This window comes from Phialemonium atrogriseum (genome assembly GCF_030411735.1).
Source record: "Phialemonium atrogriseum strain 8032-3 unplaced genomic scaffold QBC33scaffold_50, whole genome shotgun sequence".
Classification (NCBI taxonomy): domain Eukaryota; kingdom Fungi; phylum Ascomycota; class Sordariomycetes; order Cephalothecales; family Cephalothecaceae; genus Phialemonium; species Phialemonium atrogriseum.
In genome coordinates, this window is record NW_026848187.1 from 53,330 (window position 1) to 119,673 (window position 66,344).

Consider the following 66,344-nt stretch of genomic DNA (forward strand, 5'->3'; position numbering starts at 1 on the left):
CGCCCTCTAGATACCGAGTCTAAAAACTAGCAAAATATTGCAGGTTTCTAACCTCCGAGACGCGCTTTCTCCCCTTAGATGTTACACTCTGTTCTCACTCTAACGTCTTTTCGACTGTTCTTACTGGCAACGCCTATCAGCTTTATTAGGGTGGACACGCTGTTGCGTAGAAGCTGAGGTTGGTCATCTCCCAAAAGGTGATATCCAAATAACTTGCATTATCTAGGCACAATCCCTCACAGGAAATCCGGACAAATAAGGAGGACTTGCCCTACGTGTGCGGAGCTTCGGATGCAGTTCACCTTATTGACATCACTAATTAACGCATTGACGAGATGTGTGAGAATGCTTATAAGCGTCTCTAAGGCGTCTCCTCTACTTTGGACGGAGAATTCTTTAGTTACTTGTCCATGGGATGAGTAACGACTAGCAGCTCCTGGATGAGGGCTATCATTTTCAGCACCCCAAGTTTCGCGCTGCGGCACTCCATCGACGCCAATACCAGAAGAACTTTTGCGCCTGACTAGCAGTAGCCTGCCATATCAATACCAAGTCTAGACAGGTAGACCACCTTCCGAACCGGGGCGCTCAAGATCTCTTCGGCCCCTCCGCCGCACTAACCCACAAGCAGCAGCTGTACAAGCTTCCGGTACGCCTCCGTCGACGAGTTGTTTGGCTGAGCGCAGCTGGTCTAGAGCACTTCCCCTACTCAACACAGTGGTCCGTCCGCATCGTTGATTCTGGCTTGCACGTGGAATATCACCGACAAGGGATGCTGACAGACTCACTTAGCCCTTGTCGGGAAACACAGCTGGACATCAAGGGGGTTGCTTGCCGTGGACTGGTCCGTCCCGGCGGCGCACCGCCCGGTACCGCACAGTTAGGGTTAAATACCCTGCTGAAGCTGCCAGTCATTAACTCTGGTTCTAAGTGGACATGGCTTGTCTGGTTAGGCTGGCAATCACATGTTGGACATGGCGGCGGGCTTGATCCTCGGCGCGGGGGCAAACGACGAGCCAGTTGGGAGGCAAAGATATCCTGCAAACGTTATGAAATCAAACAACACCAGGGCTGGCGTAGACTTCCATCGGATCTACAGGCAGGAGGTCCTTAAAATCTCAACTCGTTGGGCCTGGCTTCTGGAGCATCTTGTTCGACACCGAGGCGCCTGCCTCTTCGGCTTTGAATCCAACCCTTTTAGCCGTCGTAGCTCCTTCTCAGGACAACCGGACACCAAGAAATCTTACTAGGGTTGTACGCGATTTATGAGCTGTGTTCCTCGCGCTGATCGTCGGCGCGAGACTCAGTCCTAGCTCGGTGTATGGCAGGCAAATGCAGCCTGGCAGGAACCGTGACCGGCCAGGATTGGATCCGGCAGGCTGCGGCCACCGTCGTACTGCGCCAGCCGGCCCTCAGATTGCGGCGTTCATCGTCAGGTCAACCCGAGTCCCTAGTATTCAGCCACCTTATAGTCACGCGCGGTTGGGGCTTGTCCCGGCTTCTACCAGCAGCATGCGCATTGCCGCTAGCCAGGTCGCCGTTAACAAGGGTTGGCACCGGTGATGAACGGAGCCTGGTGTCGATGTTGCCGGTTTCAGTCTCAGTCTGGCTGCCGCTCCCTATGACGCCTCGACCAGCAAGTGGGTTGCCTAGCAGGGTGGCTGGCATGACTTTTCTGTGTTTTGTTCGTGTCAACTGCCAGGCACTCGTCAGAACCGTCGACTAGCGCCGCGACCACGCTCGCCGCGCGTGTACCAGGCTGCTGGATCGCCTCAAGGCGCTCAACGTCTAGATCCTGGTAGCGGGGGTCTAGGCAAAGTTCGACCTCCGGCTTGGGATCGGCGGCGTCCTGGGCCTCCGGGGACTTACTTCATCCGCAATAGGCGAACCGCTAGACTTGCTGCATGCTCGGTATCATGTCAAACCCTAGAGCCGCCAGTCGTCGACGCCGCGGCGGTGGATAAGCGCCGCAGGTACTTGTAGCCATGCGGTCGGCCTAGGAGGCCCGACGGCGCAGACCTTGACGGGGTTTCCACGTTCCGCACCGGTAGGACGCGCCTGTTGTGCGCAACCGGGGTGGTATCGGCGACGTCTACCAATGATGTGGTGGCGATTTACCACGGTTGTGCGGTACCCGGGTTGTGCAGCCAGTGTCCACTGTCCAGTGGAGGCCGGCATTCAGTGGCAAGTCTGCCAGTGCTTCCCAACGTATCCCTTATCGCGTCCACAACCGGCTTCTTCTATAGGCGCAGACCCACGCCGTACAGGTTGGCCCGCAGAGCAGGAAGGTCACTTCTCCTTCCTAGTAGGCAACCACCTAAACAGGTGCCGCCTCGGGGACAGCCCATGACCACCCACTTCTGCTGTTTTCGTGCGGCCCGGTGGGCATTATGCGCCGTCATTGGGCCGGTTCGGTACCGTGGAGTCCGCGCGCTGGTCCCGTGGCTCGTGGCGCGCACGTTTATACATATACGGCGCCGTCGGCCGCCGGCGTCGGTGCCGCCCTACACAACCCATACTAGGGCCGCCACCGGTTCGCCCGCGGCAGGCGGGGGTTTGGGATCGGGTGCCCTGTCACGGCTCGACACCTGTCGCAGGGCCGGCCAACAACCAAGAGACGACCCCTCGGGGTGGCCTTGGTCGCCCGCGGGAGCCGAACGTGCCACATGCCTTTGGCGTCAGCGGTGGGCCAGGACGACCCAGATGGCGACTACCGGCAGGCGTGGGGCAAACGGTACGCTCAGAGTAGGCACTTAAACGCCTAGTAGAGTAGGCTGCGGCTACCATGCCGGGGACGCGGCGTCTGTTGACGGGGGCGGCGCGTAGGTGATCCTCAACGGGATTTCGGCATTGTCACGGGATAGGGCATGGATGGCATGCTCCGTTCTGGGATGAATATACTAGATTGATATGGCTGGGGGTGGACTGGTTGATGACCTGCAGGTCCATGATAAACTCGACCATGCTGAGGAGACAGGTCCCCATTCACCTCTCGACGTTGAACCTGATATCCGGCGCTTGCTGGCTGGGACTGTGTCGTTGCCAAGCACGGCCGCGATCCCGCCTCTTTGAACACCATGCAAGCCTGGTTGTTGGAATCCCCGCTGTTAACTAGGTCATAAAACGCCTGGACCTCCTCAGACAGCACGCCTTGCCGCTTGAGTTCGGTTCAATCATGATTTTGCTAGCTGCTCTGTAGAGGCCTTACGGCGTGGGTGGGACTCGTGTTCTAGCAGCAATCCGTTGCCGATCGTTCCTCAACGGCTACATCGGATATGAGCCGGACTAGGGGAAGAGGCGCTTATGATAATTTGGCTGCTTCATTAGGTAGATCTAGGATCTCTTAAGCAGAGTCCTTCGGTTAATAATTCCCAGTAAGAAGATTTCCATGGAAAGGGGTTCTAAGTCATGCCCCTGATTTGGAAAGAGAATATCAAGTGTAATTACCATAAAATTGGCAGTGCTAGAAGGTTTAAGTTAAGATAGTTTGGATTTGGCGGTCATCTTGATGAATTGAAGCAACTGTTTGAAACAAGTTTATATCTAGTGACTTGTAGCCAAACCGAGCAGTCTGGCAAACAAGGTAGTCAATATTTTCAGGAATGAAAAGCTTGTAGCTTGATACGTTCGACGGTTGTGTATAAAATAGATAGTGTCTGTTCGGATATGATCTGATATCCTCATCTACTTGAAAAAATGACGTCGAGTCCGTGGCTATATTCATGCCTGAATCGATATAATGAGTGGATTGAACTGGCAAGCACCTCGCTTCTCGCCGACGGCTGCGTCGTCGACGAGTAGGAAAAGAATAGACACTTCTTTAGTCTCTGTAGAACCACATCGTCCTGCATCCAGTTCTTCTTGGCATTCTGTTGCATCTCTCGCTTAACCGTAACTCTCCTCTCAAAGCAAATAGATAATTATTTAGGAGGTTTCGTTGTAAATGCTTAAGATGTTACAGAATATTAGGATCCATGTTTTTGGGTGGCTCATACCAAATGGGCTGCAGCGACTCATGATACTGTTTCCGATAAAGCAACCTAGAGGTCAGGTATCTCCCTAGTCCGAGCTCCTTACAAACAGCATCGTTGTTTCGCAAGCTTGTTAGACCGTCGTCAATCCCTATCTGCTCCACATGCCATCCACAGCCAGTAGGCTCCGTTTATATATGCTAGGTCAAGAGACCATGTCAGTACCAATTTCCCCACTAATGTGCTAGGAATTCCCAGTGCGTAACTGCATCCGTCATGCTCCACGCGCGGTACAAGGCTATGTCACACGTCTTAGCCGACATCCCAGCCGCAGTGCAAGACCGAGCCTAAATCTGACGGCATAGCTAGCAGCACATGGTTAGTTATATCTCGACCCCCAGCCCCTGATCGCTATGTACCACCGGTTCTTCCCCGTCCAAAACGACGCCAGCGCCCTCCCAGGCGCAACCCTGGAAGCCAATCCCGACGACAACAACCGCCTTCACATCCTAGAGAACCCTTTCGAGAAGTGCATGTTAGCCCAGTTCAACACCGGCGCCGTGGCCTGACTGCCGGAGGAACTTATCGCCGCTACGTCTAGGACCGCCGGCTAGCCTAGCCTCTTGACTGCCTTGAGGCGCTTGACGTGGTCGTCTTCCCCAACCTTGCCGTAGCTAAACTCTGCACTACATTTCAGAGCTGGGTGGAGATGTGAGGTGCAAATAATCCACAACGAGGCTTCTGGGAGTCAAAGCAGGGTTTGTCAACGTCGTTGAGGGTATCAAACGGTTGCCCATACCTGTACCTGGTCTGGTTATATTCATTCCATTCTTATCTTACCCTGTCTCTCTAGCCGCCATCCCTGCTCCTTCCTCCATTCTGTGTCGTGTCTTAGGCTTAGTTTTGCTTCCCGCTGCTTCGGTAAGTAGCTTTGATTCCAAGTCATATCCGCACACTTGAACTACGACTTGTGGGACATTAAGATCAACCCAACACGACACCCACCGGTTGTCGTCCAGAAACAACATCCCATCTCTCAGAGCGAGCACTTACCAATAGAGCCTCGATGCCAAGCTAGATGCTCCAAAGCTCCCCATCAGTACCATTAGGTTTGGCGAGACTGGAGACCGAGACTCAGGCCCAGCCTACACCGTCTCAGATACTAACAACCGACTTTTCCATGCAGTCGCCTCCACCTCCCCTACCCCCTCGACGAGGAGGAAGGAGATCATCATAGGAGTTTGCCAGTACGGCCTCTCAACACCAGTGCCGGTGTTTCGCACTAGTATCGACACTAATCCTGCTAGCAGTACCGGCACAAACTTAGCTAATCACAACCAACAACCAGCGGCTTCGCTATAGCCGGGCGCCCCGCCCTGTCAGAGCATCTTTGCCTGCACAATGTTTTGTCAGCATCACAGGGGTGCTTGCCGGGCCCTAGGGGATGATGGAACCGAAACGCCGTTCTGGGATGTGGGGGAGGCTCGTGTGCATGTCTGTGGGGCATAGATGTAGGTAGGTGCAACCGGCAGGAAAAGGGGCTAGGAAAAGGCGGATAGGAAGGGGAAGGCGAGGGGGGAGGTTATTCTGGCTGTCTAGGATAGAGTGTTATTGATGGCGTGTAGCGTTTTGGTCAAGCGTGTTGTGCTTCAATTGGATGGTTGGCAGACTGTGTGGTTGTGGAGGTAGGAGATATAGGGATGGGGATGCGGTGGGGACGAGACGGGCACAGGAATAGGGATGAGAATAGTGGAGGGAGACGCAGCGGAGGAGTGTCGACGTCCACCTTTGGACAAGTTTTCGTTGCCGGCAAAGAAGAATCGAGACAAGTCCGCGCTTGGTGAATGCACGGAACCAATTCCTCTTCTAAATCCAACTACCGATGATAAAATTACTTTCTCGCACATATAAGAACAAGTCTATCCACAGCGCATTACCAGAGATATCAACTGATGAAAACCTAACCTAGAGGCAGATGACTCGCCCTTGGCTATTGGCTCCATACTTCTGTGCTTGCGTGATCGCAATGTTGGGACACCTGGGCCTACTCCCCGCAGCAACATCAACTCGAAACCCACCGAATATCCCTCAAGAAGATTTTTATTTCCCCAAGGTAACACTCACAATCAAGCAGTAAAGCACAGATGCGATACACGCTGCAGACATGGACGAGGGGAAACTTACAAATGATACCAGCGTGATTCTGAATGGAGAGCTACCTGGATTTGGGGTGCAAACGAGCGCTTCTGGAGAGTATGGCAAAAGCTGGTCAATGTGCATGGTGTAAGGGTTGCCATTTTGGTGACCTTAGATTCCAAGACAGGTGTCAGAAGAGGGCCATTACCTAATGAGTCTCTTCTCGTCTTCACTGGTTGGAGGTTACCGCTAACCCACGAGCCCGGCCCTCTCCATGATACAGTGTTACCCGTTGTCTTCTGCCTCCTGCATGAACTTGTTTCACGACAGGTCATTTAAGTCCCCGCCATGTATTAGTCCTATCCCGCCATCATGTCGCTTTATGGGTCGCCTTCGTCAAGATCGTCGTTGGTGGTGGGGTTTGTGACACGCGACGCTGAGCTGGGAGCGGGAGAGGGAGAAGTGGGGATGAGAGGGGACAGCGTATTGGCCCGGGAGCAGGCAAAATATTCCTGTTCTCTTTCCGTTTGCTCTCTGGTCCAACTGAGATATTGCAACACCTGCAGTGCCCCAGCGGGAAATCATGGGTCCCTCTCTGGCTATATAGCCCAGGTTCCCGTTCTTCCTTTCTCTTATTTCCTCTCTCTTCTTCTCTCTACGTTCCCCAAGACACGGAACCGGCAACAGTGTATTGACCATCAACGGCAAACATAACCAAGACCAAGCACAGCCAAGTGGGATCGTTGACGCCCCCCAAGTTTGCAACATTCTAGCAGGATGGACGCACTGGAATTCCACCGTGATACGGTGCGCATGCTAAAGGAGCAGCTCAGGGAAATTCAGGAGGCGCGAATGGTAAGACTTGTCCACCCACAAGTGCTCCCACCTTGTTTCATCAGCACTCCTCTTGCCATTAATCTCAACCCTGTCCAGCACACCGTTCTTGCCAGAACGACAACAATTTATCACCAAATAACTAACCTTACCCCCATCTGCCAGCAATACAACCAAGGCCCAGCCAACAACAGAGCAAACGACTGGCCCACCGACAGAGGCATAGCAGCCCTCTTCCCCATCAACATACCCCGCGCCTTCACCCCCGCCACCCCAACCCTCCTAGCACAAACAACCCTCCTCGCCCTCGCCATCTACATCCTCCCCAACCCAATCCTCGCCCTCCTATACAGCCTCATCGGCATTCTCAGCGTAGGCCTCATCAGCCGCCTCCTCCACCGCCTCCCGCAACGCCACGAACTCCAGACAGAGCGCCACCGCCTCCACCGCCTTATCAACAAGCTCGTTGTCGTGTACCGCCTCGGCCATGCCCGTCGCGGATACGGAGGAGGGGAAGTGGTGGCGAGGTATGATGATAACTACCTCCGCGCGAGCTATCTTGTTGCTAGGATGGTGGTCAGGATTGACGCGATTGAGCATGATTTGGCGCTGGAGCGAATGCAGCGGGATGTTGCGGGGATGGTGCGGGAGTGCGAGGGGATGGTTGGGGTTATTGAGGCGGGGCGGTTGGGGTGGTGGGGGGTGGTTGTGGCGGGGGATTTTGAGGTTGGGGATCTGGGGGGGGGCGGTGGTTTGGGCGGCTATTGGTTGGATTGGGGTTGTTGGGTTGAGGTATGGTGGTGTTCTTGAGGTGGACATGGTTGCGCGGGACACGACGAGGTTTTTGAGGTGGGAAGGAGTGGTTTTCGGGTGCATCTGGCAGGGCAGGATTGCTAAAGATTGGGAAGATGAGTAGCAAGGGAGGGTCTAGTGAGGCGGATGGCGTGGAAATGGGTGACTATCTTGAAGAAATAGCAACCGAAACTGTTGATATAGAGTTGAGATAGTTGCTACGACTGCTGTTAGCCTTTAGTGTGGTGATTTTATCGATCCAGGCCCCCTTTTGGATAGGGGTGAAGTCCAATTAATTGCGTCAGGTTCACTGTTGTTGTTAAGGGACCACTAGTGGTCTGCATGCGCGGGGATTTGGGATCGACTTGGGCGAGTGGCCGGGGTGACTCTGGTTTAGTGGGTTGAAGATTGGAGGAACTGTTAATCTCTAGATAGCTTCGACGGCGGTAATCGCGCAGCTCGTAAGGGCTGGGAGGACTGCGGCAGCGAGTCCTCATTGTCGGTATCTGATATCTGACCGGAGGCTGGTAAGCAGGGCCGTTTCGTTGGGAACCTTGAACGCCTAATGGAAGGCTCCGAGTTGGACGCCGGGAGAATGGGCCTCTTTTTTACGTAACACTGGATCCAATTATGCGAGTAAAAGTACACCCGGTCTACGTTGTAGGGCGGTAGTCATTTGGGATCCCAGACGTAGGAGGGGAGGGCTTGATTCGGGCAGGGGTCGGTTGGTAGCGGCAGTACCCATGCGTGCCCCTGCAAGGACTCGCCGGCGTTGTTGCAGGCATTCGGCATCGTGGAAATCGGTCGCGGAAGTCGTAATGTAACGGTTAGTTCAAAGAGTCGTGCCGTATAGCAAGCTCGTAGGAAGAGGCTTCAAAGTTGCAACGGGTGGGACCCAGCGAGGTAGACAGTGGCACGGTGATGATTGGCGACCATGTACCGAGAATTGAGGCCACTGAGTAATATTGACTGAAGCGTGAGGCCAAACTACCTAGGTATGGGTGGAAGTAAGGCATATATATACTTCCATCAAGAGGGTCCGAGGTTGAGCTCCGGACCCGGAGCTCCGGGATAGTCCGGCACATCAAGGCCGTGGCGATCCATTCTGCCGATCCATGCCGTAACAGAAGTGGGTCCAGCCCGATACCATGCGGAGGCCAGGGGATGTCGGGTCGAACCTCCATACCCTCCTGGGCTCCTCTTGCAAGGTACCGTCGCCGATTGCCTGGTGCCAATTGCCGTCGCTCGATTGCTGATACATGCCGATACTTTGTAATTGCGATGATTGCCAATTGCCATGCCGATACTGGCTACAATTGTTATCGCTGATTGGCGATACTGACTGGTGATACCGATTGCCGATACTGATCGCTATCGACATGTCTGTACCCCCGTTCCTTTGGCTATCTATCAACATCGCCATCACCGTCGCTATTCCAATCGCCCTCGCTATTTATATTGCCGCTACTGCGGTTGTCGCAATTGCGATTGCTATCGCCGTCGCTATCGCTGTCTTGCGGCAGCTTCGGCAAGCCAGTTGGGCGCACAGAATCTGGGTCCCGCTGAGTCATCTCAAAATGTCGCTGGAAATCGCCATTTCGAGGGGTCATGGTGCGTGCTCACAATGTCCCAAGTGTGTGGGCCATGCAAAAAGGCCGACAGTCGCTGGGACTTCCGCCAATGGGCTGGAGCACTCGGACATTGATGACTGCGAACTGCGCTCAATTGGCACGGCAATCTTCCCCATGTGAGGATGGCATGGAGATTTATCACGGTACGAATGCATGACGTTGTTCGGTTGTTTCGCGAAGTAGCGTGGGCCCTGCAGAATGCCACCAAAACGCCTCCAATTGCTGGTGCCGCGAACCCATGGGCCAAACTTGAAAGCGGTGCATCTCCACGAATAATGCTCCGAATTGTATTCTGAGTTCGGATATGGTGTCGCCTCAATTGATTGCACATATTTTGGGCGTTGTATCATGTTGGGACAATGGGAATGCCGCCAAGATTTGTCTTGTGTGTTAAGCTGGAACTCTGTGTCGGGAACATCGGCGGATTGGCGATGATGGATGACTCAGCGACAGCCCTGTGGCTGTGCGCGTGCAGAATGCCACCAGATGCAGAATGCCACCAGACAACTGGTGGCATTCTGCACGCGCACGAGCCATCCGGTGGCATTCTGCAGGTTCCCGACCCCAAGACCGGGCGGCACCACTGAAATGGGCGGCTCCACTGAAATGGGCAGCGCGCCACTGAAATGGGGGCGCCACAGCACCATTTGAGATGAATCCACTGCACACCAGGTGTGGTCGCGTCATGAAGCGGCAGTGGACTTAATTGCCGACGTGGCCGGAACTTCCGCCAATAAGTATTCGCCACAGGTCTTGACGATTTTATTGCAGTGGTGCCCGGTCTTCCCAAGGGGTGGGACCTGCAGAATGCCACCAGATGATCCGTGCACGTGCAGAATGCCACCAGTTTTCTGGTGGCATTCTGCATCTGGTACCGCCCATTTCAGTGGCGCAGGCCATTTCTGAGCTGCCGATGACTTATCTCATCCCAAAATGTCCCGGAAATGGCACGTGCCTCGCAATTTGTGCACATCGACACCCAATTCCAAGGCCCTTGCTGAGTCATCCGAGCCCTGGCTCTGAAGTACGGGCAGAAACGGGCCACGCTGCATCTCCACGGGAAATCGCCCAAATTGAATTCTGACTTCAAATATGGAATCACCTCAATTGAGTGCACATTTGTGCCAAGTTGCATCATGTTTGAACGGGGTTTACATGCCAGGAGTACGTACTCACTGGTACTGTACGTACCAGCTTAGGGCAAGGGCGAAAAATGTTAGCGATTGGCTAGGAGCATCCGTGCCGCACACCAGACCCACACGACACCGCGTAGGCTCAAAGAACCCCGCCAAATCCCCAAATCCCCAAATCCCAGCCAAGCTTGTCCAAATCACCGCATCCCACCCCGCAATGGCGCTCACGGAAAAAGTGCTGCGCCTCAATGCGCTAACCCCTACGATGGTCAATCCGGAGCTAGGGCCACTGTGGCGAGAGATTCGAGACGATTTTGCGCGCGAGCAAGCGGGCAACGACGAAGACAGACCAGCAGCTCTCTTTGGCGTGTGGGCGGTGGCCAACATCCGTCACGTGATCCTCAACGCGCTGTGCCCGACCGAATTCCTCGACGCTGTCGAAGCTGCCAGCTGCCACGAAAAGGGCCAGGCGCGGTACCGGATCAATTCCTTCTGCAAGGAGTACGGCACGACACCTGCCATCTGTCATGTGCTCTTCGAGACCCCTGTTGTGTTCAGCCGCTCTGCCCTTGACGCGCTGAAGAAGCTGCGCAAGGACTACCAGCCCATCATCTCCATCTGCGACATTTCGCGGGCCTTCCACGAGCAGAGGATCAAGACCAAGCGCGCTGGACCGGGGACATGGCTTCGAAAGGCCGTCGTCGAGCGTGAGTTGGGCACTTGTGTCCTTCACCCCCTTGACATGGACCAGCTAACGTGACGGGATTCATCGCAGTGGCGGGCAGTCCGGACGTTTGGCGGACCAGGAGGCAGCGCAGAGCCATCGGAGAGGAGGCACCAGACGCGCAAGACACGCCGTTGGCCTCAGAGGCGGAGATGGACGCCGCAGAGGAGGATGATGATGCCGAGTTTGCTGGTCGGGACGACGATCAACAACACGGGCACGAGGGCGAGGGCGGTATCAGCCAGGCTCCGGAACAGGGGCATGGCGATGACCACCAAGGTGAGGCAACCCTGTCCCGTCCATCGATCCCAACTAACTCGGCTGTGCTAGATGAACCGGCCCCAGGGGCGGACATGGACGCTGAGGAGGAAGACAATGCCGAGCCCGCTGGCCAGGACGACGATCAGCAACACAGTGAGAGACTCGAGCATGACCATGGCCCCGGCCACGGCCACCAAGGTGAGGCACCCCGTCCCCCGTCTCCGTCCATGGATCCTAGCTAACTCGCCTCTGCTAGATGAACCAGCCCCGGAGGCACCCGGATCCAGCATCCCGATCCAGGAAGAAGACCGTCCTGCCGCCCATGATGGCGATGATGCCCCATTTCCCGAGACGGGCCGGCACCGGGCCGACTCCGACCTTCCGGATCAGTCTTCTCTGTTCGGTGAGGACCCTGCCAGCGCCGACGACAGGTCCGAGGTCGATGAGGCAGAGAACGCGGTCGTCGTCGACGATGACATCGGCGACATGCCAGGGCCCAGCCAGTCTACCACCCCTGCCCCGTTCCTGGAGCTCGATTCTACCGAGGATGCAGCATTGGCTGTGCCCGACCTCACTTCCGGCATCCTGGTCGATATCAGCGAGGCCACCGAGCAGGAGATGGTGCCTCTCGACGAACCCGTCCCTGTCTCGCATTTTCCTCCCGGCGGACCAGCATCACCCGTCCAAGACACGGACAACGGCGAGGGCAGCTCCCATCAGCCAGCTGTCAACCCCCCCTCCTCGGTCAAGCGACCCCGGTCGGCGAGCCCCGGCACCGACAACGAAGCCGCCAAGAGAGGCCGGACCGAGACGACGGTGATGATGGACACGGGCCTCGGCCAAGCCGTCGAGGCAATGGGCAAGCTCGAGGGCACCGCGTGGATCAGCGACGACGTCGTGTTCGCCCTCCTCCGCCGCCTCCCGCGCCGGCACCCGTCGGTGGGGCTGGTTGACAGTCTCAACCTGTGGGCGCGCCGGACGACCCGCCTGAGGGACCGCCTCCGCTCGGAGCTGCTGGATCGCGACCAGGTGCTGGTGCCCGTCTGCCTGTCTCGGCACTGGCTGCTCTTCCGGTGGAGCGGCGTCGCCAATGTCCTCGAGAGGTTCGATCCCATGCGCGGAGTGGTGGGTTAGGAGACCACGGCTCACGCTACGAAGACTGTCATCGGGTTCCTGGAGTGGGTGCTGGACAGGGAGTTGTCCGACATCCAGACCGCCGACGTCGAGGTGAGAGAGACTGACTGTTTCTACCCCTGATCCCACCACAGACCCGACCGGTTACTGACGTGTGCTCTACCTTTCCTCTCCAGTGCCCGCAGCAAAACAACGGCTACGACTGCGGCGTCTACATCATGGAGTTCGCCCTCCGCCTCGCCGCAGCAACCACCGCCACCACCCCCCCGGCACCGCAGTTGCTCGACGCCGCAATGGACGGCCAGGTCCTCCGCCGCCGCTTCGCCGACCTCCTCGTCACCTCCGACGACGCCGTGCTCCCCCTCGCCGAGTACCATCCCTCCTCCTCCTCCGACAACCCCCTCCTCCTACGCAGCAACCGCCTCTCGACCATCGCCCAGCGCGCACCCCACCTCCGCGCCCTCGCCGGAGACCACCGCGCCGCGGCCCCCCACATCTACACGCCGCCCGTGCCCTTCGCCACCATCGCCGACTGCGAGATCGCGGGGGAGTGCGTGTTCGCGCTGGCTAGCACCGTGCACGACCTGCACGCGCGGCACCGCGCCGTCCTGCTGTCTGCGGCGGGGAGGGGCGCGAGGTTGGATGTGCAGAGGAGGCAGAGGGAGTTGCTTGGGGAGTTTCTTGCGCTGCGGAGGAGGGGGGTGGGAGGGGAGGGTGAGGGTGGGGAGTATGCTGATGCTATGGCGGCTGTGGAGGAGAAGGTTTGTGTGGTGGAGGGGCTGTGGAATAGGGGGTTGGATGGGGGGGTTGGGGATGCAGAGAGGGAGGTGGTGAGGGAGATGTATGCTGAGTGTGTGGTGCTTTTGTTGGTCATGCGGTATGCTGTGGGACGGTATCGCGAGGTGCTGCCTGTGTGGACGCAGCTGAGGGGGGAGTGTGGGTTGTGAGGCTTTGCTGGACTGTGGTTGCTGTTGGGTTGGTGTCGTTGCTGTGGGTATTTGCTATTCGGGTCTCTAAGGAGTGTTTACTTGCTTATACGATACCCTAGAGTTGATATCACTGCGGTATATGCCTTGCCTCTTCTCATTTCCTTTGCTGCATGCGTATATATAATCAACCTTACTATGATTACCTTCAACTAGGAGTCCCAAACGCGTCAAACTGCCTCTTCCAAACCACTGGCTGTGCCTTTTTCTCTGTCTGGAAGTAGTAAAACCAAGGGGTATCTGGAAGAAAACATTTGAACCGAACAAGTAGATATTAAGCTGTCTCTTGCATATTTCCTTGCAGAGAGTAACTTGTCCCTGTTGGCCACCCTGGCTCTGCTTCCATCAGTCTGGCTGCCTTACATGCGGCTTTCCAGCTATAACTAGTGGTTAAGATATATGGGGGATGTCTTGGGCAGACTGGAAGTCTCTTTCTAGACAGGACTCAACTACAAAGCCCACGACGCTGGGACTTGGCTCGGGTAACTCCCACAGTGTGATTCTAGCTTAGGTCAAGCGGATTCTGACAGCAATATTCCTGGTGGACCTGCCATATTCCATGTCCCTAGATGATGCTACACGCTGGTTTGGAATAAGAGGAACTACCGTCACAAGCTCTCGAGACACTGCCAAATACAGGATAAATCCGTGACAAAATGGTGGATGCTAAATACCAATCGCTGCGGCTGAGTTTCGTTTCGTTATGTCTTTAAAAATGGAGATACCCATTGCCGGGAAGCACCCAGTCCGGTGACCGCCGGGATCCAGAAATGACCAAAGGCGTTGACTAGAATCCCGTCCATACGAAGTTATCAATGCCTATCTTACCAGTGTGCCTGCTAGCGGGGAGGCTGCTGGTCTTTACTGTCAACAACTTCGCAGGCTAGCACTTGTCGTAGGTTCCCCTTATATTCGGCGTGATCATAAACTGGCAGAGGAGGCCTGTCGTCTGGCCTAACACTGACAGTCGGCTCTCCCTGGCTCTGGTCCATGTTTGGGGTTACTTGCGGCATTTACTCACGTCTATAGCATGTTAATCTATACAAACAAGACTTGCAGCAGCGTCAAGGCAGCAGTGTCAAAGTGTAACTATCACTAGTAATATGTTGCTGTTAAGTTTGTGTTGTTGTGGCAGGTAGTTGCTATTTAGGTTTCCAAAAGACTGTCTAATTGCTTATACACTGCGGCATGTGCCTTACTTCTCCTCGTTGGCTTTGCCGCATACGTATGATTAACAATGCTATAATTACCATCAACTATAATGACAAATGAGTTAAATTATCACTTCCTAACCACCTGGCTATGCCTTTTTCTTTGGCTAAAGGTAGTAAAATCTAGGGGTATTTAGAAAAAGACATTTAAAGTATTGGCTTATGACTTCAAGCCACTTTATGTGACCACCTCAGCCACCATCTTAGCCACCAGGCTTTCCCCGACCCCAAGTGTGGGGTATTCTATTAGCCCGGGCCTGGCGCATCTATTTGCTTTTTGCTTATATAACCACACGCGCGCTGCACAAACCCCGCAACGCCAACACCTCTGCAATCTGACAAGGGCAAGGACTTTGCGCACAATCCATCAAGACCATGGCGACTACCAACAGACACACCCCACTAGCCACAATCGGCATCCTATCGATTGGCGACATGGGCCTCGGCATTGCCAAGCTGCTCAAGGCCAAGGGCTTCTCTGTGGCGACGAATTGTCAGGGTCGCAGGTAATTAATTGGCTCATTCCAACCTACCTACATCTGAAGACCATCACCGTCTTGATTCCGTTGACTTTTATATTCCTAGCGCACTAACCACACTCAACAGCCAAGACACCATCGACAGGGCAGCCGAGGCGCACGTCAACATGCTGCCCAGCGACGTCGCCCTGGTCGGCGCCTGCGACGTCATCCTCTCCGTGGTGCCGCCGCGCGACGCCGAGGCCACGGCGCAGCGCATCCTGGACGCCGTGGCCGTCCTCCCGGGGGCGCGCGATCCCGACGCGCCGCCGCTCCACTTCGCCGACATGAACGCGGTCGCCCCGTCCACGTCCAGGGCCATGGCCGCGTCATTCGCCAAGTCGGGCCTGCCCGTCGCCTTCGTCGACGGCTCCATCATCGGCGGCCCACCCACACCACTCCAGGGCGAGTCGGGCGAGTGGTCGCTGCCGCTGATGCCCGCCTCCGGTCCGCACAAGCTCGCCGACTTGCCCCGCTATGGAGAGCAGCTGACCGCGGCGCTGCGCATGCGCCACATCTCGGACGAGGTGGGCGCCGCGTCCGGGCTCAAGATGTGCTTTGCGAGCATGACCAAGGGATACACGGCCATCGCGCTGCAGGCCTTCACGTCGGCGCGGCGCATGGGCGTGCTGGGCGACCTCCAGGACGCGATGCGCACTGTGGCTGGGCCGGCGCGCCTCGAGCAGACTGAGGCTGGGCTGGTGGGTATGGCGCCTAAGGCGTATCGCTGGGTGTGTGAGATGGAGGAGATTGGTAAGACACATGCTGAGGAGGGTGGTTTTGACGGGGACCTGTTCCGGGGCGTGGCTGGCGTGTATCGGACGGTGGCGGATGATACTGTGCTGGGGCTGGAGAAGGTTGGCAAACGGGTCCGGGGCACTACGGCTGATGACATTGCACAGGCTATGGTGGAGGGGATGGAGGCTAAGAGGAGGAAGACGGAGTGAATTGGTTAGTTGCAAGCTTATGGGAGACGTTTGTAAACTTTGACAGTCTTTATTGGAACTACCTACGAAATGGACAAAATGTATTGTACTATAATCTAGGGAGTGGCAACTTTATACGACAAGGGTTGAAATGGGTGTCTTGCTATGGTTTGGGCTGGGACGGCCGTTGATATGGAGATCGCTGAGTGTGACGGGGTTGTTGCTGTTGGTCCGCTTCTAGGCATGGATAGAGCGTTCTTACAGATGTGCAGCGATGAACACCGAGGCGCGAGGCGATCTGGTTGCAAGCAGATGACTTTGTCAGAGTGGCTGGGGTTGTCTAGTGTATGCCTGGGTTTACTATGGATTATCCGGTTGACATTGATACTACACTGGTTGGGTGCGTTGATTATTGCCGGGTTGATTGGTGGTATTGCTGGCGGCTTATGGTTGATATCTATGCTATGGTTCTTGGAATCACCATCTGGTGGGTGCTGGCGCCGGTGCAGTTTGTTGTGGGTGGGAGAGGTTGATATTGGCATCTGGTGACTGGACGCGCGCACATCGTGCCTGTCGTCGTCGCACTGGACTAGATGGGAACAGGTTTGGAGGGTTGCTTGACACTGTGAGTCGGCTTGAACTGGTCGGTAGCGTTGGGGTGACCGAGCCATTAGGTAGGGTGGGTGTCGCAGTTGCTAGGCTTGCTGCGCATCTACCCTCGTGGTCTATCGGGGCGGCACTCGGCAATGGTATCGCAGATGTGTGTCCATTGGCCAGTCCGCGGTAATGAGCGGCCCGGCTGGCGTGTGCCCAGCACTGTCATGAGCTTTGGGATTCACCGGGGTGGCTAATTCTGCTCAATCGCTGCCACTGTAAGGCTGGGGTTCTTAAACGGGGTCTTGCCGTCGGGGTCCTGCGACCTGTGCTCAATGGTGACTGCCTGACGGTCGTCGCCGGGGCCTCGACGATGACGATCTGTTGCCGCTATCCGCCAGCGGGGAACAGGTGCGAGGGGCGGCGAGGAAAGCTTGGCAGCGATGGCGTAGATTTTAACACCGCTGATGGTGCAGATACTGGCGGTGATGCCGATACTGACGGTCCTAACGGCTCCGACCGCTTAGGCGATACCAACAATGGTTACTAACGGGATTGGAAAAACTAACAGTACGGCGGTTTGGTGATGATCCTTCGGATACGCGGGAGTAGATTGGGTTACGATCGGGTTGAGACACGGCGCCGAGCCATAGCCTAGGGGTTGCGTTTCCGCAGAGCGCGTGATGCAAACGTTGTTCTTGGCCAATATCGTGCCAGACTGTTGACTACGGTTAATTACCACGCGTTTTTGCGAGTTGCTGCCATTGATTTCCGCTGTCCTAGACGACGAGGTTTTAGGTCAAATTGGGCAAACGATATTGTAGTACCTGGCCTAGAGGCGTGTACCGCCATTGTTGGCTGTCACGCGCGGATGCCTGCTAGCTTTTCGTGCTAATTATACGGCTCTTCCTCTGGCGCGTACTTGGGGTTTCCTACGGTGGGCCATAAGGGGAACTGTCTCAAAACCAAATTTTCACTAGGCGTACTCTAGGCGTACGCTACCAAACAACGCTTTCGTATATTGAACAAAGCAGCTTTGTAGTAATCGAGTCACAGGCCAGACCCACCAAAAATACTGACCAATCACATCGTATACTAAAGCCTTTGTAGTAATCGAGTCACAAGGCAAGACCCACCCAAAATACTGACCAATCACATCGTATACTAAAGTAGAAGGCTGCACTAGATTGAACAAAGCCGCTTTATTTTGACAACCTAACCAATCAGAGGCTAGGACCTTACCTGCAGTATTTATCACACCTGCAGCCCACCTTACATTTGCCCTTTTCAATTTAACCTCCAAACCACCTGCAGGTAAGTTTCACCCACGCGATTTCTTACGCGCGCGTATAATCTTGTAATGGTTTTGAAGTCAAACCATCATAAGATATTCAAGTCTAATCAAGGATTATTTTTCCTGGTTTGGTTTGGACTATTTTTGCCTGATCTTAGTTTGGAAGGCATGGCCTGCGTGGCATAGCCTGCGTTGTAGGGTAAGGATCTGCAGCTAACTGAAAAATTCTTGTGCTAGGACTGAACAGGATTGATTAGAGCAGTATGACCTTTTACATATCCAAACTCTGACCCTTGAAGAAGAATAATGACGGATGCTGCAGATGCTGGAGACGACGATGATGTCTAAATCTAGCTAAAGCTGTACCAAAGAGTGGCGCTCTCAGTAGCAAACGTCCAAGACCCGGCGCCAAAGAATAATGCGGATACCAAGAAGAATGCTGCGTGGCTCTTGACCTAGGCAAATAGCACTGTATTTAACGATGTCTATCGCATTCTTGAGACGTCTAGGGTAAGTCAGGTTTTTACCAGCTTGTACAGACGTGTACTAACTGTAACTAGGAAATTAAGCGCCTTGGTGTATTCAAGAAAGTCTGATCGAAAGGCAAACTTCACTTTCTGACAATCACCTTCACGAGACAGCTGCAGTATAGCGCCCTTGCTGCTTACTTTATGGTTAAGAAAGGCTAGTATATTGTTGCATACAGCTGTACAAGACTGTATATAGTCAAATAATATAACTAACATCACATCTGTAGAAAACGCTGAAACATGCCAAGCATGCGCGCGTAAGGGAGGCTTAGGCCCAATGGCCAAGTGTGTTGCAAACAGCGCCTACTTTAGTAGGGCTTGCACAAACTGCTAGTTTTTAAGTTTGCAAGGAAGATGCATGCTTGTCACCTGTAAGTGTTTGTTTTAGCTTGTTCAATACTGTACTAATTTGTTTATGGTAGCATCCCCTAGCAAAGCCAAGAAATGACCCCAAACTTCCAAAACCGAGTCTAGAGAAGACAGTGACGAGGATGGTCACAAGGATTCATGGATTTGCAAAGCTAGTGATAAGACTTTGAAGCTTCTTGCGAAGGAGATTGAGAGAGAGCTAGAACGACGCAGCAAGTAGTATAGTCTTGCGTAGGGATTTTCATACTTGTATAGGGATTGGTAAGGTCAATGGCGTTCAGGTAAGACATAAAGTCTTTTAAAGATACCTATACCAACTTGCTTTTTTGCTTTTATAGCTGCACAAACTAGAATAACCTTAATCAAACTAGAATAACCTTGATTAAACATGCAAATAGATTTTCCCAGTTTGACAATTTGTGATTAATAAGCTAGCTAACTCTAATTAGGTTAGCTTAAAAATAGCTTTTGGCTGACTAATTACCAAACTGGAGGTTTTAGACTTTGGCTTTTTCTTCTTTTTACTTTTATTGTCATTGTACAAATGTGATTAATTATGCTGCGACTGCAGATTAATCTTGATCAACATTGACAGTTTATTTGCAGTCTTTATCATAATGGCTTTGCTTTGAATGATATTTTTACAAGCTTGCAAGACAAGTTTTCTATTTCTATTAGACGCGCTACTCTTTACCGTTGCATGAAGATATAGAGGCTTTTACCTTGACAAACCTGTACAATCCTGACCAACTATCTACAAGATTAAATCGTTGAGTTGTACTTTGCTGTAGGTTTGTTAGACTTAGAAATGCATCAGAAACTTAATACCAAAGGCTATACGGTTTTGCTTTGGGGTATACAGCGCTTGCGCAGAGATTAACAAATATTTTGCCGCTACAATCAACATCGATTCAAGCAGCTTAAACAAGCGTAACAATCCCTCTGCCAATTCTTTGAGGCTAAACAAGTTGGAATAAACCTTGCTTATCGCATGGGAAAACATACTCTTTATACCTTTGTTTGACAACATATGTACAATATCTTACAAACCCTTATGTAGAATATCTACACTGATTTTCACTTGGATGATATTGTATAACGTTGCAATTAGCTATACTGATGCTGTAGAGGTTGGACTGCACCTAGGCTAAACTACATCTGGTTAGTAGATAGCTACTGCAAGCTTAAACTATTTGGGTTTGAGATTTACGCTAGAATCGATGCGTATTCTTGATACATCACATGGTTTTACATTGGTGTATCTGCATGTACAGCTTAGAACATGCTTGCGCAATACGTTGCTGTTGTAAAGCTATATGGTTTTATACCATTAGCTATTTGATTAGACTGTAGCATGGAAATAGGCTTGACAGCTAGGGCATACTACTAGCTATTATCTAAGGCATACAAAAAAGGATTGCGTTGTTGATGGTTAGCGCAACCCTGTACAGTCTAGCACAAGCCTGTACAAGGCAATATAGACTTGGCATATCCTAGTCTGGTACTAGCTAGCGAGCATCCTACGCTAGCCAGCTCTATGCTAGCTAGTTCTCAAATAGTCAAGGCGGAACCTATTCCTAACGTCTTACTTATTGAGGATTGCTAGATGTTTGGAAAGAGTACATTTAATGTCAAGATTGAACAATGGTGAGGTTAGCTATGTCAAAACTGTGGCATGACATGGCGAGTAAGTACTTTCTTGATCTTTCTTTTTTCAAGCTTGTACTAACATATACAAGCGCTACTTTGGTTGACTTTATATGAAAGGACTTTTCCAACGCTTATCGCTTCCCGATTGAATTGCTATCTTGTATATCTATATGCTACGCATTCGACATGAGTTTACCGAGTTTGTGCAACTTTGGAACGCTTACTATATTCGAAAATAGCTAAGTTAACCACATGTATAGCATGGAAAACCTTGGGTGCTTTAGAATATGCTAAATCTAGAGGTGGCTAAAGAATGTCGAGTTATACCAGACTTGCATAGCCTTGCACAACTTGAATCACTTGTCAATTAGGATGGTATTGACTTGGACAAATACTTACCTCCAAATACAATAGAGGTTTGTAACTGTATAATAATGTCTTTAGGTGGCATGCTGGAAAAAATCCTTGAGGAAGAGCGGTCAAGTCTATTTTTTACTCAATACCTACAGCTTTGTGAATTGCTTACCAGGTACATTGACGAAAAGGAAGAGCTAGCTTTGTCATTATGCAAACAACATCGATTAAATGATGGTAATGTTTGCATGTTTTTGGAACAACAAGGTGTTTCTTTTGACAACCTTGACTAACAGTTTGATGATGATATACCTGACTTTTTCGATTTGGATTTGGAATGAACATGTATGTATAACCTTGTGCAGCATAAATAGATATATCTCAACTTTGCGTTGTCAAATTATAGTCAACCTCTCTTTGGCTAGAGTCTGTCAATCCTATATGACTTTGCTTTTATACTGTCTAACGCGTATTTATCTCAAACAAAACCTGCGTATCCTTAACCTTCAGTCTTCTATTATGTCTAGACGTGACTATGTTTGTACAACCCTGCTTGTTTCCTACTAGTCTCTGCTTTGCCTTGACTAGTCTCTGATTTGTCTTGGCTAGTCTCTGATCTGCCTTGACTAGCCTTGGCTTAGCCTTGACAAGCCTTAGCTTAGCCTTGACTAGCCTTGGCTTAGTCTTGACTGGTGCTTGCTTTGGATTAGCTGTCTTTAAGTTCTTATCATCTATATCCTCCTCCTTGATAGCTTTCTTTGACTGTGCCTTGATTTGCTTTGTACTGCCTTTGCCTTTTTTGTATAGCATCTAATCATTCTTTATCTCCTGGCTAGTGAAAACAGTCAAGATATATGGTTCTTTCTCTTGCCTTGGACATATAATATCCAACATCTCTTGGAGGGAAAATGGGCTTGTAGAGACTTGTGCAAGCTCTGTCACAGACGAGGCGTTTCTAGCCATAACTGATGTAATCAGTCGCCAATCTTTTGCACGTGCCTTGGCCTCGATGTTGAAAGTACTAAGAAGCTGACCAATAAACTTTGCATATGACTAGTAAATAGTACTGAATGCAAATTGTATAGGGTTGTACCTTCTGAACTGGACAATAGTCTGGTATCTTTTGACTGGTAAGCCACTAATCACCTGGGTCGAATGGTTAGACGTATACAACAGAAGGCTAATCATGGTTGTAAGACTTTGCCGAGGTTGTCTAGTCTCTTGAATGCTTTGTGTTTGATTGCGTATAGCTATTTTGGTAGCTTTGGCAAGGCTTCTTGGCCCTGCAAAGGTGCGCGTAGTCGATGCACCAGGAGCAAACAAGGCTGGAGCTGGCATTGAGGTAGCCTGAGGATGTTTGGTCTGAGGTTGAATGGGTTGTGGCGGGGAGCTTGTCAAGTCGATTGCATTTTTAGCATTATTGCTTGCAGATGCAGGAGGTTTGGGAAGCCTAAGTTGGCATTGTGCGCAAAAGTTCTAGTCTGGATGGTTGCGTATGGTCTTGTAGTGCGAGGCACTATCCACAGGGCAAAACTGATCAGTCATGTTTAACGTTGATCGAAATGGATGCAAGGTGGGACGAGAAAAAACGGACTTCTGCGCAGATAATTTAAAAATATGTGTGTACCCTATCGTACTACATAGATCAATGCAATTACCTCTATGCATAATACAAGTCGAATTGGTTTAACCTATATACGCCTTGACCTACGTAGGGTAAGTGTAACAACCAAAAGCGGTTATGAGACAGTTCCCCTTATGGCCCACCGTAGTTTCCTCCTTTCTTCGACTAGAACTCCACCGAGGCACTTGGCAAATTTGCACGCTATCTGCTTCTAGCACACCGCCAATCCTGCTAGTAATTACTAACGGCATCGGAAATATTGACGATATTAACGCTACTCACACATAGCCTCTGGGTAATCTGGGTCAATCATGGCTCTTGGCTTGGGGCGGATCTATTTCTTCGACTCTCACATTGACTTCAGGCCTAGCCCCCTCCCACATTTCCCTCTTCCTCGCTCACTTGATCCGGCTCTCCGTCAGCGATTGGAGTAGTGGGTATAATTGAGGGAAACCATCCGCCATGCATTGGACATGGCCATGTGCCGTCACCCTGGTGGATAAGGCGGGGGTTTCCTCGTCCCCCCCGGCCATGTCTACGTCTGGGCAGCCATTTGGAATGGCGGGGCCGATGCAAGCTGCGCTGCCCATTAAGAGCCGCCAAACCCCAGCGCATGGTTGCCCAGCATCAGCTCTGACGCGGAAGACACAGGATGTGCAACCGTTGTACATACATGGCACGGCAATGAACTCCCCAGGGGTCGGGGTGCTGCCATGGTTCATCAGGGCTGGAAACGGATCATGTCAGTGATGATACCAACAGTCCTGCCGATACCGATGGTGCCGCCGATACATCTAATATTGTTGCCGACACACTTTGTACACCTGGCACGGACAATACTGCCGATGCTGGCTGTGGGGGCTAACCCGCCTGCGTTCTGCCACGCTGAAGCACAAGCCGTCACCAACCCAGAGCCCGAATAATTAGCCCACCACAAAGAACACTCCTCAATTACCATCCCAAAGCCAGTCCTGACTTGGTAATACTCTTTTCACTACCTAAATCAATTGTGCGCAAATGGTGTTACTTTCATCGCGATTGGGCTTCTTTCCATCGAGAAAGCTACCGCTACCTCAACTTCACGACAACGCGTTGGACGAAAATGAAAACACCATCAATTGATTCCCTTTAATTGGTTTACCTCATTTCTTTCAATTTCTTCTGGTCTTCTCCTCAATTCCGTCGAGAACAATTGGCTGTGCTGAAATTGCGTGGTTAGGATGGAATTGCGCCAACCCTACCCAGCCGGGGTTCTTGGGACTGATAATTTGTGTGCACTGGGCCTTGGGAATGTGCAAAACGGCTGGGTGTCACGGGCTCTGGACCGGGAACTGCCAACCTCGACTGCATCTTCCGGCGAGCCTCCGCCGGACCCGGACCCGGCATCGCGGATATTGCGGGTCCCACAGCGCCGAGAGCGGCCTACCGATATTGCTGCCAGTATGTGGGGTCGCGGTGGACGTCGCTACCTACGTAATGGACAAGTGTATTGTAATATACATGCAAGGATCGTGATTTGCGATCCTTACCCGCATGCGTGGGAGAGATGCTGCAAGAGGGCACGGCGCTGAGGGTATAGAGAAACCGGCTTTCAAGAGAGATAGGCTGGCATTTATACAATACCAGTTCCCACCCTGTCGATGAGCTTCTCACGGCTGTTTCGCTGCCTCGCACCAAGCGAGCCGAAATACTTACGCCAAGCCAAAATGCTTCCGTCGTACGGTTACCCAGCACAGACGCGTGTCAACAGCCCAGCTGTCCTTCACCACGTGCTTCTTAGTTGCTGTGGGAGAATCGCAGGCAAAGCAGAGAGTTTCCTGCGCAGATCAAGAACGGAAATAAAATAACCTCCGGCCCGCTACGCTAAGGTTTTGCTGCGCAGGCATGAGTGCAGTGCGCGGTTTTGCGGGGAAATCCAGACGGCATTGTTGGCGATTGGCGAACCGAATATGCAAGCCGAGGCAAGCACCAATCTTTGGCTAGAAAATTAACTCAAAACCACTCATCGCATCATCGACAAGGGCCTTTTTAATTTCCATTCTCTTTTGGGTTGTGGGGACCTGTTGGCCGCCTTTTCAACACGGGAATATATGTTTTATACATGGAACTTGGCCTGGCATTGCCTGCCTTCATTCTCTCCATTGTACGTTGCCTCTGTCACTCGTCACCATGAAGGTTCCTTCGCTTCACTGGTCAGCATGGCTGCTGGCCACATCCGTGCTTGCGGGAGCGCCATTCCAGGGCAAACTCAACGGCTTTCCCGTGAATCCCTACGACCCATTCTGTGCCATGTCCTGCTTGCGGTCTTTGTCCAGCTTGATGCTCTCCTGCTCCAGCATGGGCGATACGGTTGGAATGATGACCATGTCGACAAGCTCAGCGTGTTGGGCAGAGAGTACGCCTTATCTGACCAGCCTTGCCTGGTGCATGCATACCAAATGTTCCGAATACAACATTACGAATTCGAAACTCGAGTATTTTTGGGAAACTCAAACCACTGGCCAATCCAACGCCGGGGAGATAGGTGTTCCACCGAAGTGGTCCTACTCCGAGGCGCTCGCAAGCGTCTCTAGTCTGCCAACAGTTCAACTCACTCCAAGCGACAAATGGCTCAACACCACGTCCCTAGTCTCGCCGCTTGTCTATCAAGAGCAATGGAATGTCTTGACAAGTGTGCAGCGCGAAACGGCACATGAGAATGCTTACGGGTAAGATCCTGCCACCCCTTCTGGCTGCTCCTAATTAGTCTCCAGTATGGTCCCAAATTTCTCACTTCTGCGCAATGTAGTATCGCAATGCTCGTCACTGGTTTCGGAACACCTATAGTACTTACGTGGATCGGATACCTGCCGTTCCTCGCCACCCTCTTCAGGAAGCTCAAGCCTCGTCTCGTCTGGCCGAGCCTCGTCGGCACGTACCAAGTCCGCCCGCTTCCTTTCCTGCTTGGCAATGCGCCTACTGTGGGCCAAACATTCTACATCGTAATGTTTCTCATTCTCAACATTGTCCTGACTGCGGTCAATTTCCAGTCTCGGCAGCCCAATGCGTGGTACTCGAGCACATGGACCGAGATCATGGCCTACGTCCTCTACCGGACGGGGGCCTTTGCCTACATCATCGCCCCTCTCATTTGGCTCTTCGCCGGAAGGAACAACATTCTACTCTGGACAACGAACTGGTCGCATTCAACATTCCTCGTGCTGCATCGCTGGGTCGCCCGTATTTTTACGTTACAGGTGCTCCTTCACTCCGTTCTTGCCGTGATCCTGTATAAGGCTGAAGGGACGTATGCCGAGGAAGTTAAAGCGCCATACTGGATCTGGGGCATCGTCGCTACTCTCTGCTGCGTCGTTCTTACGTTTGGTAGCGGTCTCCACGTGCGTAAGTACGCATACGAGTTCTTCTTGCTCGAGCATATTGTATTTTCCCTCATTCTCATTGTCGGCTGCTGGTACCACGCCTATGATTTATACAAGTACCTTGGCGGATACGAGGACTGGATGATCGCCGTCTCGGCACTCTGGATGTTTGACCGCCTGGGGCGTGTTTTGCGCATAGCCATCGCCGGCCCGCGTCGAGCCAGAGTCACGGTACTCAGCGAAGACTACGTCCGCGTCGACGTCCCCGGCATCCGCTGGGGCTCCGAGCCCGGCAAGCACGTCTATCTCTACTTCCCTACGCTCCATCCACTGCGGCCGTGGGAGAACCATCCGTTTTCTGTCCTGCAGACAGCTCTGCTGCGGCAGCAGTCCCACTCGCACCTCGGCTCCGACTCCATCAGCCAGAACTCGGCGAACCGGCCAGACGATCACCACGACATAGAGAAGACTACAGCCAAGGCGGTTACGGCTGTGCCGCACCACGCCCGTCCCGACATGGGTCTGACGCTCTATATTCGCAGGTCGGCCGGCGCGACCAAGCACCTGGCCGCACATGACAGCCTCTTCACGCTCGTCGAGGGCCCGTACCCGAATAACCCCACTCGCGAGGTCCTCCGCTGCGACCGCCTGCTGCTCGTGTGCGGCGGCATCGGTATCACGGGAGTTTTGCCCTTCGTCAACACTCACTGGAACGTCAAGCTAGCCTGGAGTGTTAGGGAGTCGGCCCGCTGCCTGGTCGAGGACTTGGACGGCGCGCTGAGCGCTGTTGCGGACAAAGAGGTTAGGGTTGGGAGCAGACTGGACGTCGGGCAGCTACTGCAGGAGGAGATGGAGGCTGGCTGGGAGAGAGTCGGTGTTGTTGTCTGCGGGCCTGGTGGGCTTTGCGACGATGTCAGGGCGGCTGTTGTGGCGGCTGGCAAGCTTGGAAAGACGGAGTTTGAGCTTGAGGTGGAGGCGTACTCGTGGTAAGCATTTCCTTTTAAAATGACGTATAGGAGACAAGAGGTTTGTAGCATCTACTATTTGTCAGGAGAAGAAAAGCAGAGTACCAATTCTAAGATCTACCATCCTGTGCCTACCTTGGCAGTCCTTTAACTTTTTCTGTGTTACCCTATATTTTGGTACAGTGGCGTGGCTATGTAGTTGCAAGACAACATAACCTCTTGCTTAACCGTGTTAGTTAGCATCTGCATCCAACAGAAACCTCTAACTCCAATGCACTTCCGCATAGTCTTAAGGTTTCCGCATACCCTCCTCAAAGGCTGTCTCTCGTCTCTCAGATTAGAGCTCCCGATGATTAAGATAGAACCTTGTTTACTTGGCTGCCTACACTGCCTTGCCTACGCTGTTCTCTGTAATTGCAGCCTAGTAATAAGACTTGTGCATGCAGCCCTTTGGTGTCCTTAAGCTTATAGAGCCGCCCCAGTAGTTTTGCCTTGGCCAGCATGACTGCCAAACCATTGGAGTAGTTGTTAAGCTCTACCTCCAAAACTCCAATATGGCCAATATTAGTGATTTTAGGTATGTTGACTCATGCTACTAGGCAATTAGTTCTCAGCCTTCGGTACATTCTACAATTAATTACTCTCTTTATGAAGTGCTTATACTAAGACAATCTCCACCGTCTCCGTCTCTGGAAACTGTGGACGGTGGCTATTATTCGGGTTCCCACCCGTGGGACACGCCGTCCCAACCCTCACAAACGCATCTCCCTCCTTGGCTTTCGTTACCAGCACTCCAGCCTGGTCCACATCCAACTTCACCCACCAGAGCTCTGTTGCGTCCCATTCTCTTTCGTCCGGCATGTCGATAACGCACTGGCCCATCCTCTTTCCCTCCGGGGTATGCACCTCCAGTTGCCTGTCCATGATCCTCCTATCTCTCCACTTCTCCCTCCGGAGCCAGACTTTGGGATTTGTGAAACTTTTGTTCTGGAATGGGCGCAAGACCACCTTCCACAGCCGCGTCGACAGCTTCAAATACCCGCCGCTAACCTCGCCGTATGGATTTTGCCCGACTGTTTGGATCTTGGCCTCCAGGAGATGAACATCGTCCGCAGGGGGCGCGACGTCGCCATGTGCTTTTTCCAGCTCCGAGGGATGGAGGTCCATGCGGACGGGGCCCTCGATGCTCGCCCACGACCAAGAGGGGGCCCGGTATGTTGCAGGTCGCCGCCATTCGGCGTCCTTTCCTGCGAACACAATGTCCACCCCCCACTGGAGGTCGTGCCAGATGTCCTGCCGCCATAGCCCTGCCAAGTATTCGTCGCCCGTCTCCAGCTGGAGCTCCTTCACGATGCCGGAGAGGGCTGGAAGCCTGTCGCTCTCCTGCGTCAACTTGCGTTTGGTAAAAGCGTTCACCGTCGACGCCCAGCGACCAAAGGACCGCTCGCGCTCCCGCAAGTAGTGGTACAAGGTGAAGGGGAGGCCGAGATGCTCGAGTGGATTCTCAGCTGGTTTATGGATCAGGCGAGGCGCCAGGAGGGGAGGACTGGGATCCTCGTAGTGTTCCACGACGTGGCCGTGCTCGACGTCGGTGACACTGTCGCACAGCCAGCCTAGCATCTCCTTGCCGTACACTAGCACGCGCGGAGAGAGCGCCATGTCCTGAAAACACCACGCCCTGACGTCCGTAGACTGTGGTTCTTGGAATGGCGTGTTCTTTTGTCTGTAGTCGACATAGATGGCCTCGAAAGTTGGAGTCATAGCACCTCACCTCGACCGGCGGGCCCGGTGGGAGAGTCCGCGGCCGGAAGATGCCTTGCTTGCTGTCTTCCGAGGCTCCGGAGCTGATGGTGAGGAACGCGTTGCCGTACACGCTGCCCATCTTCGCTGCCTCCTTTTCCCAGTCTTCCTTGGAGTCTTGCAATATGCAGAGCGAGTCTATCCATAAATATTCGATTCCGAGCTCCCTTGTGATGATTACCGCATCTTGGAAAGTTCGCGGCATATCCTTCAAGGGTATTCCCTTCACACGGTCCGGTAGAGTCACTGTGGTCGTCACCAGGGGTCGAGTTCTACCCCAACAATGGCTCAAAGCAATGTAGAACCCACGAGAATCCGGGCCCGCGATGCAGAGCTGCGGAGGATTGCTGTCCACGGAGATGTACCTCGTGGGGAGAAGGGGCGGCGGCTCAGAGGGCATTTCGACGTTGGAGTGCCACAGCAAGTTGTCTCGTAACTCGAGCAAATCCTCGCTGCGGTGATATAGCTGATAATAGCCGTCATCGAGCAAGCCGTCGCTCCCGCGCTTAAGGGTGTGTTCCTTGTTGCAGAGGATTCCTTTACTCAGGGGGGATCGTTTCTTCAGCGAGCTAGTATTTGTTAACTGCTCTGCGGCAACTTCCTCGAGACGCTTTAGATTTGACCCTTTGACGACTGGGTCTGGTCCAAAACGTGTTAAAGGGGTATCAAAATCCTCCGAGTGTGACGCCCGCATGGGAGAACTGGCTCTGGCACGCTTTAGAGGTCTGTCCGACGAAATCTCCGAAGATGAGGTGCCGAAGTCGGTTTCCAGACCAACTATTGGCTCAGTAGCGTCTGGAACCGTCTCGACGAGGGGTTCCACCACGGGAGGATCGTACGGGAGCTCAGATTTGGAAGAGCTTGACAGGTAACTCGGGGACCGGGCCCACGTTTCAGGTTCATCTGTCCAGCTGTATGGACACACAACTCGCTTGCAGTGTTTGTGCTCCGCCAAGCAAACCCTGATCCAGTGAGCAATGAGCTTGTAGCATGCAGCCGAGTTCGCTTGTGACGAGACGCGCCGCCCTGCGTAGGGATCCCCGTTAAAGATATCAATGCCTAGACGCATAATGAGCCTTCGTTAGTTCTCAGGGCTACCACGAGATATGACTTTTGCCCTTACGAGGTTCCCGGTAGACCGAGGCGCTCCCACGTTCCACCAATCTCAGTCCCAGCTGAAACTCCTCAGGCTGGAGTGAGCAGATGAGAAGCGTGGCCGGCGCCTTTGCCGTTCGCAACTCGTACAACTCTTGGGTATGACCAAGCAGGCGTTTCTCACTTTGGTCGCGCCCTGCGTTGGAGAGGTCTCTCAGCTTTTTGAGTGTTCTCTTTTTGTTTTCGAAAACCATGCCATCGACTGCCAGTCGGACTGGATAGTCCATGAACAGGATATCGTCATCCTCTTCGTCGTCTCCCTCCTCCTCTCTATGCTTGGCTTCTTGTGTGCGATGAAAGTCAACTTCTCTCCAGAGAATGCAGCACAGAGAGCACAGGCCGTCCTCCGCAGATGCTTGGAGAGCGTGGAAAGATGGCATGTGCTCGTAGCCCTGAGAGCGGTTCAGGGACTTGAGGGCGATGTTGTCGCATATAGTACAGAGCATGGCACCCGATACAGATGGGGTGACAAGGGGGGGGCAGAGTTTTCCTGCCCTTGCTTTTCATCTATCGTGTGCACGGGCTACCACCCCACAACCACCGCAACTTTGTGGAAGAGATACCTCATTCACCGCCTTCAGACACACTGCATTCGAACTACACATAATATTACAATGTTTCCTATATAGAATGTAAACTTTCATCTAGGTGTCTCTATTGTCTTGGTCAAAGTCTCCTCCTTGCGTTAGTAACTGGGGTTTCGCCTATCTTAGGATGTGTTTAGGCGATGCCCACTAAGACTGCTAGCGACGGTTGATAGGTTAGGGGTTGAAGGCAGTCTAAAATGTTTGCCTTCTCGCCTTACACCTCATTTTAAACCCTAGATAGGGGGAAGTATAGTTAACGAGGAAGAGTGGGGAGAGGGTATGGCGGCTTAATTCATACTACTGTATAGGTAGGTATAAGAGGATCATCTGGCGTGCTTCTACCAGTCGGCCCTATGAGAACAACCACCTATCTACATGTCAAAAGGCCAAATCGCGGGCGGGGGCGGGAACAGCCAACATCACTAGCATCTTCCGGGAAGCCTCCGCCGGACCCGGTATGGCGGACATTACGGGTCCCACACGGGGCCGAGAGGGCTTCCGACACTTCCGGCACACGGGGTCGTAGCAGCCGTTGCTCTCGCCGAGCGCCATGTCGCGCGCTGCGATGGTAGGCGTGACACGGCGTAGGAACTCCGCACGCCTGTGTGGTCTCAGCGGGACGCTCATGCACCAGTGCTTGTCAACACTTTATCCCTCAAACTTGGCAAAAACGCAGCCTTCGTTGTCTTTGACAACGCCGACGTGCCGGCGCCAGTGCTGTGGCCAATGGCCTCCGCTTTCCAGGCTTTGGATTGGGTAAACTGTAGACATGGGCCCGGGGGGGGAATGACTGGACCTAATGGTTTGGAAGCTCTGTCAGGTGAAAAGTGGAGGCACTCGAGGTGCGCCACTGTGTAATTTACTAAATACTTCACCGATAACCTGGTCATCTAAGCATTTGAGACAGACTGTTTCATCTAGATTTTGGTGCAGGAAATCCATATGCGCGACACGGTTTTGTTACAGAAGGGAGTAATTTAGCAGGGAGGGAGTACTTGGAGGGAGTACTTGGAGGGAGTATTCCAGAGAGCCGTGAGGGCTGCACTGATGGCGCGAAAACAGCCTGCCTGCTCGGATTATCTGCCATTGCCAGCCTCCATAGTTCAATGTCTTAGACAGCGCGAAGGAGCCTATCATGTAAGGCATTATTGACTCCCAGACTAGGAGATGAACGGTCTTTGCCGTCATGCACTAGCTAACACACATCGCGTTGTCTTACGGTAAAGTCGCGTCCTGGATGTTGGGTTATTGCTAGAGTTTGGCGAACCAGCCGAGTTGGTAGCTGGGGTTACGCTACTTGCAGAGCTATATGACAGGCTGCATGTGAAAAGATGTGAGAATCTTGTTTGTTAGCTATTTACTGTCTACATGTTTGAACACACTGATCCTGACTTTCAGCCTCTTGAGCTAGCTTGGCGTCATAGCACTTGGCTTTTGTTTTGGTTGCCGCTAGCACCTGAGTCGGTAATGGAAAGCAGCACCTTGTGGTTGCATATAGATGCCTTGGCCAAACTGCAGTTAATGTTCACCTTAGCAAGGGGGCATGGCACATGCCGGGGGCTAGGAGCAGAGCAGAGCAGAACCTACTGGTAGTATATGTATATCGTGCTAGTGAACGGGATGAGCGACTTGTGAATACCAAAGATGTGCGTTGGGATATGGAACTTTGCGATAGTTTTCTCATACCACAGATCCAAATTGGGGGAACATGCCTCTAGCTTTTGCCAATTCTGCCAAGAATCACCACCACCTGATTTCGATATCGCACCACCCATAGGTTAAAGGGTATCCAGGACGTCGTTTAGAGCAACGGCAGGTTCGCAGAGAGAGAGACTGCCAGCTGCACGAGGGCCTGTTTCGTGGCCGGGTTATAGATCATCGAGTCCCGGATCTCGTCCTGAAAGTCGCTTTCGCCGAGGTCCGACTGGGTGAAGTCGAAGTCCATGGGCTGGATGTGCAGCAGCTTCCGCAATCCCAGGGCCAGGAACCTGTCACGTAGAATGCAACACCACCACAGACGCTTCAGCGCGTTTTTGTTTTCCTGCGAGACGTTGTCTTTGGCGGGTTACTGATCGGAACAGGGTTGATGCAGCAACACCCTGCAGGTGAGGTCAGCCTTAGAACGTAGGGCGCACACCCTTTCCATGGAGATCTTCGCCCGCTTACAGGGCAGGATATGAAGAGCATGGCTTGGAATAGAAAGAGGGACATGCGTCTTTGTGGTGGTGAAGGTGGAACTGGGAACAAATACACCGTCTAGAAATTGAGTTTGTTTAACGACGGGATGATGAGGTGGATGTGACGGAATTATTGTCGCATGATCTTGTCCCGGGCAGATGATTATTTGTTAGTTAGATGCAATGTGCACAAAGAAGCTGGCAACAAGAGCAAGAGTTTGAGGGTAGGGAGGCAACACTCACTAGACACGGTGCGGTGCCACTTATGGGGTGTTCTTCCTCCTCCAAGATCGCCATGGCTGGGCATGCTTCATGAGTCGAGAGTCTAAGGGTTCATCGAGCCCGTTCACCGACCCCTTGTCTGTCAAAGAGGCGAGGAAATCCTCCAGTGGGTCCAGATTGTCCTCTAGACCCGACGGAAGCGGCCATGCTGAATCGGGGGTTGGCGTGGCGGGGAAAACAGAGCCATGCACTTCCTGCTGCTGTTGTTGTTGGGTCCACGGCTAGACAGGTTGCCTGCAGAGAAACGTCAGGTTAGATTAGCTACTAGAGCGACCTTCTCAAACGCGTCAATGCCACGACCGTGGCGAGATGAAGGCCCAATCGATTAAATCCCATTTGCGGGCCCTCGGCTTGACGACGCACTCCTGCACGTCCAGCCGGCAATTGGTGCACGGCGGGCTGTGAAGAGCGACATCGCAGCGGACCTTGCGCATCCTGTACGCAAGGCATGCACACCGGGCCCGCCTCTTGATCGAGCGGTCGGTAGTGCTGGACTCGCCCTGGTCAGGGTCTGTTCGTAACTACGATGCAGCAGCCTGGGGCATGGGGCATCCTTTATCCGTCATAACAAAGGCCCGTTTCTGTTTCTAGCGGTATGGGCACGGGGGGTGGTAGGTACAGAGTGCTAAGACGTGATTGTTGGGCGCGGTGCGTCGGCCGGGATTGAGAAGTGGGAGAATTAATGAATGGGATGGGGAAATGCTCTGCTAATTTGGCGGAAAACACTGGTGTGTGGAGTACTACAGGTGCGGCTTTGGCCCCGAACTCTGCCCCCCCGCCGAGCCCTCCACCCCAGCTACACATTGGAATGGCCGAGGCAAAGCTCCTCGTCTTCGTGTCCCCCATGCCACTATCATAGCCTGCTCTTCCGGGCAGCCGGCACATTTCCTCCTTCTTCATCTCCGGGGAGGTCCTGAAAACGCTCGAATAGTTTCAGGGCCTCAGGGTTCGCAACAGTCCCACTGACAGTCGCCTTCCGACAGCTGACGACGTGCTTGACATTGATCTCGCACTTCTTTCCGTTCACCGTGTACGGGATGTCGGCGACCTCGAAGACGAACTTGGGCACGTGGCGGGCCGTATACCTGGCCCGGACAGCGGCCTTGAGCCTCCTCCCCAGATCCGCCGTGTACGCCGCTCCGGGCCTCATCTTGACGAAGAGCAGAACCCTCTCGTCCGTGTCCAAGTCCCGCTTTTGGCCCACGCAGATGCTGTCGGCGATCTCGGGAAAGGTCTCGGTGACTGCGTAGATCTCGGCGGATCCGAACCGGACTCCCGATGGGTTGAGGACTCCATCCCTGTATCGGTGTCGTCAGATGAGGAGACTCTTCTAGAAGCAGCGGCAGCAGCTACCGCGGTACTTAGGAGGTGGGGAAACAGCGACTCACGATCTGCCCAACATAACGAGTCCGCCCGTGTCGGGGAGACGCTGTATATAGTCTCCCTGGCACCAGATGGAGGGCCCGTAGCGGTCAAAGTACGAGGATTTGTATTTCTCCCACCCACCCGGCCCGTGGAACCCAAGAGGCTGGCTAGGGAAGGGCTTCGTGCAGACCAGCTCTCCAGCCTCACCCGACAGCTCCACAGAGACGGGGTCCGTCCGCGCCGAGTCCAATACGTCCACCGCCATGCCGAGGGCCTTGGCCTGGATCTCCCCCGAGTATACCGGCAGGAGCGGCGTGCCCATCACGACTGGAAGAGTAGTTGGCCAATCACGAGTCAGTCGGAATCCCCTGATTTGGAAAAAAGCGCGCCCGGAGAGCACATACAGCAACCCGAAATGTCCGTTCCTCCGCTCATGGAGATCAGCTGGGCCTGCGGCGGGAAGGCTGTGGAATAAAACCAGCGGTAGAGGTCGGCTGATAGCACGGATCCTGTCGATGTCATCACCCTAAGCCTGCTCAAATCAAATTGTTCTCCTGGAAGGAAACAAAACCCCGTCAGTATATGGACTAATTAATTCTCCCTCCAAAAAGGTTTTAGGCGTCGAAGCGTCTACTTACGCGGCACAATTCCGTAGCTTCTGAGATCAGCGAGGTACCTTGGGGACGTTCCGAATATGCTGACTCTATAATGAATGTGTAAGCCACCAGGATCTTCCACTCCATTTTATTTTTGAGGCTTCGGGAGAAGGCGCTCGGAGACTGGTCTCATACCCGACGGCTTGTGTCAGCTGTAGTAATACCGTAGGGGAAGGGTGGTACGGAGAGCCATCGTATAGAAGCATCGACCTCCCGGATGACAGGTTGACAAAGTTCAGGACCCACATCACCCAAGATGTCTGTTTCTAAGGCGTTAGCTCCTGTATAGGATGGGTTACCTAGGTAGGAGGGTGAGGCAAAGTAGTAAGGGCTACGGGACTCTGCATACCGTAGTGTACTGGAATATTACGTCGTCCTTGCGGATGTCGTGTTGTAGAATCATGTCAGTCTTCACTTTCAAAGCAACACCCTGGAGATAGCCGTTGGTCAGTCCGTCGACTCAAAGAGCCTTGTGTATCTCGGGGAGGAGCTCACGCCTGCAGAGTGGACAATGCATTTTGGTTTCCCTGTCTATTATTCATGGCAACGATTCCAATTATTAGTGACTGGTCTGGAATAGAATGATGCGACTTGATTATACTCATGAGCTGCGTAGACTTACCGTCCCTGACGAGTAGAGGATAAAAGCCGGGTGAGAAAACGGGAGGATATTGAAACTCAGCTTCCGGCCTGAGTCACGGCGGATAAAGGACTGATAGGTGCATCCGCGATGTATCTTGGCCACGTTTGGGTTGAGGTTGCAGTACGGAAGAATCACGATGTCCCTTAACTGCTCATCGCTCCGACCGAGTGCCTGCGACCATTCCACTATGCGGGCCTCGAGCTTTATGAGCTTTCCGGCGTACATGTAGCCGTCGTCGGCGAAGATAATCCTAGGGTCGACCTGTCCGTAGCGGTGAACAATGGCATCGGGCCCAAGATCGGGCGACGAAGACGACCAGGCGGCCCCGATTGCCAGAGAGGCAAGGCAAAGGACCATTGCGTCCACCGAATTCGATATCACGGCCCCCACGACGTCGCCGGCCACGACGCCCGAGTTGACCAGGGCGTCGCGGGTTTTCCGCACACGGTCCCGGAGATCCCACCAGGTGACCTGCTCAACACCGGGGACGCCTTCGCGGGCGAAGTGGATTGCCACGTCGTCATCCTTGCCGTTTCGTAGAAGAAACTCGGCGACGTTTAGGGATTCCCCCGGGAACAATTTCGGAGGAGGGAAGAGAGGCACCGAAGCCGTGTCCTAATAGCCCGAAAACCAATGTCAGAATCAGTAATTAGCTGCATGAAAGGCGGCAAGCTGCTGGCAGCTTTGCCCAATAGAAAGTTACTCACCTCGCTTTCCAGCATGCGACTGGCTTCTGGTGATCCCGCCGGAGCAAGTCCAAGCCATGTGTATGCATCTCCCCAAAAGTCCTGCAGCGTTGCAGCATCGACCGACCATTGATAGAGCTCGTCATACGTCTGTATTTGGAGGTTATGTTTTGCATTGACATACTCGATAAACTTGGCGGTGTTGGTTTCGCCAGTATGACGAGGCTCCCACAGGGGGGTTTTGTGCTGATTAGCGCTCATGGCTAGTGATGGCGGACTACCATCAGTCCCAGTTGATAGTACCTTAGTAGTAGTAGTAGTAGTAGTAGTAGTAGTACAAAGGTATGCGCCGGACCCGTCAGCCTTCACCTGCTAAAGTTCGTTTCTTTTTGTACCCGTCCCCTCCTTGGCTTGCTTAGCGGTCAAGATAACCCCCCTCCTTGGCTTGCTTAGCGGTCAAGATAGCCGACTACTAGGACCGAGCTTACCGATTTCACCGATTTGACCGATTTCGCCGATTTCGCCTTGGCACTCTAGGCGCGCCACAACCAACTCAAGCGGGGTCGGCTTTGATTCCCACGTGCCACCGGACTACGAAGTAGGCACATCAGTACACTACGACCCCTGCAGATGGCGGCTACTACATCCTTCCCCGGTGATTGCAACTAGCCTGTACATACATATGTATGTGTTGGCAGAAGCCAAGCTCGAGCTTCCCCGCACGCCCCATATTAGGAATGACAGGATTGATAAGCTAATTATAGAATAAAGCGTACAGAAAAGAAGGGAAAGCGAAAGAGGGACCCCGGAGAAGGAAGTTGTTGTTAAGTACCCCAGATTCGCTCTATCCCCTAGTCGATCGATCGTCAGATATTGTAATGGCTAGTTTCAGTTCCGCCATCAAACTATACACACATAACTTGAAAATTAGGCAAAATATCTCAAACCTTTGTAAAATTCAGCCCTTCGCCGACCACCTTGTATTGTTGATCTTTGTCTAACAGTAGTTGCGCCGCTTTCTACTCCTTTACCATCAGATTGGCTCGTTGTTTCGAACGGGGCGTGATGGAGGCCTGGTACGGTTCTGGCATACAAACAACTGCCTGTGTATACCTCTCGGAATCCGGGATGATGGCTTGTTTTGTGACCAGGTTGATCTTGGGCTTGATGTCGAAGTTCCAGAGAATCCTGGCGATGCCGAGGAAAAGCGATTGCTCGGCAACATGAATGCCGGCACACAGACGTCGACCGGCGCTCAAGGTGAAGTTGTCCCTCCCGGCCGCATTCGCGCTCTGGGCGGACTCGAAAGCGCTCTTGTTGTCTCCCCAGTATCGTTCCGGCTTGAACTCCCTCGGGTTGCCATGGCGTTTTGGATCGTGACGGATTGCGTAGACGTTGTTGACCAGCAAGACCCCCTTTGGGATGACGACGCCCTGGCACTTGATGTCTTCCTTGGCCGCGTGGGACGCCGCTCCCATGATCGCTGTTGGAATCCACCGCAGGCTTTCCTTGACGCAGCAGCGAATATAGGGCAGGGCTTGGGGGTCTTCGATGGTCGGGGCACGGTCAGGAACGACCCGATCGAGCTCTGCCTGGGCCTTCTTCTGCACTTCTTGGAAGAGGACCATTGCCTGCACGAAGCCGCCGAGCTCATTGGCGGTGGTGTCGGTCCCAGCTTCCAAGGCAGCGCCGGCAAGGGTGGCTCCGAATATATCCGTGAACCCTTCTTTCTTCTGCTCAAGTAGAATATCCGCCGCGAAGCAGGGTTGGGCCCTGCCTGCTGCAAGTTTGGCTTTCACCTCATTCCACAGTCGCAGGTACACCTTGTTCTGTTTATCATGCCATCTCGAAGCCTTGTTCATCGTTGGCATCATCCAATGTGGGAGCCGCCTCAGCAGGGGGTAAATGTCGGCCAATGCCGACGTACTCGATTGCATGATCACGCCCATGCTGTCAACCCTAGGTATGTACATGTTAATAGCTCATTCAGTGCGGGGCAACATGTTTTACACGACCGCGACGGTGAAGGGGTAAATTACTGCTCGACAAGTTCGATCATCGTAGGATCATCGTGGGTGGGAGAACGGCGGCTGCAATCAGCACATCAGCATTTCAGCGCATCGCAGAAAAAAAGGGGGTTTGAGAAATACAACGTCGACACACCCGTATATAATGGTACTAAATACCGAGTTGGAGTACCTCTTCAGATGGAAGATGAAATCGTCCGGCTTCTGGAGTAAGTCGAACATCATCTGCTTATTCTCAACCATGGTGTAATTACCTATGTAACTTCGGGCCACTTGGATGTTGAGCATCCTTTGCATCAGCTTCCGCTGCAGACGCCACTTTGGGCCATTGGGCTAAATCGACATGTTAGCGAGGGCAACTCGGACAAACGCACAGCTATCCACCCTTCTAATCCTTTAATTACTCACCATGAGAAGCATGTGTTCTCCGCCCCCCAGGATTTGGTGGCCCACATAGTGGTCCCCCCTCTCGTTAGTCAGAGCCGAGCGCTTGTCCAGTATTTCCTTGACAGCAACGTCGCTGCAGAGGACGACCATGGGCTGGGGACCTAGCATCAAGCTGAAGACTGGACTGTACTTTTTGGACTAAGCCAGATACTGCTTGTGCGCGTCACGAGTAGGCATCTAGAAAACGAAACCATGCATCAGTTGCCGTTTCCTGAGCTGCGCATGCTGTCGGGAAATTCTTGATTAATTACCAGAAGCAAATTCCCTAGAATCGGGACGGTTGGTGGGCCTGATGGACAGTGGGCAGGTCTGCTTCACAAACGTAGGATCCATATTACGAAGAATAACAGAGGGAGCACAGCAAGGTGCCAGAAGTGGAACCCGTCTTTTGGGATCAGGGCCTTTGTGAACTTGATAGGCACTAAAGTGGCAGCGCTTTTCGACATTTTCGCACACGAAGAAGGAAAGGAACTCTGAAGATAGGAAACAAACATGGGGCTAGAGGGTACGGGGTTGACGTCTAAAATAGGTATTTGTATATACCCTAGGGGGTGCAGGCAAGGGGGGAAGGGGGGAAAAGCAAACCTGGGGAATCAAGGTGCGTGGCTCAGCCCCTCGTGTAGTTTGTGGTCAGGAGAAACGGCGATAAGGATAATGATCGTGACCCCGGATCGCCAAGTTGTCATGGAACACTTGCCACTTCAATGTTGGGTATTGATTTAGGTGTCCATTACTGCGCCTACCCGAATTTTGAGGCTTGGGTTGTATGCAGATCTTGTACTAGATCTACCGAAGACGATGTCATCCTCATTACCGGCGTTATCATTGGCTTTCCCCATTGCCTTGGAGAAGTTAAGCGAGACTACCTAATCGCCAAGATTGCCGAGGCCTCTTACCTCCAGCTTCTCCAACAAACTGTGCTCCACAGAATGCCAGCAATTCCAAGCGTGAACCCATTGCTATCACCAAATTCTTTTCTTTCATGTCTATCCTTCATTTATTCGCAGGCCGAAGCCGATTAGTAAAGTCTGACATGGATCGCCAACGATCTACCTGTGTCCCGAGCCCGGCGCTGAACCCGAGCCCCGGCGCTGAACCCGAGCCCGAGCCCGAACCCGAACCCGAGCCCGATTATTTTATTTGGGATGGGGGGTTCCAAAACTGTTTTGGGGGATGCATTTTAACGGAGCCTAATTATTAAGTGTCCTGTCCCCGCGTTCGGCTACCAATCACTGAGTTGGGATTACCAATCCCTTGGCTAAGGCAAGTCTGAGGGGCTGGCCACACGGGGTGGGACCTCCCCCAATATATGAATACCGTAGCTGAGCTGCGTTTCTGCGCAGGTCAGGCTAAAATGGGAGCGAGGACGTTGGTACGAGACTTCTAAGCCTTGACGAAGTTTCGAGGGGAGGAGTGAAGAAGAGTAAAAGAAGACTGGAGCTAGTAACTTAGTAGACCTATAAAAGGTTTACACATAACTATATATCCATATTATTTCCTTCCAACCCTAGGCTTTTGGCCTGCCAAGACCAACTGGCTCTAAGGTTCTCAAAGATGCCGTCACTCTTCCAGAAAACCCTTCACCTGCCACTTGCATACCTGACGCCAGCCACAAAAGTAATGCAGCTTTTCTCCATTCGGTCCCTGGAGAGTCATGTCAGGTTCAACACGGTTGACGGCGCCGAGATCGTCACACTGCCGACAAAAGGGAAAATGAAGTAGCCAAGAATATTATCAGGGAACTTAAAAAAAGCATGTCGTTGAGCCCTCTCGTGCCCAGGTTGCATGTGATATCCGAGGAGGCCAAGATGGCCTAGATGCCTGGTTGAACTCCCACGGGTGTCGTCTTGGGCTCTGGGGCTTTGAAGGAACGAGAAGAATTCTCGCTAACATCCTCCCGAAAATCCTCAAGAGGCCTGGCAAGTGGAAAAGTGAGCGGCAGAAAAAAGAGAACAGGAAGCCAAAAAAAGGGCGGAACTGCGGAAAGAGAGCCGAACGGGCAGAAAAGGCGACAACACGAGCAACGTTATCAGCTGCAAGACCTTAACGTAAGGAAGAGATGGCAGCGAACTAGGTTTTAGGGACGCATGGTTGCTCCTGATGCGGATGAGCATATATCTACTCATAGCGTACTTTGCTAATCAGAGTCCCAATATTGGCAATTTCCACCCTGATGTCGTCGCCTGGTCCCAGGAAAATCTTTGGCTTACGCAGGATACCGACACCAGGTCCCGTCCCAGACATTATTATTGTACCCTTCTCTAGAGTTGTGCCCTGAGACAAGTATGAGATTAATTTGGGAATGTTGAATATCATGTCGCTGGGTAGACACGGTTAGCCGCTAGGCAGTATGAAACAGGGGCAAGAGAGCCAACGTCTCCTATTACCTGGTGTTGAAGTCTTGAACGACGTTGCCGTTGTAGATGGCCTTGACGCGGAGTCTGTGGGGATCTTTGATGGCCTCTTTAGAAACGAGTACTGGCCCTATGGGGGCAGAGGTGTCCAGCCCTAGTGTGCGCCGTAGCAGGGTTTCTCAGCAAAAGTGGACCAAATACGAATCGTCATTCAAGAATAATTGAATAATTCCGCCAGGACTAGCTCACCCTTGGAAAAGGAGACTTGGTTATTCTTGAACTGCTGTTTACGAGCGCTCACATCGTTACTACAGGTATAACCAAGGACATAGTCCATGGCTTCCACCTCGGGAATGTTCCGCCCTGGCTTGCCGAGTACAACGCCGAGTTCGGCTTCGTAGTCACTGGTCTCGTCTTGGACAAATCGGGGAATGATGATGGTATCAGAGGGGGAAGGTCCAATCAGCGCCGTTCGCGCCTTGATGAAAAGCATTGGCTCGTCAGGGATGGCCAAGTTGGCCTCCTGTGCGTGTTCGAAGTAGTTGAGCCCTATGCCGCGGATGAGAGGGACCTCTTCCATGCGCAGTGGAGACAGAAGCTAGGATAGACGATGCTGGGTCAGGAGCGGAGCCATGACTTGACTATTTCGAGTAATACCCTAGGATTTGAAACAATCTCACCTGCGCAATGTGCAAGACATGGCTTGTAACCTGGCCATCGAAGACGGTACCGGTCACGACCTTGACATCCACTTTGTCGCCTTTCTCGACTGCCAAACCGACATCTGGCCACTTTGCCGCGTCGACTTGTCCAAGGTGCGGTTGGCCATCCTCTTGGGCGATGAAGCGGACGGCATGTGTCCACGCGGAGCCAGCCATCCTAGCGAGAGATGGGCTTAAAGAAGAGTGTTGTGATGGATTCCGAAGGCGGAGGGGGCTCAATCAAGGCGGTTAGATGAGTCTCTAGTGCTTCCCGTCCGCTGCTTCTTAAAATAAAATGCTTTCTGGCGACAATTGATTGCTGGGCAGGTCTCCAACGCAGGACAGACAAATGGGGTGCGGCCTATCCGAAGGATCCGAATGCTTTCAAATCATCCGGCTTCGGGCTCGGGCTCGGCGTCGCACTCCCGTGGGTCGCTAACCCTAACCCTAGTTGGGCTGCAAAGTATATAATTACTGTATAGTATGTATTACATATCAGAAGGTGGCTGTCACAAGGCTCATCAGTCCCACCACCACCCGGTCCGGAGGTTTGGGCGAGCTCAGGGATGGAACGAGCCCGGAGCCAACAAGGTGGGGCCGAGCCTGAGGTTGTGCGGACGGGCCACCGCAGTTTGCTGGAGTGAATAAAACGCTTCCTTCAATCTCCGTTGGCCAGCCGTGTCGCGCCAGCCACCACTACGACTCTTTCAACACACTCTTCCGCCGAGTATGGCGCCCTCAACCGACTGTGGTGGTGCTGTGTGGTCCGCGACCGCATTCTCGGTATGGGGAATGCGCCGTGGCATCCAAATTCACACGCAGTCACTTCGACTTCCAAAACATCACCGCGTCCAGGCCTCAGTGACCTTGGCGACGGAGATGGAGCGCAGCAGCACCGTTCATGGCCCGAAGCAAAGCGGTGATTAGCCAAGAACCTCGAATTGCTGGTTGAGCTCTACATGGTGCTCGCCGACATCCTCGCGCTCGTCTTTGCCTGTCGAGATTAATCTCAGATGGCGGGAAGTCGGTGCTGATGATCCAGACAAAGTTCGCCGCTACGAGGGCCTCGACGTCTTGAAAAAGAGCAGTCCCCGCCCGCCAAGCCAGCCGCCAAGCCAGCCGCCAAGCCACCTGTCAAACCACCTGCCAAACCACCTGCGAAGCCACCTAATCAGAACTGCATAGCGAACGCAGTCAATCTCACCAATCTCAGAAACGCCGGCGTTCCCAATCGTGGTCCTAATCGCTGCTTGGGTTAGATCTAGGTTAGATTCTTAGCTGACATAGTTGACATGTGAATTGCCTTAGTTATTGCGGTTAAGTTAGAAAACGGGCAGGGGATTTGTGGGGACTGTCCTCCCCGCATTTCTTCCCCACCCCTCCCGTTTCTCAGCCCTCCCTTAATGGCCAGAACCGAGCTTAGTGTGCCTCGACCCCTCCTCCCCTCCAGCCGGCGTTTGCCGTTCCAGCGGGTTCTACTCTGCTCCGCCGCGACGCTTACGTTCACCACACAACTCATTGGCCTCCCTCTCTGTCTTGCACATAAAGCACGCGCGGCCTTTTCATGCCGCGGCGGTGACAGACCATGGCATGCGCGACCTGTCGAGCACGCAAAATTAAGTGCGATCGATCATTGCCGACCTGCCAGAACTGCAGACTACAATCAAGGCAGTGCGACTATGCTGGCGAGCGGCGGAAGCGTCGCTGGACGACCAGCGGGATCGACACTCGGCGGGGCTCTGCTGCTTCCGACAAGACACTCTCAGGCTGTGTAGTAGGGTCGCAACAATGCCGAAGGCCGAATGCGCGAGGCATGCCGACGCTGCCGGAGGACGTCGACAATTGGCAGGATGGACGGCGAGGACAGTATGTTTCTATCGACGAAGACGACCCCGGAAACGCTGTATCCTACGGCAGCAGCAGTCTCGGTACTGAAGGAGACCTCGCAGACCGGCTTGACAAATCACCCGGCAATGCCGACAACGCCCATTTGAACGGATTGACGACGATGGCGACGGCGAATGATGACGTCGAAGAACCGCTTTTGGACAGGATACTTGGTGGATTCGATATTGGCTGCCTCAAAGACCGGCACCCGGCCGTGTGGATGAGGGCCGGCGGCGGGGACGAGTATACCGGGCCCTCGTCCGGCATCTCATCCATCTCCGACCTGGGACTGAAATGGATACGGGACCATGTCCAGGGTTCGGACACCCTCTGCAGCACAATCCTGGACATACGAGACAGCGTGCTCAGCCATCTCCGTCAGCCAAAGTGTGTACCGCGGGGACCATGCTCGTCGCCGGGCACGCCCCCTGGCTTGAAGCCCATCCTGGCCTCGGACGTCGCCAAGTACGTGGACGCCTACTTTTCGACCGTGCAGACCATCTTTCCGATACTGGACCGAGCCGAGTTCGAGGCTCAACTCGCGACACACGGAATAGATGCGCCCGCGGCCATGTACTCGTGGAAGGCCTTGCTGAACGCAGTGCTAGCTTCGGGATGCCGAGCCGCGCTCTCCGACGAGACGGCCGAGGCATTCCAGGCGTCCGGACGCGAGGCCTGGGACTACTTCCAAAACGCGCTGTACTACGAGGCCAAGATCAACCACGGCGCGACGGATCTGTCCGCGGTCAAGGCGCTGGCCGTCATGACGGTCTTTGCCCAGGGAATATCGAGCCCCCAGCGGCTCGAGTACACGCTGTCTTCGGCGGCGTCGCGGCTTGCCCAGAGCATTGCGCTCAACCACCGTCCTCCGCGGGCGTGGAGCCTGACAGAGAGCGAGCAGCGAGAGCGAAACCGCCTCTTTTGGTCTCTCTACTGCCTCGACAAGACGATAGCTCTCCGCTGCGGCCGACCCGCGATAATCCACGACCAGGACATCAGCTGCTGCTTCCCCCATGGCATACAAGTGTCCCAAGGTCAAGATTTGGGCATAGGCCTGGGCCAGGGCCAGGGCCAGGGCCAGGGCCAACAACAACAACAACAACAACAACACTTTGACTTTTTCCTGTGCCTCACCAAGCTCGCCCGCATCTGTGGAAACATCTCGCAGCGGCTGTATTCGGCGTCGGCGCTATGTTCACCGTCTCCCGCGCTCCATGCCACAGCAGTCCAGACGTTGCAAGACCTGGAGACGTGGCGGCAGAGCATCCCGCCCGAGATGCAGCCGGGCAAGCCTTTTGGACGGATATGCGGCGCCTCCGGTCCGGCCCGGACGCAGCTTCTTGTCCTGCATTCTTCCTATCACTACGCATTGTGCGCCATTTATCGGCGGTTCTCCCCCATCTTCACCCAGGACGACGTGGAAGCACGCCGTTTCAATCCCCAGACGACGCACGCAAGCCACATCGAAGCCGCGAGATCCATGGTTCTGCTCACAAAGTATCTCGATATAGAGAGCTTTACCCCCGGATGGTAAGCACAGAAAAACAAACAAACCCCGTTGCATTCTGTCCCAACTCGACTACCCTGTTTAGATTACGGATTTGACTAACTCTTTCCCTCCCCCCCCCCAGGCTTGTGTTCTACTACCCCATGACCGCACTCACCACCATCTTCATGCACGTCGTCTGCAGGCGTCCCGACGAGACCACCACGCAAAACGACATTGCGCTCATGGAGGTCATCGTGGGGTTCTTTGGGCGCCTGGAATACGTCACCTCGGGCGAGGCCGCCTTTACGAAAACCACCGAATTCGTCCGCCAGGCACGCGCCGTCGTAAAAGGGGCCGCTTTCGGCGGCGGCACGGTTGAGAATTCTTCCTACTTAGGCGGGTTACTCCCCGGCCCGGACCGCGGACCGAGCTTTGCGGATCACCACCACCGCATGGACGGAAGTGGCGGCGCGTCGTCCATGTTCATGCGGGCTCACCAGGGTTTACCGGGCCAGCCCTCGCTTGTGGCAGAAGCACCCGAGCCCAGTGGTGCTGCTACCACCATGGACCATGGTATGGGGGTGGCGCAGCAACTCAGCCCACCGGCCTCGTTCTCTGCAGAGCTGGTGCGCCTCTTGGCATCCCCCTCGGGCGAGATTCCGAACGAGCATTGGCTGGGTATGTGGATGTCGGCGGGGCAGACTGTTGATACGACGACGACTTGACAACAGAGCTTGTCGTGGGATTCTTGGAAAACGAGGAGAACTAAGGTACGGTGGCGTTCGGTTCGGAAGGTTCGCAAGGTTCGCAAGGTTAGCAGTTAGTTATTACTTATTATTTGGGCTGTTCACAAGCGAGCGAAATTCGACATGGAACTGTCATACCGAGAGAGCGGGGAACCCGGTATGGCTGCGGGTTAAATGTGGGCGCTGACCATTCTGCAGAGCAAACAATGGCCAATAATAACACTTCAAAAGCCAAAGGTGGGCCGTGGCGAGCCCGAACCCGGATAACCCAGCCCGAACCCGAGAGGCTCAGGAATGACGTCACCACAAACAACATTACCTACATTAGAGGTAGTGTCCAATTTGAGCCGAGCGGTTTGAAATACGGAGCGGGGGTGTGGGGTAGGCAATTAATTGGATAGTCAGCTGCAAAAAAAAAAAAAAAAAAAAAAAAAAAGAAAATACCCCCCAAAAAAGAGAAAGAGAGGATAAAAAGAAGGAAAAGAAGGGGAAAAAAAGAAAACAACGTCGGCCCCTTCTACTATGCCCACGCATGCTACATGCCAGCCAAGTCCGGCATGCCCCGGGGACCTAACTCCCGGCGTTTCTTCAAGTCACTCTCCTTCTCGCCCCTCCTCAGGGCCGCGATCAGCTCCTCGGGGTCAAAGTCGGTGCCGATGGGGTTCTCGCCAAAGTGGGCGCCCCGCATAAAGGCCGCGGCCTCATGCACCGTGTCGAAGTTGTCGACCTGCGTCTCCAGCATGTTCCCGTCCGGGTCCTTGTAGTAGATGCTGGTCGTCGGCCCGTGATTCACGCTCCACACGGGATCGATGCCGAGGGCTTTGCGCTGCCGGTACGCCAGCGCGAGGTCGGCCAGGGTGCGGAACGTGAAGGCGATGTGCTCCAGGCCGCAGCTGTTGGGGACCTTGGCCGGCGTGCCTGGGATCCCGATCAGGGCGATTCGGTGGTGCTCTTCGTCGTAGGTGATGAATGAGAGCGAGTCGTCGCTGTACGTGACGCTGCCACCCAGGAAGTTGACGTAGAAGTCGGTTAGTTTCTTGATGTCTGATGTGCGTAGGACTACGTGTGCTAAGCTCGATGGCTTCAGCACGCTTGTGGCAGGAGCATCGAAGTCTGGGAGGGCTTGTTTGGTTGACATGACTGGCAGAAAGAGGAGAATAGAGATGGATTATTGTATGGTGAAGAATAGTTTCAGTTTTAGCAGAGAGGAAGGCTTGTCCAAGGGCAGGATCGCCACTGCTAGGAGACAGGGTATCCGAACATATAATAATGGTGGACACACGGGCGGAAAGTGGTGTGGGGAAGTCCGGGGAAACCAAGATTCGGCCCGCCAGTCCGCGATTCCATGGAGATGATGCCGAACCCGAAGCCGTTCAAAGCCATTCAAAATCCGATTCGTCAATGCTTGTCCGGGGTTTCCGGGGAACTCCTTTCCCTTCTTTTCCGGCTGGCCACGGGTTTCTGCATTGCTTTCGTGCAGGTCTTTATCCTCAGTCAGTTTACAGTTTGCCACCTGCTGACGTTGCTCAGGACATCGCCAGTCCCTGTTGAGATCTTTTACTACCTACCGTCCCGCCTTCCCGCCTTCCCGCCTTCCCGCCTTCCCGCCTTCCCGCCTTCCCACTCCCCGACCAAAGATGAGCTACGTGACCAAAGAGGCTACTTGGCCAGCCACTACACTCCAAAAGGGAGTAAAAGAGGTCATTGCTAGGTTCTATGAGCTCGCCGACTCTAAAGAACCTGACGCGGGCCCGCGAATAGCGAACGAGGTATTCACCAAGGATGCCACTCTGGTCTCGGTTTCTGGTACCTTCCAAGGATTTTCAGGTAATTATGTCAAGGACCCCCGTGTCCTTTTGTCGTATTTCCCAGGGCGCTGTTCTAAAAGTAGCAAACCATTAGATATTTCCGCGAGCCGCGACAAGGCATGGGTCGTGGTGAACTCGAGACAGCACAGTATTAGCCGAGTTTTTGCGGGCGACGATAAGGGCTTGGAGCTTGTACTTCTCGGAGCTGTCAAGACGGGTTTTAAAAATGGCCAGGTCTTGGACTCTCCGTTTGCTTGCCACATTACGGTTGATGCCTCGAGCGCCAAATCGGGAGACCCTCGCCTTAAGTTCATGGAGGTCTTTGCGGTAAGTAGAGTTTTTGGTTGGAATCTATGCTTCATCTAGGTGCTTGGCATTGACCTCATTTGCACCGGTAGGATACGGCCCCTATCGCCGCTGCGCTGGCGAATTAACAGCCCAATAAGTGAAGGTTGTGTGCTCTTGGGGAGAGCTGGTCATCCAACCAAACTTGGGCTCGTGATTCATACCGTCAGGAAGGGAGGGTGCACACACAACGCGAGGGGCTATTCCATCAGACATGCGTCGGTGCTGCCAGCCTGTGTCCCTTTACACGGTCGCGCAAGCGTGGGTCCTGGCTGTGTGACTTGCGATAATTCCCAAGGCGGCAGGCAGATAGATGACCATGGTGGAGCCAGCTCAGGATATTTTTGCTTTTTGTACATATGTCCATATCCTCCAGAATAGCCACAGCAAACTTCAGCTCTCGCCGTTTCGAGACCTTAGTCTCGGCCGCCTCGTCGGGGTTGCTGTACTCCCACAGCTTTCGCGGCATCTCCTTCTGTGGGTTAAAGATGGGGACGAAGATTATGCTAGAAGGTAGTGCTTACATTATCCTAGACAATTCACATAATATGGCAAGTTGGAATCTTCACTTGCATTGAAACGAATTACAGAGCTACGTAAGCAAGAGATGCCCATCAGGAAGTAGATCTGTATATATGTTGGAAGCGCTGATTAATCTGAGTGGATTTCTTGATTGATAGGGCCTGTCAGATGACCCTGTCATCTCAAAACGGTCCTGTGAGATCCTGCCCAGAAACGTAGTCAGGATTATGCACATCCACGTGATTATATCAAGGTATACCACTATATCCGTACGGAAGTGTGGATATACAGATATGCCACTATACCCGCACAAGTGTACGGATATATATATATTCCACTTACAAACTTCCATCTTGCCTCGGCTAATTGTTTGCGCTATGAATTGTCCCCATATCCTATATCTCGGCTTCGGTGTTGAGGGCGTAAGACGGTTTTAGTACCCGAACCCGGCGCACCAAATGGCATCATGGCACGCCCCCACCCCGAGAGTGCGCGTGCCCTCTGAATGGCACTGTAAACATAATTTGATCAGTTAATATCTTGGGAATTGCCTCGTAGGTGACTGGCTGGACTTGTATAACTCTAAATTCTACCTGAAGATTGGCTCCGAACCTTCCAGATCTGTCCGTCTATCCATCCAAAACTCGGCGTTTCGTTCCTCTTCCACCGTACACACCCAAGACTTCCTCCACACAACCAAGAACTAGTGCTACCGCCGTCCGCACATCCACAATGAGCGAGCAAGCAGCGCCTATCGACGTCCCGGTGGTGATTCTAGGAGGCGGCGGCTGTGGCCTCAGCCTCTCCTGCTTCTTGTCCGACTATGGCATCGAGCACTACCTCTTCGAAAAGCATCCAGGCACGGCGCTTCTCCCTCGGGCCCACTACATCAATCAGCGTTCCATGGAGATTTTCCGTCAGCACGGCATTGCAGAGCGCATCAAGGCCGTCGGCTGCCCGATCCGCAACATGAGCCAGATAGACTGGCGAACGTCCCTCGCCGGCGACGGCCCCTACGATGGGCGGGTGATCGGCTCGGTTCCTTCTTTCGGCGGGTCGGTCGGGACCCGTGACTTTGAGAGTTATCGTGAACACGGGGCCGAATTGTCTTGTAACTTGCCTCTAGTGCGAGCCGAACCCATTCTCCGGCAGATTGCCGAGGAGCGGAACCCGGGCCGAATCCAGTTCGGCCACAGGGTCCTCGACTTCACCGAGGAGAAGGACGGCGTGTTGGTCAAGGTTGAAGGGCCCGACGCCAAGATCCAAGTCTACCGCGCTAAGTACCTTGCGGGAGCCGACGGTGGCAAGTTTGCTGGCGACAGGATAGGAGCTCGCATGGAGGGTCCGACAAACCTTGTTGAGTTTCTCAGCGTGTATTTCAAGGCGGATCTGTCCGAGTACTGTGACGGTAAGTCCAAAGTCCAACCCATCAGACGCTGCCCAGCGCAGATGGCAGACAGATATAGGGGCTGCATTTTTCTAACTTGGGGGAGTCCGGTGAAAACAGACCGGACCTTAATCTCCCACTTCATCAACCCGGAGGGAGAGAAGATGGAGCGTTTCGACTGCGGCGTGCTGGTCAAGATGGGCCCTACCTGGGATCGCCGTTCCGAGGAGTGGCTCCTCCACTTTGGCGTGCCCGTCGACGAGCATCTGCCGTTAGAGGCGGACGAGCTCGCTGCCCGGGGTCGGCAGCTATTGAAGATTCCGGACCTGAAGATGGACGTCATCAAGGTCAGCCGCTGGGTCCTGGAGAGGACACTGGCGTCCAAGTACCAAGAAGGCCGCGTGTTCCTGGCCGGAGACGCGGTGCACAAGCGGCCGCCCACAACCGGGCTCGGACTCAACACGGCCATCGATGACTCGCTGAACCTGGCCTGGAAGCTGGCCTTCGTCCTGCGTGGCAAGTCCGAACCCTCCATCCTGGACACGTACGGGATCGAGCGTCGGCCCGTGGGCGGGCGGAACTGCGATTGGGGCCTCTTCACCTTCTCCAACTACCCCGTGCTCCAAGCAGCCGTCGGCTTCATTCCCGGACAGAGGGAATACAACCAGCAGCGGGTAGCTCGTATGTTCGAGGACTCGCCCTACGGCGAGACAGCGCGGTACCACCTGCAGCGGGTTCTCGAAACACAGGATGTCGAGTTCTGTGCGCACAACATCGAGCTCGGCTTCTCGTACGACAGCCCGGCGGTGGTGCCGGACGGATCGGTCAAGCCCAAGGAAGACCCCGGTGGACGAGTGTACGTCCCCACGACGCGACCCGGCCATCGCCTGCCACATGCCTGGATCGAGCAAGACCACAAGGTCGTCTCGACCCACGACCTGATTGGCGACGGGCGCAACCACGACCTGCTCTTGATCACAGACGAGGCGGGGGATGACTGGTCGCGCGCGGCCGCGGGCATCTCGGCGTCCTCCCGGATCCGCATCGGCGTGGCGGCGATCAAGGCCCATCGTCATTGCCGCGATCCCGGTCTCTACGTCGACTGCGACGACAGATGGGCGAGGGTGCGGGAATTCGGCGACGGAGGTGCGATTGTTGTCCGGCCCGACAACTTCGTCTTGTGGAGGAGCATGGGCCCCTCGCGTCGCGGTGGAGAGGAGCTTGCCGAGGAGCTGGAGAAGGTGTTTAAGCTCAACTTGAGGAATGGCCCTGTTAATACCGCGCTGGCGGCGATTAATTAGTAGCTACTTCCTAAACCAAATTAAACACCCCCACCATATAAGATAACAACATGACTCTTCATATAAAGGACGAACCCTAAGCCGTCGATGCCCTCTAGCCACGTCCCCACTTGTTCGGCACTTCTTGCAACCGTCGCGCCATCGAGAACGCGGTGATCGGCGCTTCAGCTCAGCATGAACTGATATCTCTTGACGATCCGCTCCATCCCTCTTGAACACAGGCACCAACCGCCGTCATGGGCGACAGAATCACCGGCGCAACCGTCTGGCCGCCTATGCTCCCGATATTGCTGACCACCAGTGTCGCGCCTCTCATGTCGCCCGGACCCAGGCACCCCTCCCTTGCTAGAGCGCCGACGCGCGACAGCTCCGCCGCAAGCGAGATGACAGAGTGGTTCTGCACGTTCTTGACGACCGACACCAGGAGCCTGCTGCGCGTGTCGATGGCCACGCCGAAGTTGTGCGCCGCCTTCACGATGATGTGCGGCCAGTTGGGATCCATCTCTGTGTAGAGAATAGAATTGAGCGCCAGAAAGGCCGTGACCGCTTGCGACAGGGCTTTCAGCACGAATGGTAGAGGCGTCAGCTTCGCCGTAGAATCTCCGGTTTTGAGGTGCGACGACAGGCTCGGGTCGATTGCGAACCGCTTGCGCAAGCTCATCAGCGGTGTCAGATCCACGGCGCGTGTGTAGAGGAAGTGCGGGATTGCTAGAGAGCGCGTCATGGACTGGAACATTTGGGCTTGGATTGGCGTGAGAGGAATCCGGTGGTCTTGTTCTAGCGCCTCCCTATCCTCCTCCAAGGTGCTGCGCGTTACTGACAATGCGGGAGATGCAGGAGCCAGGGTTATTGCAGTGACATGTCTCTAGACGTCTTCTTTGAGAACACAGCCGTCCTTGCCAGTCCCCTCACGTTGGCAACATCGATGTTAAGCTCCTTAAGCAAGTGCCTGACAGCAGGAGCTACAAGGTCACAGTGCCTGATTAGGGCCAGGAGGCCCCCTATTTCTAGTCCAAGCCCGATCAGCTTCTTCTCGCCTGCTTGGGAAGACTGAGGTGCGTTACTCGACACGGTAGACTGATTTACCTTCTCCGGTGCGGTCGTAGATGCGCGTGTAGAGCTGTCCGTCTGTTCTTGCTGGCCGACCGGCTCGAGAGAGGCATCCGCTGAACTTTATGAGCTACCGTATCTCTCACCATAGCACTAGCGATGACATCTTCAACTACCGCAGCCGCAAAGAATGTCGCGTACTGGAAGTTCGACAACCGCGATCCCATACCTCGGCTACGGCAATGGTTGGAGCGGCAGGGTGTACGATTCCTCTGGAACCTCCTCGACGGCCGCGCGGTAGAGAATCTTGGGCTCCATGAAGATGACGGGGTCTTTCGACTCGAGCACAGCGGCGAGGAGAAGGCCTTTCGCCTGCGACAGCGACCAAGGCACCGCAACCTGGAACCCAGTGAATTGGGAGAAGAGGGCCTCAGGTGACTACGTGTGGTACCTGGTCCAGTACCTAACCCTACATGTAAGCATATGCGGCCCCGTAAGCCAAGAATCGGCCCGTAATTAATCACTACTTGATTACTTACAGGGCACCGTGTCCAACACCGTCCCATGGCATGCGAATGACGAGGCCGCCGAAGTTGCACCCCGTCATTCCTTCGCGGTAGCGGAACTTGGAGCCTTCGTTGACGATTTCATCAAAGGCCGGGAAGACATAATCGGCAAACTGGATCTCGACGACGGGCTTCATGCCCTCGGCCGCGGCTCCGATCACAGCGACGACAATGCCTTGCTCTGTCAGAGGTGTGTTAAACACCCTTTGTTTGCTAAAGTCTTGCTGCAAGCCCGTGTTGCACCGGAACACGCCACCGAAACCGACATCTTCGCCGAAGCAGAGGACGCGGTTCGACGTGACGAGCGCGGTCCGCAGCGCCGAGTTTACTGACTGGAACAGGTTTAGACGCTTTGACGGACTGTTGGAAGGCAGGCCAGTCGTTTGGGAGAGAGTGCCCGTGCTGAAGTCGATGGGGAGATTTAGTCGGCGCCCGGGTGGTGTCGAAGCTTGTGATGTGTAGCAGCGGCGGGCGTGCGAAAACAGGCACTGCCTACGCCAGGCCGCAGTCTAGGAAGGGGGGCCATGTCCGCGAAACTGAAGTGAACGCGTGGAATGGATGCCTTCTAAACGGGACGATGGAGAAATGGGAAGGACGAGAAAATGACCAAAACAGCTAAAGCGCTGGTGTTCCACGTCACCCTCGGTTAGCCTTTCCAACGAGTCTGCGTCAAAATTTCAACTTGTTGTTGATTACCTGGTAGGCGAATCATCACGAACGGTAACATGGGGTAATGTAGATTAGATCAGCACCATTGCCGAGGGTATCCTCGGATGAGTCCGAATATCACTAACACGCAAATGCCGCCCGCACCCCATCCAAAGCGCATCGCGCAATACGCATTACGCTGGGGACCCACTGGAACTTTGGTAAAGGTACAAATACAAATAGATGTATGTATGTACGTACTGCTTAGTGCTAAGCGGAACCCGAATGCGTTGGGTGTCGATAAACCATTATGATTGGATGTCCCGGGATAGGGGGCGGGGGCGGGAGTACTTGGAGCTTCCCCGCTCTCGTCCACATCCCCGTTCCCATCATTTTGTGGTTTTCGGGTTCGGCATCGGGCAGCACAATCCGGGGTAAAGGTGGGGTGGTTGCCTAATTTCCATCTCGTGTTTGCATCGAAAGCCAACATAGTTGAGAATGGTACATAAGTAGTAGCAGCATTGTGGTTGTCGAATGCGTCTACTGTTCTGAACGCCTTTATAGCGATTGCAGCCTAGTCTTGGGTCAGCCTTCCCTGAAGATCTAGTCGTCCATGTCGCTCTTTACAAAGACAGCCCTGTCGGGCCTACCATCCAGTCCTATTGCTCTTGCTCTGGTGTTAATCGCTCTGCTGCTCATTGTCAAACTCGCCAAGGTTGGCCGCAGACCTCCCGGTCTACCGCCCGGTCCTCCGACAGTGCCACTCCTAGGCAACTTGCATCTTGTTGGTTCAGTTCATCAACGTAGTCCTCTCCAGTAGTCTCTAGTGTAGTGGCTAACCACCTGCTCAGATGCCCACCAAGAAGGCACATTTGCAGTTCCAGAAATGGGCACAAGAATACGGGTACGTCAGATTTTCAAAATTATCATCAAAATCGTTGGCTATGTCGCTTGCTCACCGTAGCCCCTCCGCAGGCCGGTGTATTCCCTGATGCTGGGCACAAAACCGGCCATCGTGCTTTCTTCAGACACCGCCGTCAAAGACCTGCTAGACAAGAGAAGCGGCAACTACTCGGACCGACCTGACATGTTCATCGGGCAAAGAATGGCCAGCGGAGACTTGAGACTCGTGGTTATGGTAAGTAATAGCTCCCAGACAGAGCGGCTGCTCGCGCGCAAGCGACTGGGCAAGCTGACCACAATACAGAGATACGGAGACAAGTGGCGAATGGTCCATCGCATGATCCACAACATCTTGAATATAAAGGCCGCCGTGACGTACGTTCCGTATCAGGACCTCGAGTGTAAGGTGCTGCTCCAGGGATTGCTCGATACACCAGCAGACCTCCTCTCCCATATCAGGCGGTTCACCTACTCTCTTTCCACCCAAATGATCTTTGGATATCGCTGCGCCGACATGAAGGACCCGAATCTTTTACAGCTGTTCGAGGTTTGCGCCGGCGCCCCCAAAGTGATCTGCATCATTCTTCTAACATGACTGCTAGTGTTTTAGCAATTGGGGCCAGCTCTCAGGGAGTTCAAGCGCACAGCTCGCAGACCTATATCCCCTAATCCAGAAGTTACCTGACTGGATCGCGCCGAACGTCCGCTACGCCAAGAAACTGCACAAGATCGAAAGACGGTTATATGTCGGCCATTGGCTAAGAGCGAAGAATGCGCTCGATGCCGGTACAGGACTGGTATGGGCTTTGTGTTCAACCCCAACGCCCTCCCCCCCCACCCTCCTTCTCCACCTTTTCCGCTGACGAGATTGAGCCGAGCTGACATTTCCGTGGTTAGCCATGCTTCTGCAATGATATATACCGGTCCCAGGTGGTCGAGAAGTTTGACGATGGCCTTGCGGGCTACATCAGTGGCTCACTGCTTGAAGCAGGCTCCGACACCACGGCATCAACACTCTATGGCTTTGTTCTGGCGATGCTGGTCTTCCCAGAGGTGCAGAAGAAAGGTCAAGAGGAGATTGATCGAGTTGTGGGACCTGATCGTCTGCCGACAATTGACGACTACGAGCAGCTTCCCTATGTCCGTTGCTGCATCAAAGAAAGTTTGCGTTGGATGCCTACCGTCATTCTCGGTGTGCCTCACGCGTCGCTCAAAGAAGATAACTATATGGGTTATACTATCCCCAAAGGCTCCACTGTGATCAACAATGTCTGGTAAGTCGAGCGAATCACGATAATCTTTCGAAGGACAAGCCATCTGACTGGATGTTGAAGGTCGATTCACATGGATCCGAAACGGTCTCCCAATCCACGAGTCTTTGACCCGGAGCGGTTCAAGGATGACCATACCTCTCTCTACCAGTCCGCCATTGGAGACACAAAGAAGCGTGACAACTTCGTGTTTGGTGCTGGCCGTCGTCTCTGTCAGGGAATCCACATCGCCGAGAGATCGCTCTTCCTGGCCATTTCTCGATTCTGGTGGGGCTTCAATTTCTCTCCGGCAACTAACCTTGATGGAACGCCTGTCCAGTATGACATTGACGAGCTGGTTGGTGGGATCACGGTTCAGCCGGCTGACTATCCTGCGTCCATCACCGTCCGGAGTGAGGCAAAGGAGCGGATTATGCGAAATGAAGTGGCAGAGTGCGAAAAGCTCCTAGATCCGGTAACTCGACAGTGGAAGGAGGTGCCTAAAGGGATGGCATTCAGCACCTGGATGCCGGAGAAGATCGACGCTTGAAGGAGTAGTTCTGACTTAGTTACTAGCGAAATATATTCTCCTGCTTTAAGTTAAATCACCCCCCTTCCGGCCACCCCCACCTTCCGGCCACCCAAAAATCCGACTTACACCACCACTACTACTTTATTCAACCTGACTTTCTACCTTCCTTGATTTTACTACAATACAACTGCCTAACTCACTAGGTAATTCAGGCTTGCTGAATTCATCTAGACCATCCTCAATATAACCAGCCTCCAATTAAGCCTTCCAGATTGCCTCAATGTTGGCAAACTTTGAATTTGGGCTTAATTTGACCTTCTTCTTCTTCCTAGGCTGTGCAGCTTCAAGCTAGGCCTCTAGTGATTCAACCTTCTGTAAAGAAGTAGCCAACTGGATGTCCTTTTCGTCAAATGCCTTGTGGATCTTCTAGAATAGTAGTTGTTGTGTGGAAGTAGGTTGCTCTAGGTGGCTAAATTGATGTAGTTAATCTCAAAGCTCTATAGCCTTTCTAGAAGTTAACTATACTACTGCAGCTGTATCTAAGTTCTATTAAAGGATAGGTTTACCACCAATTGCATGCTAAGAAGTCGAATTTTCCAGATCTTGGGCCTTTTTGTTAGAGTTTTCCAGCAAGAGTAGGCTAAGTAGGGGTTTGGTTATAGAGACTAGCCATAACCCTGTAGCTTTCCACCTACTCTTGATATTCTAACTAGTCAAAGCAGTCTCGCAGGCCTTTTAGTAGCAGGCTAGGAAATTCCGCTTTCCTACTACTGTAGAATCTACCTACTAAGCAAGAAAGCCAAGCTCTTTCCAGTAAGCTGTTTTGAAAAGTCTAAATACTGAAAAATCTAGTAGTTGCATAATGTAAGAGGTATGTGAAGGTAAGAAAAGCAGGTAAATCTTGTGCTAAAAGCAAAGCCATATAAACTTGGTTGTTTTGTAACTGCCATGGCTATCCAAGACTAGTAACTGGTACTTAGAAAGGTCTGTTGGCTAGGTCTTTGGAATAAAGACCTTTTGGAGCTATTCAACAGCAGCGTTATTGGAAATCCAGCCATTTTCAGAAAAGGAGAACTTCCATGTAGCATAAGAAGCTAGTTTAAATGGAAACCATTAGGCTTGAAGCGATTTTCCTTTAAATATAACCAGAGGATCCAAGGCAGTACTAGTTGCTAAGATACACTCTAGGAAAATCGTCTAAGCGCATAACCTAGGCTTTTTCTTTCAAATTGCTCTCTTCTTAGAGCCTCCTAAGACTAATCTATTAGATCCCTAGCCTTTCATAATCCCAGATTTGTCTATATTATACTAGTTGTGTAGCTTGATGGCTTGGATAGCTAGAATCTTCAGATATTGAAACCAACGTCTAATTACATTAGTTGTAGCCTTATTAACATGTTTGGAATCAATAGATTTGCTTTCCTAGGTCCTGACAGCTAGATTCCTGCGTAAAAAGGCCTCAACCTAACGCTTTCTAAGTGGCTAGGAGTCTCCTTTGGCTTGCAAGACTTGCTTTGCAAATTCCTTTAGCTGAAAGTGGGAAGGTGGAAGTCCTAGGGCAGCCTAGGTAAGGACCTATTAAGCCAGGTGGCTTTCCTAAAGTGGTGAGAGCCTTTGGTAATTCAAAAATGCATCTTTCCAAAGTGTGGTACCATTGAGGCAGTCCTAAAGAGTAGTCCTTGGAACCCCCCATTCCAGAGAAGCCTTGCGTAGACTTTGACCATTCGCAATAGCCTGCAAGGCCTAATTGACGTCATCTTTGGTATATAGCTTCATTGTCAACTGATCAAGATAATTGCAAAAAGTAGGCTTAATTAGGCTTAATTTGATCAAGGAATGGAAGTTTGTTTGGTGATGGTTGAAATGGCGGTGTGGAATTTTTGGGTGGCCGGAAGGTGGGGGTGGCCGGAAGGGGGGTGATTTAACTTAATATTGCCTGCCTTAGGGGAAAAAACACGTAGCCCTTATCCCGTCATACCATCCCAATCTGAAACGCGGCTCTTGCACTCTACCTACGCTTCTCCTTTGCCACATTTTGGGATCCCTACCTATGTAGTTGTTGCTCTCAGGCTAGCTTGCGGTGTTGATGATAGCACCTCTCGACGAGGGCTATGTTCCTAACCTTTCGCTTAGCTTCTCGCAGGTTTGGCTCTTCTTCAAGGTGTTACATCACCCAGGAAAAGTAGGTCATATTCATTTGAGGTCATATTCATTTGGGTTCGCAGCCTTGCAAGGAAGTGGACTGCCCTGCGTAGTGAATACAAGTGCAGCAATACAAGCGCAGTGAATGCAAGCGCAGTGAATACATATGGTTATCACAATCTGTATATAACCGCACCTTTCTAGCCACCTTACCCATTTCTTCTTCATCTAGAATTTCAGTCTTGAATTGACGGTATTTGACCCGGCCTTTGCGCTCTCGAATATAAGATCGGAATCCGCTCCCTCCTCTTCCTCTTCCTTCGTACCTTTCTTGAAGCTGCCTCAATTTTGGGTTTGACCTTTGCCTCACACCCGCACATCAACTTCCAACACATTCTAACTACAACCGTCGCGAAACTCTCTCGTATTCTACCTTTATCGAATTCGTTCCGTCTGTGACGCCCTACATCAATTCTCGCACCGAAACTCGCTCCGGCATCAAACGAGAATGTCAACCACGATTCCTATCACGAAGAACCATTGCGCCCACATTCGCGCCAATGGCGCCCCCTGCGGGAAGGAAGCTAGCCTCCCATGCGAGGACTGCTTCCTTGCTGGTGGCCGTAAGCTCTCAACTTCGCTCACTTTCGTGCTGGCACCTCACCAATTGTTCCAGTACTGTTCACTTGAGTGTAAGCAGGCCTATCGCAAGCCTCATGGCAGTCTCTGCAAATACTCAATTCTCCAATCGGACTAGCGTCCAGGGACTAAAGGCGTCACCAATAGCGGGCAGAGCATGCTGGCGGCCCAGCTCGGCGGCGGGAAGCCGAAGCGATATCTGAGGAACCGTAGCAGCCTATGACGCCCTACGTTTGCGACAAAAAGAGGGTCAGGATTTTGACATCTATTGCTGACGCGGGGGATCAAAACTGTTGCAGGGTCTGGGGATGCGCGAAATGTCCCCGCTACGGTCGGCGAGATCCCGTAGACTGCCATTTTGACCCTCGACATTGTGATCAACGCCCGGGACTTTGACATCGTGGCGGCTGAGTGTGCTGTCCATCCTGGTACTCCGCGGTCTTGCCCTGGAAGGTCTGGGAACTGGTCGGCACCGCTGTTGGAGCCCTTGTGAGAGAAGCCTGTCGGGTCGTCGAGAAGGATCCTTGTTTGTTAGCTAATCTTCTCTCGCACGTGTAGGATTTCGGCTCTCGAAGCCTTCATCTGGTTTTGGCAAAGGATCGGTGGCTGAAGTTGCTCCGCATTGTCACTTCCACATGGGCGGCGGACAGGCTAAGGATGTCTAGAAGAAGGAGACGTATGACAACCACAAGTCTAAACTAGAAGCCGATATGTACTTTAGACTCCAAGCTGGCGTACATGCACTCACTCTTCCGTCAGGATAGAATCTTGCTTCCTTATTATCATGCGTACTTTGACAATCCAAACCCGAAAGACAGCAGTTCCCTTAGCCAAATTCATTACTCCAACTATTCCCGCAGGCCATGCTAACCACCATGCACAGAACGCTATTCACCAAGGACAAGACGTGGAAGCTCTATCATGACGCGAAGCTGTTTTATAGATGGGGGATGGACAAGATTATAGACTATTGCAACAATGCTGCAAAGAACGACATCTACAGAAAAACCTTCTTTCATGTCCAAGACGTCATCAAGAAGTCTCACTCCTGCCTAAGGTCTCTCAGCATTAGCTTTAGACTCCTCCGTTGCAACCTCTAGGAGATTCCTAAGGTCTTGCCTGGCTACAAGTTCGATCGCATCGAGGTTTGTAGCAGGTGTTTCTATAAACCTTTTAATTCTCTTGCTGACTGACGGCCGTAGACTTCCAACGAGCGCGATTGTTGGGTTTTTGAGCTTGGGAAGACGCTTATGCCATTAGGCTTGATCTTTCAGTCCCTTGCAGACAATATACACGCAACGCTATTTACTATCAACCGCAAGGCTGTTGAGCTTAGACACAAGTGGGTGGATGCAGAACTAGCGCTGCAGGTAAATGTTTCTATGTTATTGTTGTGTTTAGACCTTGCTATGGTCCTCCCTTAAGCTTACACTGCACGCAGGAAGTCCTACTCGATCGGTACTTGCCTCTGGCGCTAGCTTTTGCAACCCCAGATAGTATCCCATGTACACATCGTACGCAAGCCGTCAGACTTGTCTGCAACATGGACGTGGCATTTGAGAAGTAAAAGTCCCGTTCTGTCGATGCGCTAGAGAGAATCCTTCCTGGATGGTGAAATTGAAATTGATGTTTTAGGTGATAAATCAGTTACGCGAAAGAGGCTGACTACTAAAAAGTTGGCAAGAAGGCTGGATTGAAGAGGAAGCACAAAAACGCCATTGTGAAGCAGTGGCCGACCCGGACACAATGGGGCGATGGGCGAATCGCTTCCGAATAGAATAGGAGTTTCTGCGTCTTTTGGCCTGGGGTAACTCTTACAGCTGGGAGCGCTACGCTGAATGGCAGAAGCAAGCGTAGAAAGGAGGGCAAGCTTGCGTGTATTATCGGGGGCTTTGGCTGGGTTAGACAATCATAAGAAGCAAGCCGTAGGAACTTGTTCTCATTATCTAGATACTGCTCTGCTGCAAGCAGTCGTGCTCCCGCCAGGTCTTGCTTTCGCAGCTAGATGTCTCGGACTTCAAGATGCAGTTCTGGTCTACAAACTAGACGAGGGTATCATGCATCAACGAAAGACTAGTTGACTTCAACTTGTATAGCTTGGTAGGTGTACCAATGGAAATAAGGGTAGATTTGTAACAGGATGGAATATCGGTTATTCGAGCAAGGAACTTGACTGGAAATTGTCTAAGGACTTGCTTTCAACTTGTCGAAGAGAATAACTACACTAAGCCTCTAGTATCATGCAATGTATAGCTATTTGGAGGAAAAGCGCTGGCGTTAAACCCCTTCCTGATAAGGCAGAGTGGTATGTTTGGTGGTGTCAAAGGACTGCAACGAAAACATCGGTGTTGGTAGCATAAGGGATCTTGTACTTGCCATGGAGGGGTTTGGCAGATTGGAAGAGGCTATAGCTTTGTTACCTCACGGCTTAACTGCGCGGCCTCGAGGCAATGTTGGAGACGGGAAGTGGAGTGCGGCGCCTTGCTGCCGCTGCTCAACGCCGAGAATGGAGTATATGCGCCTGTGTCACTGCTTTGTACAGAGAACGAAGTACGAAGATATCCGCTCTCGCCCCGGATTGTTCGAAACCTAGCTCCACAATCTTGGGCCCCGACAGACAGCGTTTTGCCAACAAGTCAGCGCCTTATCAAGAGTTTATCAAGACCATGCATTCACTCCAGATCATAGACGCCTTCTTCATTGGCGACAACGGATTCTTGAAAAAGTACGGCATAGTAATTGGCCTGCCTCTTCAAAGCTCCAATGTGTGCCTGACTCGCAGAGAGTTGGGAATCGCACTGGGGGCCACTGATAAAGACTGTTGAGGAAAAACAATGACAATTCTTCGACACTACGGCCCCGTCTCCGGGAGGCCAGAACCACAACCTTGGAAGATGCAACAAGGCCCTAGTTCAAGCCTTAATTAAAAGTAATATACCTAGGGAATGTTAGCACGCTGTGGGGCATGGTAGGGAACGAGAACCGGCAAGCTTGGGACAGAATAGGTTGACAGTACGGATATACTTTTGAGACCCCACTGTAATTACCCCTGGTTGTTGCATGTACGGTACACAATGCCATTATGCACCTCGGAATGACCCAATGGCTGGCATCTAGTTGTCCTGGCGCTGCACAAGTCCAATAGACTAGAGGACTTCCAATTGGAAACAATGCAGCGAAAACGGTTATTACTATAGTAAATCGAGTATCCGTAATTCGTTCCGAAGAATGTGGGGACGTCAGAATTGCTGGGTCATCTGGCTAATCGGGTGATAACCTCCCGCGAAAGTGGGTACTTTTACGCCACCCCTTCTGACAGATTTACGCTATTTGCGCTGGTCCGGGTCGCGGCTAAGCCGAATCAAGCTCTTCAGCCACCAGCTATTGAATTGCGGAGAAGCAATAGCGCCAATAGTTGCATGTTACCTTGTCCCATTTGTTCAGCCCCCTGAAGCCAATCTAGATCTAGGAAAGCTTGAATTTGTTATTGAGGTCTGGCCCATGTCTCAGCTCTAGACGGGGAACATATAACAAGCACCCGCCCCCTTGGCAAGACCACGCTCATTCTTGTCCCTTTTGAGACACGCAAGTAACAGTCGAAGTCAATCCCGGGTGCCTTCAAGATGGTCTTCTTTCGCAAGGTTATCGCCTTCGCCGTCACGTCTCTGATTTACCTCGGGGTTCACGCGAAGCCATGTGTACCCGTGACGCCTTCGGGGTCAGCTACCTCGACGCCGGATGCCCCGACGTCTTCAACCCCAACCCCGACCTCAACCGCAAGCGCCACGGCCAGTATCGCAAATTCCGGCTTCGAGGATCCCAGTGAAGTAGACGGAGCAACTGTATGGGATGGAGCTCCCTGGATTTTCAGCACCACACCGTCAACCTCGTCGGCAACAGTCATGGAGCAGGATGACACTACACCGGCTCACTCGGGCGAACACTACCTGTACGTATTCCCAGGGCTATCGCCTCGCATTCTCTAAACAGCCTCTAGGTTCGTAAGCATTCCAAATCTGAACAACCCCACCTCCATCTCCCAAACCCTTTCCGGCCTCGATACCACCCACCAATACACGCTCTCGTACTACTGGGGCCTTACCACCAAGCAAGAAATCTACGACAGCCGCTGCCACGTCCAGGTCAGCATGGACAGCCAGGTGTTGGACAACTCCAGGATCGGCCGCAACACCCCATACGAGTACTTCCAGTACAAAATCGTGTTCACCCCGCCATCCGCCGACCCACTCCTGACCCTCACCTTCTTCTGCGACAGCGGCTACTTCTACGGCGCCGAGCTCCTCATCGACGACATAACCCTGACAGCCTCCACACCACCATGCACCGCCGTCGACCCGACCCCACCAGGCACCACCTGCGGCCCCCTGGGCCGCGGCCAGGCGGACGACGCCTACTCGTTCCAGATGCCCGACATCGGCGACTCGTCCACCGTCCAGAACTGCGCGCTCAGCTGCGCGCAGACCCCGCAGTGCGAGACGTTTGCGTACGCGGGCAACGGCCAAGGCGACGCCGGCTCCGGAGACGGCTGCGTGCTCTTCTCGGCGTCGCCGGACCGCCTCGGCTTTGTCGAGCTGGGGTATGGGAGCGCGTACTACCAGCTTGAGTGCTTCCTGTGCGGTGGGGTTGCACCGTAGCTGACGGCCAATTGCTTACTTGACTTACGTGAGGGGTGATTGTTGCCATGTTGTCTAGAATGGGTTTCCCTGACTAAGACTCGGTGGTATTTTCTCATTTGGAACGAGCATTTTAGATGTTGAAGTACTTAATATACTTACAAATGGGTGCGTGAACGGTAATTAACGTAGACTCTCTTTATCGGTGTCGCAAGCTGTTCCTAGACGTCCACAGCCGGCTCTAGTGATTTGTCTGTTAGATAATTACAGCATTGTGGTTAGTATTGTGTCTGCGTACTGCAAACCATGGCCAATGATTCTCGATCATGCACATCGTAGGGTTGACCCTGCAATGGCGTGGGCTTGTTTCTCTTAATCCGGGCTGGATTTTTCTGGAGATATCTGTGGCGGCGGTCTGGCCGTGGCGCAGGCGAAATCAGGGCTAGACAAAAAGCTCGGATTTTGTCTCTGCTGTGATTCGAAGGCAGGACCTTGCGGTGGGTAAAGTGGGTAGCCAATAGCGTAGTGAGATTTATGACGCTGACTGTCAGAGCGGCAGGTTGAACCAATAAGACAATTGGATTTCAAGTCTAACAACCAATAAGATGGTTCTAGTTCTAAGGACCAATGAGATAGGCGGATTTCCAGTTTAGGAGCCAATGGGAGCCCAGTTAATTATTTCCCAAAAGCCAAAACAATTGTGGTGCAAAAGGAGACTCCAATTAACATTCATCGTGGTTCAACACCATGAATGGATCACGATATCCAGCCAGAAGCCTCACTTCCGACCGGGGGTGTATCAACAATATAAAAGTGGTTATAATCGAGGGTGCAATTGAAGTCTCTTTTCGCCTCGCAATTGTCAATGCCCCGTGCACAGGATAACGGCGGTGGTGAGAGGGCGATGGTAAGAGAATAAGTTAAATCACCCCCCTTCCGGCTACCCCCACCTTCCAGCCACTCAAAAATTCCACACCGCCATTTCAACCATCACCAAACAAACTTCCATTCCTTGATCAAATTAAGCCTAATTAAGCCTACTTTTTGCAATTATCTTGATCAGTTGACAATAAAGCTATATACCAAAGATGATGTCAATTAGGCTTTGCAGGCTATTGCGAATGGTTAAAGTTTACGCAAGGCTTCTCTAGAATAGGAGGTTCCAAGGACTACTCTTTAGGACTGTCTCAATGGTACTACACCTTGGAAAGATGCATTTTCGAATTACCAAAGGCTTTCACCACTTTAGGAAAGCCACCTAGCTTAATAAGTCTTTACCTAGGCTGCTCTAAGACTTCCACCTTCCTACTTTCAGCTAAAGGAATTTGCAAAGCAAGTCTTGCAAGCCAAAGGAGACTCCTAGCCACTTGGAAAGCGTTAGATTGAGACCTTTTTACGCAAGAATCTAGCTGTTAGAACCTAGGGAAGCAAATCTATTGATTCTAAACATGTTAACAAGGCTACAACTAATGTAATCAAATGTTGGTTTTAATATCTAAAGATTCCAGCTATCTAAGCTATTAAGCTATACAATTGGTATAATATAGACAAATCTAGGATTATAGAAAGCTAGGGATTTAATAGATTAGTCTTAGGAGGCTTTAAGAAGAGAGCAATTTGAAAGAAAAAGCCTAGGTTATACGCTTAGACAACTTTCTTAGAGTATATCTTAGCAACTAGTATTGCCTTAGATTCTCTAGTTATATTCAAAGGAAAATCACTTTAAGCCTAATGGTTTCCATTCAAACTAGCTTTTTATGCTATATAGAAGTTTTCCTTTTCTAAAAATGGCTAGATTTCCAATGACGCTGCTGTTAAATAGCTCTAAAAGGTCTTTATTCCAAAAACCTAGCTAACAGACCCTTCTAAGTACTAGTTACTAGTCTTGGATAGCTATAGCAGTTACAAAACAACTAAGTTTATATAGCTTTGCTTTTAGCATAAGATTTACCTGCTTTTTTTACCTTTACATACCTTTTACATTATGCAACTACTAGATCTTTTGGTATTTAGACCTTTCAAAATAGCTTACTAGAAAAAGCTTGGCTTTCTTGCTTAGTAGGTAGATTCTATAATAGTAGAAAAGCGGAATTTTCTAGCCTGCTACCAAAAGGCTTGCAAGACTGCTTTGACTAGTTAGAATATTAAGAGTGGATGGAAAGCTATAGGGTTATGGCTAGTCTCTATGACCAAACCTCTACTTAGCTTACTTTTGCTGGAAAACTCTAACAAAAAGGCCTAAGATTTGGAAAATTTGACTTCTTAGCATGCAATTAGTGGTAAACCTATCTTTTAATAGAACTTGGATATAGCTGCAGTAGTATAGTCAACTCCTAGAAAGGCTACAGAGCTTTGAGATTAACTATATCAATTTAGCTACCTAAAGCAATCTACTTTCACATAACGACTACTATTCTAGAAGATCTACAAGGCATTTGACAAAAAGGACATCTAGTTGGCTACTTTTTTACGGAAGGTTGAATCACTAGAGGCCTAGCTTGAAGCTGCATAGCCTAGGAAGAAGAAGAAGGTCAAATTAAGCCCAAATTTGAAGTTTGCCAACATTAAGGCAATCTGGAAGGCTTAATTGGAGGCTGGTTATATTGAGGATGGTCTAGA

The 66,344-nt window shown here is 52.7% G+C and overlaps 18 protein-coding genes across 18 annotated transcripts; 10 read left to right on the forward strand and 8 right to left on the reverse strand.

The window, feature by feature from the left end:
* Window positions 1–4,384: 4,384 nt before the first annotated feature.
* QBC33DRAFT_564256 (uncharacterized protein) lies at window positions 4,385–4,540 on the forward strand (the record flags this gene model as incomplete). The annotated part of the gene is made up of 1 exon (XM_060430350.1): window positions 4,385–4,540. The coding sequence occupies one exon, from the start codon at window positions 4,385–4,387 to the stop codon at window positions 4,538–4,540; it is 156 nt and encodes a 51-aa protein (XP_060278142.1).
* Window positions 4,541–6,884: 2,344 nt separating this feature from the next.
* QBC33DRAFT_519991 (uncharacterized protein) lies at window positions 6,885–7,857 on the forward strand (the record flags this gene model as incomplete). Its single annotated transcript, XM_060426324.1, has 4 exons — window positions 6,885–6,962; window positions 7,107–7,468; window positions 7,511–7,583; window positions 7,753–7,857. The coding sequence occupies 4 exons, from the start codon at window positions 6,885–6,887 to the stop codon at window positions 7,855–7,857; spliced, it is 618 nt and encodes a 205-aa protein (XP_060278143.1).
* Window positions 7,858–10,621: 2,764 nt separating this feature from the next.
* On the forward strand, window positions 10,622–13,692 carry QBC33DRAFT_574624 (uncharacterized protein). The gene is made up of 6 exons (XM_060430765.1): window positions 10,622–11,204; window positions 11,273–11,500; window positions 11,552–11,680; window positions 11,739–12,607; window positions 12,641–12,709; window positions 12,793–13,692. The coding sequence occupies exons 1-6, from the start codon at window positions 10,715–10,717 to the stop codon at window positions 13,561–13,563; spliced, it is 2,556 nt and encodes an 851-aa protein (XP_060278144.1). The 5' UTR covers window positions 10,622–10,714; the 3' UTR covers window positions 13,564–13,692.
* Window positions 13,693–15,133: 1,441 nt separating this feature from the next.
* On the forward strand, window positions 15,134–16,413 carry QBC33DRAFT_482485 (putative 6-phosphogluconate dehydrogenase). The gene is made up of 2 exons (XM_060425366.1): window positions 15,134–15,319; window positions 15,420–16,413. The coding sequence occupies exons 1-2, from the start codon at window positions 15,189–15,191 to the stop codon at window positions 16,276–16,278; spliced, it is 990 nt and encodes a 329-aa protein (XP_060278145.1). The 5' UTR covers window positions 15,134–15,188; the 3' UTR covers window positions 16,279–16,413.
* An 8,342-nt stretch (window positions 16,414–24,755) lies between these two features.
* On the forward strand, window positions 24,756–27,021 carry QBC33DRAFT_603596 (uncharacterized protein; the record flags this gene model as incomplete). Its single annotated transcript, XM_060432188.1, has 2 exons — window positions 24,756–25,380; window positions 25,461–27,021. The coding sequence occupies exons 1-2, from the start codon at window positions 24,842–24,844 to the stop codon at window positions 27,019–27,021; spliced, it is 2,100 nt and encodes a 699-aa protein (XP_060278146.1). The 5' UTR covers window positions 24,756–24,841.
* Window positions 27,022–27,653: 632 nt separating this feature from the next.
* On the reverse strand, window positions 27,654–30,397 carry QBC33DRAFT_582082 (heterokaryon incompatibility protein-domain-containing protein; the record flags this gene model as incomplete). The annotated part of the gene is made up of 4 exons (XM_060431313.1): window positions 27,654–27,685; window positions 27,725–28,739; window positions 28,774–29,855; window positions 29,920–30,397. The coding sequence occupies 4 exons, from the start codon at window positions 30,395–30,397 to the stop codon at window positions 27,654–27,656; spliced, it is 2,607 nt and encodes an 868-aa protein (XP_060278147.1).
* Window positions 30,398–33,850: 3,453 nt separating this feature from the next.
* Window positions 33,851–36,608, reverse strand: QBC33DRAFT_462478 (acetoacetyl-synthase; the record flags this gene model as incomplete). Its single annotated transcript, XM_060425068.1, has 9 exons — window positions 33,851–34,295; window positions 34,386–34,689; window positions 34,767–34,916; window positions 35,001–35,065; window positions 35,154–35,278; window positions 35,368–35,448; window positions 35,514–35,549; window positions 35,641–36,276; window positions 36,369–36,608. The coding sequence occupies 9 exons, from the start codon at window positions 36,606–36,608 to the stop codon at window positions 33,851–33,853; spliced, it is 2,082 nt and encodes a 693-aa protein (XP_060278148.1).
* A 758-nt stretch (window positions 36,609–37,366) lies between these two features.
* Window positions 37,367–38,911, reverse strand: QBC33DRAFT_564265 (cytochrome P450; the record flags this gene model as incomplete). Its single annotated transcript, XM_060430351.1, has 4 exons — window positions 37,367–38,306; window positions 38,387–38,437; window positions 38,511–38,707; window positions 38,783–38,911. The coding sequence occupies 4 exons, from the start codon at window positions 38,909–38,911 to the stop codon at window positions 37,367–37,369; spliced, it is 1,317 nt and encodes a 438-aa protein (XP_060278149.1).
* A 2,003-nt stretch (window positions 38,912–40,914) lies between these two features.
* QBC33DRAFT_603600 (uncharacterized protein) lies at window positions 40,915–42,053 on the reverse strand (the record flags this gene model as incomplete). The annotated part of the gene is made up of 4 exons (XM_060432189.1): window positions 40,915–41,141; window positions 41,209–41,329; window positions 41,425–41,773; window positions 41,856–42,053. 4 exons carry the CDS (start codon window positions 42,051–42,053, stop codon window positions 40,940–40,942), a joined length of 870 nt encoding a protein of 289 aa, XP_060278150.1. The 3' UTR covers window positions 40,915–40,939.
* Window positions 42,054–43,338: 1,285 nt separating this feature from the next.
* QBC33DRAFT_553194 (fungal-specific transcription factor domain-containing protein) lies at window positions 43,339–46,379 on the forward strand. The gene is made up of 2 exons (XM_060429374.1): window positions 43,339–45,293; window positions 45,395–46,379. The coding sequence occupies exons 1-2, from the start codon at window positions 43,462–43,464 to the stop codon at window positions 45,975–45,977; spliced, it is 2,415 nt and encodes an 804-aa protein (XP_060278151.1). The 5' UTR covers window positions 43,339–43,461; the 3' UTR covers window positions 45,978–46,379.
* QBC33DRAFT_316606 (uncharacterized protein) lies at window positions 46,033–46,402 on the reverse strand. The gene has a single exon (XM_060423541.1). It carries the CDS (start codon window positions 46,312–46,314, stop codon window positions 46,087–46,089), a length of 228 nt encoding a protein of 75 aa, XP_060278152.1. The 5' UTR covers window positions 46,315–46,402; the 3' UTR covers window positions 46,033–46,086.
* Window positions 46,403–46,459: 57 nt separating this feature from the next.
* QBC33DRAFT_553196 (glyoxalase bleomycin resistance dioxygenase) lies at window positions 46,460–47,215 on the reverse strand. The gene has a single exon (XM_060429375.1). It carries the CDS (start codon window positions 47,134–47,136, stop codon window positions 46,534–46,536), a length of 603 nt encoding a protein of 200 aa, XP_060278153.1. The 5' UTR covers window positions 47,137–47,215; the 3' UTR covers window positions 46,460–46,533.
* On the forward strand, window positions 47,179–48,172 carry QBC33DRAFT_502148 (uncharacterized protein; the record flags this gene model as incomplete). Its single annotated transcript, XM_060425715.1, has 2 exons — window positions 47,179–47,825; window positions 47,901–48,172. The coding sequence occupies exons 1-2, from the start codon at window positions 47,636–47,638 to the stop codon at window positions 48,170–48,172; spliced, it is 462 nt and encodes a 153-aa protein (XP_060278154.1). The 5' UTR covers window positions 47,179–47,635.
* A 1,233-nt stretch (window positions 48,173–49,405) lies between these two features.
* QBC33DRAFT_603609 (FAD binding domain protein) lies at window positions 49,406–51,361 on the forward strand (the record flags this gene model as incomplete). The annotated part of the gene is made up of 2 exons (XM_060432190.1): window positions 49,406–50,081; window positions 50,181–51,361. The coding sequence occupies 2 exons, from the start codon at window positions 49,406–49,408 to the stop codon at window positions 51,359–51,361; spliced, it is 1,857 nt and encodes a 618-aa protein (XP_060278155.1).
* Window positions 51,362–51,530: 169 nt separating this feature from the next.
* Window positions 51,531–52,097, reverse strand: QBC33DRAFT_564270 (2-oxoacid dehydrogenase acyltransferase; the record flags this gene model as incomplete). The annotated part of the gene is made up of 1 exon (XM_060430352.1): window positions 51,531–52,097. One exon carries the CDS (start codon window positions 52,095–52,097, stop codon window positions 51,531–51,533), a length of 567 nt encoding a protein of 188 aa, XP_060278156.1.
* Window positions 52,098–52,645: 548 nt separating this feature from the next.
* On the reverse strand, window positions 52,646–53,704 carry QBC33DRAFT_564271 (thiamine diphosphate-binding protein; the record flags this gene model as incomplete). Its single annotated transcript, XM_060430353.1, has 3 exons — window positions 52,646–52,849; window positions 52,968–53,469; window positions 53,697–53,704. 3 exons carry the CDS (start codon window positions 53,702–53,704, stop codon window positions 52,646–52,648), a joined length of 714 nt encoding a protein of 237 aa, XP_060278157.1.
* A 534-nt stretch (window positions 53,705–54,238) lies between these two features.
* Window positions 54,239–56,328, forward strand: QBC33DRAFT_462480 (cytochrome P450; the record flags this gene model as incomplete). Its single annotated transcript, XM_060425069.1, has 7 exons — window positions 54,239–54,409; window positions 54,477–54,529; window positions 54,601–54,763; window positions 54,833–55,075; window positions 55,131–55,325; window positions 55,426–55,802; window positions 55,863–56,328. 7 exons carry the CDS (start codon window positions 54,239–54,241, stop codon window positions 56,326–56,328), a joined length of 1,668 nt encoding a protein of 555 aa, XP_060278158.1.
* Window positions 56,329–62,486: 6,158 nt separating this feature from the next.
* On the forward strand, window positions 62,487–63,971 carry QBC33DRAFT_624059 (uncharacterized protein). The gene is made up of 2 exons (XM_060432929.1): window positions 62,487–63,040; window positions 63,089–63,971. Exons 1-2 carry the CDS (start codon window positions 62,715–62,717, stop codon window positions 63,744–63,746), a joined length of 984 nt encoding a protein of 327 aa, XP_060278159.1. The 5' UTR covers window positions 62,487–62,714; the 3' UTR covers window positions 63,747–63,971.
* Window positions 63,972–66,344: the final 2,373 nt, after the last annotated feature.

Coding starts and splice junctions, on each gene's coding strand:
- QBC33DRAFT_574624 (XM_060430765.1), top strand. CDS start 10,715: ATGGCGCTCACGGAAAAAGTGCTGCGCCTCAATGCGCTAACCCCTACG. Junction 11,681..11,738: donor CCCCGGCCACGGCCACCAAG/GTGAGGCACCCC, acceptor CGCCTCTGCTAG/ATGAACCAGCCCCGGAGGCA. Junction 12,608..12,640: donor TCGATCCCATGCGCGGAGTG/GTGGGTTAGGAG, acceptor CACGCTACGAAG/ACTGTCATCGGGTTCCTGGA.
- QBC33DRAFT_482485 (XM_060425366.1), top strand. CDS start 15,189: ATGGCGACTACCAACAGACACACCCCACTAGCCACAATCGGCATCCTA. Junction 15,320..15,419: donor ACGAATTGTCAGGGTCGCAG/GTAATTAATTGG, acceptor CACACTCAACAG/CCAAGACACCATCGACAGGG.
- QBC33DRAFT_553194 (XM_060429374.1), top strand. CDS start 43,462: ATGGCATGCGCGACCTGTCGAGCACGCAAAATTAAGTGCGATCGATCA. Junction 45,294..45,394: donor GAGAGCTTTACCCCCGGATG/GTAAGCACAGAA, acceptor CCCCCCCCCCAG/GCTTGTGTTCTACTACCCCA.
- QBC33DRAFT_316606 (XM_060423541.1), bottom strand. CDS start 46,314: ATGTTGTTTGTGGTGACGTCATTCCTGAGCCTCTCGGGTTCGGGCTGG.
- QBC33DRAFT_553196 (XM_060429375.1), bottom strand. CDS start 47,136: ATGTCAACCAAACAAGCCCTCCCAGACTTCGATGCTCCTGCCACAAGC.
- QBC33DRAFT_624059 (XM_060432929.1), top strand. CDS start 62,715: ATGGTCTTCTTTCGCAAGGTTATCGCCTTCGCCGTCACGTCTCTGATT. Junction 63,041..63,088: donor CACTCGGGCGAACACTACCT/GTACGTATTCCC, acceptor AACAGCCTCTAG/GTTCGTAAGCATTCCAAATC.